The 72,089-nt window shown below is 47.3% G+C and overlaps 1 protein-coding gene across 1 annotated transcript; it reads right to left on the bottom strand.

The window, feature by feature from the left end:
- Positions 1–25,190: 25,190 nt before the first annotated feature.
- On the bottom strand, positions 25,191–52,012 carry has2 (hyaluronan synthase 2). Its single transcript, XM_038810326.1, has 4 exons — positions 51,405–52,012; positions 36,786–37,412; positions 30,492–30,593; positions 25,191–26,954 (listed from the first exon to the last, which is right to left on the bottom strand). Exons 2-4 carry the CDS (start codon positions 37,410–37,412, stop codon positions 26,025–26,027), a joined length of 1,659 nt encoding a protein of 552 aa, XP_038666254.1. The 5' UTR covers positions 51,405–52,012; the 3' UTR covers positions 25,191–26,024.
- Positions 52,013–72,089: the final 20,077 nt, after the last annotated feature.

Raw genomic sequence — 72,089 nt, 5'->3', positions numbered from 1 at the left:
TCGAACCAACTCACAATGAGGGTGGCTGGCAGCGGAGATTTGACTGTTTTGGGTGGGATTAAAGTGGACAAGGCAGCAAGTGTAATTATGGGCTTGTAGACAATCGAGCAACACAAACTCATTTCTTCTTAGGGGGCGCAACTCTCAATTCCCAAGCACCATCTGGAGGCCTGTGATAATTCTGATTACACGGATGTGTGCTTGTTCCAACAAGTGTTTAACCCAAGCCAAGAGTACGGCCAATGTAATGACAAATAATGAAAGGTTACGATGATTGCATTCAGGGCAAAGCAAGGAACAGAGACACGCCAAGGCTCACAGGGAGAAGGGGAAACACCCATGTGTTGACATGCCACCATCAAACAAGGGGTTTCTGGCTTCTGAACAGAATCTAATGCCCGTGACGATTGTTTGGTGCACATGACTGAAACACCTGACACAATCCCAACCATTGCAACTACTGGACCGTCACAGGAAGAACATTCAACAGCGTGCATTCATGTAGCACCTATGGTGGTGGTGGTGTTACAGTTCGCTCAAGGGGTCCGAGTTGCTGTAGCAACATCCTACATTTACGGGCATGTTGCAGTCTGGAGCTGTGGATAGAGATGGTCAAGGCTCCAACTTTTTTTTAAATTTAGAGTACCCAATTCATTTTTCCCATTAAGGGGCAATTTAGCGTGGCCAATCCACCTAGCCTGCACATCTTTGGGTTGTGGGGGTGAAACCCACGCAGACACGGGGAGAATGTGCAAACTCCACACGGACAGTGACCCAGAGCCGGGATCGAACCTGGGACCTCGGTACAGTGAGGCAGCAGTGATAACCACTGTGCCACCCTGGCTCCAACTTTCTTTCCATTAAATGGATGGCCAGGAATCTCTGCCATGGGGCTCTGCTGAAAGGATTTGGTAAGTTGATAATCAACCTGTTATGAATGCATCCTCCAAGGTCATAAAATCCTGGCTCAGAGGCAGGGCTGCTACCCACTGCACCACAGGACCACACAGCACCTGTATCACATACACAGAATCCCTGCCGTGCAGAAGGAGACCATTTGGCCCATCGGCTCTGCACCGATCCTCTGAAATAGCACCCTACCTAGACCCACTCCCCTGCCCTATCCCCGTAACCCCACAGCCCGACCCAACCTGCGCATCTCTGGACACTAAGTGGCACTTTAGCGTGCCCCATCCACCAACCTGTACATCGTTGGACTGTGGGAGGAAAACGGAGAACCTGGAGGAAACCCACGCACATCATGGGGAGAAACTGGCGGCAGGGTGGTGTAGTGGTTAGCACTGCTGCCGCACGGCACCGAGGGCCCGGGTTCAATCCCGGCCCCGGATTCCATGTCCGTGTGGAGTTTGCACATTCTCCCCGTGTCTGAGTGGTTCTCACCCCCACAACCCAAAGATGTGCAGGCTAGGTGGATTGGCCTCGCTAAATTGCCCCTTAATTGGAAAAAATAATTGGGTGCTCTAAATTAAAAAAAAGACATGGAGAGAAAGCCAAACTCCACGCGGACAGTTATCCAAGGCCGGAATTGAACCTGGGTCCCTGGAACTGTGAGGCAGCAGTGCTAACCACTGTGCCATTGTGCCACTCAAATATTCCTAAGAGCTTCACAGCAGCATCATCGGACAATATGTGGCATTGAGACACATAAGACAACATTAGGAAAGCATCCAAAAGCTTGAACACGCATGTGCATCTTAAGAAGCATCTTAAAGATGAAAAGAGCTAGGGTAGCATGGTGGCACAGTGGTTAGCACAGCTGCCTCACAACGCCAAGGTCCCAGGTTCAATCCCGGCTCTGGGTCACTGTCCGTGTGGAGTTTGCACATTCTCCCCATGTCTACGTGGGTTTTGCCCCCACAACCCAAAAGATGTGCATGCTAGGGGGATTGGCCACGCTAAATTGCCCCTTAATTGGAAAAAAATAATTGGGTGCTCTAAAAAAAATTTTTTAAAGATGAAACGAGCTGTGGAGATGTTTAAGCAGGGAATTCCCGAGTTTAGGGTCTAGTCAGCTGAATGGACAGCCGCCAGCAGTGGGGCAAAGGAAGTTGGGGGTGCTGAAGAGGCCAGAAAGTGGAGGACCTAGAAATATTGATGGGCTTGAGGAGGTTACAGACGGAGGGCAAAGGAACGACTGTCAGTTCAACTTCGAGTGACATCTGTAGTGTTCAGCTGCTCGATTGTTCTGTGCTCGATTATGTGAGCCTGGTAACTGGGTTCACTGTGTTCGATTGGTTAAGCCTGGGTGTGGACTCAGAGCTGGAGTAAATACAGGAACTGTGGAAGCCCGAGCCTGAATAAGCAGGCGCGTCGGCATCTTGTGATTGCAGAGATATTTCAAAGTACTGCAGATGGACCTGTCGCTGCACACTTATAGAAACTAGCCTCATCTCTGCACTGCTCTGAGGGAGATAAACATATTGAACATGCAACTAACCGGCAAAACGCGACAACAAACATCTCGGCACAGACCGTGGTCTCCAGCCCTCACCGGGTGTCTCTGAGGATCTCTCCAAATAAGAGCTCAGATCAGCAGATTTTATTCCCCACCTGTGTCCCTCCAGACTCACCTCCAGATAGAAAGCAGAGATTGGTGATGAGGAATGAGCTGGGCTGAGGAGGATCGGGGGGTGTAGGGGGGGATAGAATCCAGTAAAGGAGTAACTGGAAAATGATGGTATGTTAGGTGACACATTTCCTCCCGATTAGATATCATCCAATCCTTTGAGTTTTATAATTAAATATCCCGGAATCTAACCCAGGTACAGTTCAGAGACAAGATTCCTACTCTGTAAAAGTTGCCTCAGGGATCTGGCGAGGGCTGAAGCAGATTCTCGCGCCCAACAACCGCTCCATTTGCAGCTGCTTCACTAACGTTGCATATTTTATGCCATGGAAATGCTGCATTATCCTCTCCAACAATCCTTCAGCGACATGTAATTCAGTGCTCGGCATACTTTAGCTCTGTGTTATTGACATTAGGCGAAACTTTAATTATTCTGCTGCTCTTTAATTAATTCGCTGCCATTGCACACCAATCTCCTGTAAACTGTCAACGTTTTGTCTTTTTTCTTGGGGGGGTGCTGGGTGGTGGATTTTTTCGGCAAAGTATGTTCAATTGCGCTTTGAATCTGTGCTACTGTTTCCTTTTTTGTTTCAGTAAGGGGCCAGGAAGGAGCTGAATGCAGAGTACATCTCCCACAGTCTCCCCTTCCCAGCTGTATCTCTGCGATTAGACAGGGCAGATGTGTTGTATCACGAGTGAGTAAATTATTACAGCTATCTAAAGTCTATCTGAGTCTGAACCATCACTGAGCAAGGACCACCTCACAGACAGATTCACTTTGTAACCAGATGTTCTACACAGAGTAAACACCACATGGTGCAGAAACTCTCAATATGTCCTCGAATATACACAGGGAAGAAACAAAATTTATTTCTGCCTTTAATTGGAAACTCTTGTTTCAACATTGATAAAAATGTGAGAGGAAAGTGGGGCAGTTGAATCAAAACTTCGGGACTTGTGGGTTACAATCCTAAAAGCAACCATACATTTTTAAATAAATTTTAGAGTACCCAATTTTTTTTTTCCAATTAAGAGGCAATTCAGCGTGGCCAATCCACCTACCCTGCACATCTTTGGGTCGTGGGGGTGAAACCCACGCAGACACGGGGAGAATGTACAAACTCCACATGGAGAGGATCAGGATTCGAACCCAGGTCCTCTGCGCCGCAGTCGCAGTGCTAACCATTGCGTCATATGCCCCCCCCCCCCCCCCCCCAAGTGACCATACTTTAATTTATTGCTCTCTTAGCTACGTCACACTGTGAACTGCATCCAGCTAGCATAGTGGTAAAACACACTCTGTTGCCCCCAGGTGGGGTACGGGACAGGGTGCTCTTGGGGGTGTGGGTTGGAGGGGGGAGGTTTTCGGACGTGTACCACGTCATGTAAGTGGTGGATGAGGCCTCGGTGGAGGAGCTGAAGGGTAAATGGGAAGAGGAGCTGGGTGAGGAGATTGAGGAGGGGACGTGGGTGGATGCCCTAGAAAGGGTGAATTCCTCTCCTTCCTGTGCGAGGCTTAGCCTCATTCAGTTCAAGGTGCTGCATAGGGCCCACATGACTGGGATGAGGATGAGTAGGTTTTTTGGGGGCGAGGACAGGGGGTGCTAGGTGCTCGGGGAGCCCAGCGAACCACGCCCATATGTTCTGGGCATGCCCAGCGCTGGGGGAGTTTTGGAAGGGGGTAGCAAGGACGGTGTCGAGGGTGGTAGGATCCAGGGTCAAGCCAGGCTGGGGACTCGCAAGTTTTGGGGTTGCAGTGGAGCCGGGAGTGCAGGAGGCAAAAGAGGCCGGTGTTCTGGCCTTTGCGTCCCTAGTAGCCCGGCGGAGGATCTTGCTCCAATGGAAGGATGCGAGGCCCCCAAGCGTGGTGGCCTGGATCAATGATATGGCGGGGTTCATTAAATTGGAGAGGGTGAAATTTGCCCTGAGGGGATCAGTACAAGGGTTCTTTAGGCGGTGGCAGCCTTTCCTGGACTTCCTGGCGGAACGGTAGGGAAATAGGCCGGCAGCAGCAGCAACCCGGGGGGGGGGGGGGGGGGGGGGGCAGGGGGTTTGGTTTTGGGGGTTAGTGTGTTTTTCTTTTGGTTGTTGTTACTACTGGTTTCTTGTTGTTATTTTCTGTTTTTGATATGATTTGGAAAATCTCAATTTAAAAAAAAAGAAATGATCTGTCCATCAGCGTTTGACTGTTCCACGTATCAGAGCCATTCCCCGTCCAGGAGCTGCGGCTGTGCAGGCCCCTCCCACACGGCCCAATCTCACTGCAACCAAATCCTGGCATCCACATATTCCACTGATGCTCAAGGTGCAGCTGAACATCCTTAACCTCCAGCGTGTGTAACCCACGGTGACGTGCCAGTTACATGCAACACTCACCACACCAGCAACATAAGCAGCAGCAATCAGCAAAAGCATTCCATCAATGGCGTCATCAGGTGGCCCATTTGGATCAATGTCGCGCACCAGGTCCCGCAGCGTCTTCTTGCTTCAAACTGGATTGCCTTCTGGACTCCTACATCCCCCTGAGCCCAGTGTTCCAGGACCCAGGTGTCCTTCCTGCCGGCCACAGAAAAGGAACGAAACAGCAACAGGCATCTGCAGCCACCAGCAGGAGCAAGCAGCAAACACAACCTGCAGCTGTGAAGCGCTCTCACGACTAACAAGGCCAATTCCTCATTAGCAACAGCCTTCAGCTGTGAAGCCGGAGGCTGCTCCCAGTCAAAGGGAGTTAAAGTGACCTTCAGCAGAGAACCAAGAGCAGAACTCTGTCCTGGAAGTGTTTGGTAGAACAGACAAGCCGCAGCTGTATTGCCCCTCTTATCAGTCTCCACAATATTTAAAGATGATTTGAAGGCTTCACAGTCGAAAAGCCAATCAAGTCACTGAAGCTCCTCCCCCCGACTCCTGACGAGGAACGTTTCAGCCATCCGACCAAGCCCAAACCCCTGAGGGATGTTCTCCCCCCACCTCCCCGAGCACTGGGGCAGCAGCTCCTGTACCCTTGAGCTGCATTCTAGTAATGGGAATGGCTGCTCTCCTCCTGCACAATAGGAGTAAGTAAGAATGTGCAGTAAGCACATCAGTAAGAATGAACACCAACTCCTCCTCCACAATAGTCCTCAATACCGGTGCCCCGCAAGGCTGCGAAATTAGCCCCCTACTCTACTCCCTGTACACACACGACTGCATGGCAAAACTTGGTTCCAACTCCATCTACAAGTTTGCTGACGATACGACCATAGTGGGCTGGATCTCGAATAACGACGAGTCCGAATACAGGAGGGAGATAGAGAACCTAGCGGAGTGGTGTAACTACAACAATCTCTCCCTCAATGCCAGCAAAACTAAAGAGCTGGTCATCGACTTCAGGAAGCAAAGTACTGTACACACCCCTGTCAGCATCAACGGAGCCGAGGTAGAGATGGTTAGCAGTTTCAAATTCCTAGGGGTGCACATCACCAAAAATCTATCCTGATCCACTCACGTCGACGCTATCACCAAGAAAGCACAACAGCGCCTATACTTCCTCAGGAAACTAAGGAAATTCGGCATGTCCACATTAACCCTCACCAACTTTTACAGATACACTATAGAGAGCATCCTATCGGGCTGCATCACAGCCTGGTATGGCAACTGCTCGGCCCAGGACCGCAAGGAACTTCAGAGAGTCATGAATACCGCCCAGTCCATCACACGAACCTGCCTCCCATCCATTGATTCCATCTACACCTCCCACTGCCAGGGGAAAGCGGGCAGCATAATCAAGGATCCCTCCCACCCGGCTTACTCACTTTTCCAACTTCTTCCATCGGGCAGGAGATTCAGAAGTCTGAGAACACGCACGAACAGACTCAAAAACAGCTTCTTCCCCACTGTCACCAGACTCCTAAATGACCCTCTTATGGACTAACCTCATTAACACTACACCCTGTATGCTTCATCCGATGCCAATGCTTATGTAGTTACATTGTATATATTGTGTTGCCCTATTATGTATTCTCATGTATTTTCTTGAATTCTGTTTAATTCCCTTTTCTTCCCATGTACTGAATGATCTGCTGAGCTGCTCGCAGAAAAATACTTTTCACTGTACCTCGGTACACGTGACAATAAACAAATCCAATGCAATCCTGTTTCCCTCAGCTGCCATTGCACCATCTTCACGTTTTTAAACACGAGTACCAAACGTGATTTCTTGCTGGGGAGCCGGATAATTCCCAGGAGGCCGTTACATTCGCCTTCGGTCTCGCTAATAAGATGGAAATTGATGTTAATTGGGGTTAATGATATGCTCGCCATATTTGGGCAAGATCTGGAACTTGCTATTGCAAGCGGACCGGGCACACGCGGTGGTTAAATCGGGCCCTCGGTGTTTTGTCATTGGACAGGACAATCAGCAACGTTTTTGGGCATCTCCAAAACTTGGAGGTCATGAAATTAAAATTCAAGTGGATGTGGGTGCAGCTGTATCGCTCATACGTGAGACAATCTATCATGAAAAGTTGAAGCAGCTGTCTTTAAACCCATGGACCATATTCTTCAGGATGTACACTGAAGGGGTTGGACCATTAAAAGGATGCGTTATGGTGAAAGTAGAAGTAAATGGACAGACGATGAAGTTGTCTCTTCACGTTGTCCATGGAAATCCTCCTGCTCTATTTCGCAGAGCGCGGGTTGGCTAGGATTAGACTGAGCTGGGAAACAATCAATTTATTAGTGGATTCAAAGAGCAACTTGCAACAATTTCTGAAGAGTATCAGAAGGTGTTTGAAGATTGACTAGACTCTATGACTAGAGTTTTTTTAAAATAAATTTAGTGTACCCAATCATTTTTCCAATTAAGGGGCAATTTAGCGTGGCCAATCCACCTAGCTTGCACGTTTTTGGGTTGTGGGGGCGAAACCCACGCAGACACGGGGAGAATGTGCAAACTCCACACGGACAGTGACCCAGAGCCGGGATCAAACCTGGGACCTCAGCGCCGTGAGGCGGTTGTGCTAACCACTAGGCCACCGTGCTGCCCTCTCAATGACGAGAGTTGAAGTATACCTAAAAATCAAGCCAGGCAGCGCACCTGAATTTCTCGGGGCTAGATCCACACATATGCCATCGAACCCAAAGAAGAACTGGAAAGATTAGATACTACAGGAGTCATTGAACCTGTTGCTACAAGCTATTGAGCGACACCAATTGTTCCTATATTAAAATGGGATGACTCAGTGAAAGTTTGTTCAGATTTTAAAACTACTATCAACCCAGCTTTGTCCATAGATTATTATCCACTGCCGCTGATTGAAGACTTGTTTGCGATCAGTGGCAGTGGATATCTGCAGATGAATGGGGTTGCAGAACCACAGCCACTACTTAACTTTGTGACGCGTAAAGGTCTGTTTCGTTACAGAAAACGTCCTTTTCGAATAACCTGCTCATTTTCAAAGATCCATGGATCAAATTCGAAGTGGGTTGAAAGGCGTGCAATGTTATTTAGGTGACACACTCACCACTGGTTCAAGTGACCAGGGTCACTTAGAGAATTTGGAAGGTACCCTGAAGCCATAACCGAGACTGAACCCGAGAGTTCAATGGAAAAAGTCTGACTTTTTCAAGTCATCCATAAATTAACTTGGTCGTATTATCAACAAAGACGGCTTTCACAAAAAAATCAAAGAAAATGTCAGCAATCTGAGAAGCACCACGTCCTCAAAATGTGACACAATTAAGGTCATTTTTAGGATGGATCAATAATTATGGTAAAGTCGTGCTGGATTTAGCAACACGATTGAAGCCTTTACGCAAGTTGCTATGTGTCAAACAGGCAAGGCACTGGTCAGAAGAATGTGAGAATGTAAACTGTGAAGTGAAAGAAGCTGCAGTAAAGTCAGAGCTGTTAGTTCATTATAACCCAAAAATGGAGTTGCAATTAGCTTGCGATGCCTCTCCCCATGGGTGTAGTTGCCTTCAGGAGAGGAATGATTGATAGCATTTGCTTCACACACTCTACTAGCGCTAGAATGAATTACGCTCAGCTAGAAAAAGAAGCTTTTAGCATGACTTTCGGTGTAAGAAAGTTCCACCATCACCTTCCTGGGTGTGTTTTTACCCGTTTGATGGATCATCGACCCTCGACTACAATCTTTGGGCCGTATAAAGGTACACCTTCATTGGCTGCCGATAGATTGCAAAGATGGCCATTGATATTGTCAGCACACATAAAATATTCAGTCGCGCAAGTCGGAGCAGCATGAACTGGCGCTGGTGGATCGTGTACCTGTGACTTCATCTCCAGTTCAAAGATATACAAGAACTGACCCAGTGATGGGGAAGATTATGAACTGGGTCCAAAAAGGTACGCTATCAAACGTTCATACGGAAAATCCAGACCTCAAGCCCTATAGTGCACAAAGATTTGAGTTGACAGTGCAAAATGGAGTTCTATTATGGGGAATCCATGTGATTATTCCTCTGTGCTTACGTAGTAGAATCCTTGACCCATTGTATGAGGGACATCCTGGTGTGGTGAAGATGAAGGAATTGGCACATAGTCATTTTTTGGTGGCCAGGATTAGATGCTCAAATTGAAGAGAAAGTTGGGCAATGCCAACCTTGTGCAAAACTAAGGTACGCTCCACCATTACATCTGTGGGAATGGCCAACTCAGCCATGGCAGAGAATACACATCGACTATGCTGCTGCACTTTAGAACATTGAACATACAGTGCAGAAGGAGGCCATTCAGCCCATCGAGTCTGCACCGATCCACATTAAGCCCTCGCTTCCACCCTATCCCTGTAACCCAATAACCCCTCCGAACCTTTTTTTTGGACACTAAGGGCAATTTAGCATGGCCAACCCACCTAACCCGCATGTCTTTAGACTGTGGGAGGAAACCGGAGCACCCGGGGGAAACCCACGCAGACACGAGGAGAGCATGCAGACTCCGCACAGACAGTGACCCAGCGGGGAATTGAACCTGAGACCCTGGCGCTGTGAAGCCACAGTGCTATCCACTTGTGCTACCGTGCTGCCCTGGAGGGTCACATATTCTTGGTGATTGTGGACACACCGGTGAAAATGGCCAGAAGTCGCGATAAAGAAATCACCAACAATGAGGGGACCATTGAGAAACTAGATGAAATATTCGCAAGGTTTGAAACACCGGAGCGCATTGTCACTGATAATGGTTCGCAGTTTACTTTGAAGGAGTTTGAGGACTACTTGAAGTGGGAACTGCATACACAAAATCAAGTCAGATCCAGATCATCCAGCAATGAATGGATTGGCCGAATGTTTCGTGCAATCATTGAAACATTCTATCGAAGTATTGAAGGAGCATTATCAAGAGGAGTAAACAAATGTTTAATATCTGATCAGAACATCGTACGTGCTACCACGCAAAGTTCACTCTCAATGCTCTTGTCCAAGAGGAAACTACGAACACAGTTTGATTTAACTCCACCTGATACTTCAGAGATTGTCAAATGACAGCAACAAACACAAATTGCTGGGAGGGAGAAAGTCTCTAAAAGAAGAATATTTAACCAGGGAGAGAGTGTGCTGGCTAGGAGTTACACCACCAACGAGAAATGGATACCATCTATGATCCCAACAAAGACTGGGCCAATATCATAAACGGTACAGATGGATAAAACTTCTTCTCAAGAGGTTTTACCTTAAGAAGATTTGGAGAGCTAACTTTGGAACAGAGGCCAGAGACAGTGACGAGTTCAGATTCTGGTTCTGAGGACTGTTCAATACCTACAGTGACAGAAACTGAAATAACTCCTCATGAAGCACCACCCACAGAACGGAACGAGGACACTTTTGAGTCACAAGTATCAGAGTTCAAGAAAGCCACATTCTACCAAAAAGGAATAAATGCCCACCACAGAGACTGCCTTATTGAAACTGTATGTGTAGAAATAACAGGGGGTCTGTTGTATAAATGTTAATTGTTGTTGTTGCACTAATTAAGTAAAGAAGGAGGGATGTTATGTATCTGGGAATACATTCTGGCTGGCTCTGTATCACGTGTGTAACGTGACATCAGCAGAGAGTTTGCACGGGCTTTGGGCAGTTGACCATCTTGATGTATTGGCATCCAACCTCTCATCATCGTTTACAAGGATCCAGAGTGTGGACAGCTCACTACCTTTTCTCTTTGCAGCAACAAAGAAATGTAACATGTACAAATTGAATGTTTTATCTATCTCTTCCCCGCAGAGAAAGAAAGCATTGATTGATTGATTGACAGATTTGATTTATTGTCACATGTACCAAAGTACAGCGAAAAGTATTTTTCATCGGCCGAGGGAACGTACACAGTACGTACATAGTAGACAAAGAGAATAATCAACGGAGAACATTGACAATGGTACATCGACAAACAGTGATTGGTTACAGTGCGGAACAAGGGGCCAAACAAAGTGAATACATGAACAAGAGCAGCATAGGGCGTCGTGAATAGTGTTCTTACAGAGAACAGATCAGTCCGAGGGGGAGTCATTGAGGAGTCTTGTAGCTGTGGGGAAGAAGCTGTTCCTATGTTTGTACGCACGGGTCTTCAGACTTCTGTACCTTCTGCCTGATGGAAGGGTCTGGGTGGGAGGGGTCTCTGATAATGCTGTCTGCCTTCCTGAGGGAGAGGGAGGTGTAGACAGAATCAATGTGGGGGGGTTATTTTCCTTGCTCTGAAAGGTAAGGAAGAAGGTGGCATTGTGGTCACGTTGCTAGACCGTTAATCCAGAGGCCTTGGCTAATGCTCTAGGGTAATAATGCTAGAGATTCATATCCCACCATGGGAGCTGTGGAATTGAACTCAGTTAATGAACCTGGAATTATAAAGCTAGTCTCAGTAATGACGACCATGAAACAAATCTTATTCTTGTCAAAGGAACCCACTTTGATTCACTAACGTCCTTTAGGGAAGGAAATCTGCCGTCCTTACCCGGTCTGGCCTACACGTGACTCCAGACCCCACAGCAATGCAGCTGACTCTCTGAAATGGCCCAGCAAGTCACTCAGTTCAAGGACAATCTGGAATGGGCAACAAATGCTGGGCCAGCCAGCGACGCCCAGACGCCATGAGAAAGCTGGGCTGAAGACAACATTGGTTAACTGTGTTTTTAAAATTACAAATAGTGTTTTGCTGTGATCATGGGCCGTACTGGCTTATATAGGTGACCAGAATATTGTAGCTGCCATGGATCCTTCCAGAGAGATTTTATTTGTGCATCTTGATTCTGTTAAACAGTTGAAATGGTCATCAGTAATATTTTCTGTTGCACTTTCTTCCAGAACCAAATCTGGCAGCAGAAAATTTGGATTGGTGCTTATTAAATTCCTCAATCAAATTGGCAAAAGGATCCCCATAAGTGCTAACAACTGTGCTTTCAGTCTGGCCGTTTTCATGGCAGTGCTCGGCTCACTGGCTAACCTTATCTCCTTGCTTCAGTGATACAGCTATCTATAGAATAAAGCCTTTTTTGAATAACATTAACCAGCCAATAAATGATTCGCTTATCGCAAGACTTAAGTCAGGGGCAGCACGGTGGCGCAGTGGTTAGCATTGCTGCCTCACGGCGCCGAGGATCCGGGTTCGATCCCGGCTCTGGGTCACTGTCCGTGTGGAGTCTGCACATTCTCCCCGTGTTTGCGTGGGTTTAACCCCCACAACCCAAAGATGTGCAAGGTAGGTGGATTGGCCACACTAAATTGCCCCTTATTTGGAAAGAATGAATTGGGTAGTCTAAATTTATTTTAAAAAACAAGACTCGAGACAAAGTCACCGTGCCAAAATTCCAGTTTCCTCCAAGTCACTCACCATCCTGACTTGGAAAAATATCGGCTGTTCCTTCAGTGTCACTGGGTCAAAATCCCTCCGTAACTGCACTATAGGTGCAGCGAGTGAAGAAGGTACCACCACCTTCTCGAAGACAACAAGGGATGGGCAATAAATTCTGGTCACGCCATCAACGCCCACATCCCATAAATGAATAAAAAGTTGTACCCAAACCAGTGACAGGCTGGGCGTTGATGTAAAGACAAATCTGCATCTGTTTGAGATGAACTGAGATAAACGGGAATTTAAAGTGCGCGAGGCGAAGGATTCAAACTTGAAAATGAAAATCGCTTATTGTCACGAGTAGGCTTCAATGAAGTTACTGTGAAAAGCCCCTAGTCGCCACATTCCGGCGCCTGTTCGGGGAGGCTGGTACAGGAATTGAACCGTGCTGCTGGCCTGCCTTGGTCTGCTTTAAAAGCCAGCGATTTAGCCCAGTGAGCTAAACCAGCCCCCGGACTTACCACAGGACATGGTAATGACTCAGAGGTTAGTACGCTTAGCGTTGGGTCAGAGGGTCAGCAGCTCAAGTCGAACGCTAAGCAATTAGAGTGGGATATTCTGGCTCCGCGATGGTTTCCCTGGCGGTGCCAAGGTTTAAATGTTCAGTCCGGGGGGTGGGGGGGGTAGGGGAGCTGTTGGGTCATCTTGGTTTAGCACACTGGGCTACACCGCTGGCTTTTAAAGCAGACCAAGGCAGGCCAGCAGCACGGTTCAATTCCCGTACCAGCCTCCCCGAACAGGCGCCGGAATGTGGCGACTAGGGGCTTGTCACAGTAACTTCATTTGAAGCCTACTCGTGACAATAAGCGATTTTCATTTCATTTTCATTGTAATGGACTCCAAAGGAGAAAATGCTGGGAAATCTCAGCAGGTCTGGCAGCATCTGTAGGGAGAGCAAAGAGCTAACGTTGCGAGTCCGGATGACCCTTGGGGTGGGAATCGGGAAATTAGGGGCAGGATATACCCACGGGGGCAGTTTGCCAGCGGGATTTACCCACCCCGCCGTGTGGTCACACCCACACCAAGGGTGTGAATAGCCGGTAAATTCCACCCACGGCCTTGCCGGCGAGATTCCCAATTCCCGACTCCCATGGTATTTTGCGCCTCCATTGCCATCCTCGCTGACGGTGAACAGGGGCACAGAAACGGGCCCCAGTGTCCGCAATGTTTTATTAAGTGACTTTCCCCTTTGAACCCAATGCCCTCTATTGATTCCTACAATCCCTCAGAAGTTCCCTTTTCCCAGAATTGATCAATCCCCCCCTTTTTTTTCACATTATGGCTGTTACATTTTTCAAAGTAAACTTACCCCATCTTTCCTCAGCTAGTTGCAATCCTCTCATTGGTACCTGTTCCCCTCTGAGAGACAACAGCCTGCTTGCCTCACATTAAGTTTTACTCAAGCTCTTCTGGTTTCCGCTCCTCATCAGCAGATCAACCAACTGCCTTCACCACTTTCTTATCGATGTCTGGCAATTGCAGTCTTTCCATCGCTAATCCAATTAAACCACCCCCCCCCACCCCCACGCGCCCCCCCCCCCCACGCCCCCCCCCCACCCCCACGGGCCCCCCCCCCCCTATCCCCCCCCCCCCCCCACAAGCTTGTTTTCCTGCAGGTGGGAATACGGCAGAGATTATACAAAATAAGGAAGTATTAAAGCTCCCATTTTTCTGTCTAGAGGAAGGAAGAAAAACAATTTTAAAATGGGGAAGGGCGAGGGGAAAATACATTGGTTGGCGCCAAGTGAGTATGAGAAAAAGTGCAGACCAGAGCCACGGCCGGGGAAAGCAAACTGCCCCATGACCAAATATTCCTGAACACCACGAAGGAGGAAGCACTGTGAGGACTGAAATGAGAATCACACAGGAGCAAGAAAGTTAACCGTGTCCATCATGTTAATATTGTCTTGAGGTGACTGCAGTTATATATTAGGAGTTCTGAGCACAGTCATAAGGACACACTCTGAGATACAGTAGCAACATGTCCTCAGCAACCATGTGGGAGGGAAGATTTAGATCAATGGTGAGCAGCCAATATTTTATTTCTCCAAAAGGACTTTACACTGGAAGGAACTTTACATTGACTAATGAATAGGACAGGCATTGACTCGCTTTCTCAAATAGCTGTGAAAACAGAGCAAATAATATGAGTATTCTGTAACCTGAAGCCTCCAGTGTGGAATGGTGTAAATCTTAGGAAATGTTGGGACTGTAGCCCACACTGTTCCATCAGCGTCTGCCACACATCTGGTAGTCTGCAAAGAGAAGTTGTGTGAATCCAATCCATCCAGCAGGAAGCCACTGGGATTGGATCAGGGAGCCATTTTACATCACCGACCTGATTTATCCTCAAGTTAGTGGACTACACTGATTCAATAGGACACAGAAGAAATCTATCAAGGCCATGCTGTCTGTAGGCCAATCCAGCAAGACCCATTCTATCCCCACATCCCTGCATTTCCCTCATTGCCCATCCCCGCTTCTACCGCCCTCGTAGGCAGTAGTTTCCAGGTCATCGTCTCTCGCTGCCTGAAAAATAGTTCTTCCTCAAGATTTAACCCAATATATGACCCCCCCCCCTCCCCCCCCCCCCCCCCCCCCCCCACCCCAATTCCTCATCTTATCGGCTAATGGGACCAGCCTTCTTTTGCCTATTTTTATGCAGTGCGGGATACCAATGTTTAAATTGGATGGAATATGTTTGAAGTGGTAAGTGTTGGTGGATGGGGTAAGGATCTACTTACTCCTTGGAAAATGAGTGGGACAGAGGAGCAACTAGAGGCGTGGCAGTGCAGATTCACAGATCGTTACAGTTTTGGTGGCTCAGATTAACAAGACAACAACCCAGTTCAATATTCGCTCTGAAATGTTCATTTTCCTTTCCAAAGTACCACTTCCTCCTCACTTTGTGACACACAATAACGCTTTGCCAGAATGGATCTTTTCCCCTTGGAACTCAGGAACTCACTGTCTTCTAAGTTCCAAGATACAGTTCTGTTTTGCGTGAACATTTGTTTCAATATTTCTCTGTACTTTCCACTTTCTATCCACTCAGGTCAACGCTGGTAACGTTTCCTGTTGCCAGGGCTGGGTCAATCCAAGGAGGCTTTGTGGTGCTTCTTGTGGTTCAGTGTTCCCTCATGTCTAGTTGGTTTATTTTATGGTCTTCTTGCTTCGTTCATGTTCTTCTGGTTATGCCCTTTGTCATTTTAATGTTGTCAGCTTTGCCAGCTGCTCTGTGACTACAGTGATTGTGTCTGGAAACGCCAAGTCCCAACCAAAGGAATAAAAGACTTGCATTTACATTGCATCTTCCATGACATATGATGTCTCAAAGTGCTGTACAACCAGTCAAGTACTTTTTGAAGTGTAGTCACTGTAGGAAGCACTGCAGTCAATTTACCCACAGTTAACACCCACAAACCGCAATGCGACAAATCACCAGATCACTGTTTTCTCTGATCTTAGTTTAGGGATAAGTATTTGACCAAGGCTCGAGGGAGAATATCTTCTTCTAAGTAATACAACGGGATCCTTGATGTCTGCAACAGAGGGACCTCAGCTTATGTCATTTGAATGACACACCTGAAAGATCTTTGACAGTGCAGCACTCCCTCGGTACTGTAATGAGCTTGCAGCTTAAAAGCTGTGCTCAACTTATGTCTCTTGAGTGTGACGATGAATTCACAACATACGTGACTAAAAGGCTGAGTCACAACTAACACTAGCAGACAGTCAATATTTTTGCAAGACCCGACTTGAACATAGCAAGCCGTTTCTTCTCCAATCTGATCCATCCTCCCTTTACCATTTGAGGCCAGTTTCCGCATTCTGGCTCTATTTATCAATCAGTGATCAAGGGGCAGCACGGTAGCATAGTGGTTAGCACAACTGCTTCACAGCTCCAGGGTCCCAGGTTCGATTCCCGGTTTGGATCACTGTCTGTGCGGAGTCTGCACGTTCACCCCGTGTCTGCGTGGGGTTTCCTCCGGGTGCTCCGGTTTCCTCCCACAGTCCAAAGATGTGCAGGTTAGATGGACTGGCCATGCTAAATTACTCTTAGTGTCCAAAAAGGTTGGGTTGGGTTACGGGGATCGAGTGAAGGTGTGGGCTTGGGTAGGGTGCTCTTTCCAAGGGCCGGTACAGACTTGATGGGCCGAATGGCCTCCTTCTGCACTGTAAATACTATGCAAATACTATGAAGCGCATCTGCAGAGACCCTATGTTCTCCTCTATAAGGGAGTATGTGGAGCAAGCAAGCAGCTAGGAAGGCAAATGGTATGTTGACCTTCGTTGCAAGAGGACTTGAACGTAGGAGCAAGGGTGTCTTGCTGCAGCTGAACAGGGCCTTGGTGAGACCACACCTGGAATATTGTGTGTAGTTTTGGTCTCTTTGCCTGAGAAAAGATATACTTTGCATAGAGGGAGTGAATGTCCATCAGTCTGATTTCTGGGTTGGCGGGACTGTCCTATGAGGAGAGACTGGGTGGGACTGGGCCTGGAATCACTGGAATTTAGAAGAACGAGAGGGGATTTGATTGAAACGTATAAAACTCTGACGGGGCGGGGCAGACTGGAGGCAGGGATGTTGTTCCCTCTGGCTGGGGGGGGGGTGGGCTGGAATAAGGGGGTCACAGGATATGGGGTGGGCCATTTAGGATTGAGATGAGGAGAAATTTCTTCACCCAGAGGGTGGCGAACCTGAGGAATTCTCTACCACAGTAAGCTGTGGAGGCCAAGTCACTGAATAAATTTAAAAAGGAAACAAATAGATTTCCACACACTAAAGCCATAATGGGGTAACGGGAAAGAGCAAGAGTGTGGCTGTGATATAGAGGCAGGATAGGGAAATTCTGCCCATGTACTGACTGTACTCAACCAACCCGGCGCTTGTGAAACCTAAAACAAAATGTCTGCTGTCAGATGTGATTCTGCGATTGGGCCGCACTGGCTGAACAATCCCAAGTTACACCATACTACACAAACAAACAATTTAAGATAATCAGTCAAGCTTTAACATAGCACGTTTGCTGGAAGTGACACACGTTCATACACAGAGACCCGTACTGTGCAAACAAAAGGAATATGTTCAAGATTTACACCTTTTTTTGAATTACCCAGGAGCTTGAGGAGCCTATAGTTCCCCATTTCCACACCTCTACCAATCAGAGTCGACTTGCCAACCAATCAGTGCCCTCTTCTCCTATAGCATAAGTTGTGATTGTTTGACATTTGGCATTCTTGCAAGTATCCAGATCAGTGCAAGGTGAAAAGCTTCAGCAACATGTCTCTCTTTCCAGTACTATTTTTAAGAATGACTCTACCTGTATTTATTGCGCCACATTTTAAGAAGTGGTAAGTGAAGCCTCATTTCGTATGAATCATACATATGTAAATCAGCCAAAACAGCTTGAAAATCCATTTTGAAATAAACAGCGTTTTCAGCACATCCTTTGTCAAATCATCCAAAAACCTTTGGCCACAGAAATCTATCACATCTGCACCGAAGAAAGGGGTTTATTGATTGTAGAAAAATTGAGGAAACTGAAGTTGATTTATGCTGCATTTGGCTTCTCAGTTCCCATGGGTAGAGGTGGGGTGGGTGCCAGGGTGAATAGGGGTTGGGTAGGAGTGCTAGGGTGAATAGAGATGGAGAGGGAGCCAGGGTGAATAGGGGTGAGCAACGGTGCCAAGGTCACTAAAGGAAAGTTTGGGAAAGGCATAATCCTCCCTGTGGTCGGATGACGTACAACTTGCCCTGGTGTGCAATAGGGATGACACTCTCCAAACCGGATTGGGAGCTGGAAGCAGGGGTTAGCGCTGATTGATCTCATGTCTGTTGCAGTTGGCATTCTGTTGCAGACTGCCCTGCACATGCTTTCTCCCATTGATATACGGAATGAATGTCGAGTCCGCACACAGCGTAAGCGATAAAGCCCATCGAGCTCCTTAAATTGCTCCTTTCTCAGAATGCTTTCAGCTTCCCTAAAACTGTTGTTTTGCTTGTCCTGCTTCTCAGGGTTCACAGCCAAGTGTTGCACAGAATTGGCAATGTTCACCCCTCACAACAGCCACCCTAAGCCCGTCACAAGCAAGGAGAATATCTGGGGCTGGATTGGCATACTTCGACCTGTTGTATACCAGAGGAAATATCTGATAAGGGACAATGTTTCACTGTCTTGTTGCTTTGGGAAATTATTGCTTTGACCCAGCTCACGTTGGGAAATGCCTTCAGCAAAATGGGAAAATAAATTATTGAGGACTCATACTGCCTTGAAAATCAAAGAAAAGAGCATGTTGTAATAGTGAGTGTGCCAAGAGGAGAATGGCTTGTGGATCATGGAGTGTGTTACTGAGCCACGCAAATCACAAGCTCCCCAGCTTTGATTCCTGTTTTGCGATGCTTTGGGGTCATGCAATACAAGTGCGCGTGTGTATGTGCGTGTGCATGGGATGGTTATAAGGTCAGGTGACCTCCTGTGACATACTCCACCACCCCTGCCTCCGGCCCGCTGTCAAACTGCCCATCAATGTCTTGCGAATGTGGAGAGGTGTCAATGGACCATTGGTAACTTTGCAACTGTGCCTCGCAGAGGGCCAGTGCCTTTGGGGGTGGGGTGGGGTAGGGGGGGAGACATGGTCGGCAGAAAACCTGAAAGGGGAAAAAAACAACACATCCACAACCTCTAAGGCGTGGAGTCAACAAACAAAAATTAATTCATTCCTTAACTTTCTCCAGAAGCCGCTGACTCGAGGTTGGCTAGAATTCAACCGGCCAGAGTTGTTCTTTCTAATTAAGTGGCAACATCCCTGTAAATTTGTCCATTGTGAGTAAAGTGTGAGTCCAGGTGCATACCTGTGAGTAACTGATGTTAAAACAGGGAAATCACAATCTCTGTTATAACATACCTCTCCGTCAGTGACAAGCATATGTAATTAATATATATATGCATAAATGCTGCATCAATAATTCTATACCACTGCTATTGCGCTATTCCAATGATTTAATCCAGTTGGTCCTTTGGAAATAAAAGTGAAATTTGCTTCGTACACATTCACTAGCCCAGTGTTGTTGCTTTGCTTTCGAGCTGCGCCTGCATCCATGACGCTATATATAGGTGATAAAGCCATACCTGTCAGCTGACACGAACTGCCACCATTACTGCCAGTTGTGTTTTAATAGGTGCCATTGTGTACCACACTGAGAAAACACACGTGGAATTTCCGAAGAATAGAAAGATAATCATTCTTGGAATGGATAAGGCCAATGTTAACATGCGTGTTAACTAGAGCAAAAGCCCCTCCTTCAGGTAACTTGCTCATAGAATACCCAGCAATTCTACCGGTGGAAACATAGCGTCACTGAAAAAGGCAGTTGCTGCCTTTAACAAGCTGGCTATCACCAAGAACAATCAAACATCCGTCAGAATAGCCAAGTCTCTGCTACTTTCCGACTCGGCATACAAACCTGCCAAAAGGGAATTTGACTCTCTCTCATTGTTGGGTGTTTTCATAAGATATTCAGAGTGGATGGAACAATATTGTTGGGAGATAGAACAACACAACAGTCAAGTAATCTAACTCACACAGTGAAACATGCTCCGGACACAATGCAAAGCTAAACAGAAGGTTGTCAGCCAACACTTTTAAATAAGATGGAAGGAAATTGAGATGACTGTTTCCTCCAACACTACTTACACATTAAACATATTTAATTAGCTGTAAACTCCTTTGGGACGTCCTGAGCTGTGAAAGGCACGATCTAATTACAAATCTTTATTTTTCTTGTTTGGCGTTGATGACACCAATGTTAACACCAAGTTAAAATTAAGTCTCTCTCTCTCCCTCTCCATCCTCAATTCCTGTCTAATCCCAATCCTCTTTATCTCTCTCCTCCATCTCCCGGCTCTCTCATTTCACTCAAGCCGAATCCTTCTCTCTCTGTCACCAGTCCCTCTCTCTCCACATTCAAGACCCTCTCTGCGTCCCCAATCTCTCTCCAACTCTCGATCTCTCGCCACAATTTCCAGTCTCTCCCTCTGCCCTTGTTCTTCCTTTTCTCTCCAATTCCCTCTATCTCTCCGCTCTCACTCTCTGTCCTTCCCATGTCGCCCTTGATCTGCTGAGATTTTCCAGCATTTTCTCTTTCGTTTCCGATTCCAGCATCTGCGGTAATTTGCTTTTATCAAGGGCACACCGCCGTTTTGTCATCAGTCTTTATTTTGAATCTTCTATTTTGCTCCGTCCTTTGTTTTAACAGTCATTCCATTTATTACAGCATTCCTTCGCGATGGGCCTGATTACAATGTGAACTGAAATGGTAGCGGCTTAACAAGAAACAAGTTAGCTCTGTGAGCAGAGGTACCTGGAACAGAATTGAGCTGCAAACGGCTGGCTGCGTGCTGAGGTCTGGAGAATCGATCATTACGTCTGGTGGCATGCTTTGCTCTCACTAACTTTCCATTTTTAAAAAATTATTTTTAAAATAAATTTAGAGCACCCAATTCATTTCTTCCAATTAAAGGGCAATTTAGCCTGGCCAATCCACCTACTCTGCACATCTTTGGGTTGTGGGGGCGAAACCCACGCAAACATGGGGAGAACGTGCAAACTCCACACGGACAGTGACCCAGAATCGAACATGAGACCTTGGCGCCGTGAGGCAGCAATGCTGATCACTGTGCCACCGTACTGCCCCTCTAACTTTCCATTCTGAATGAATTCTGCTCCCTGGCCTAGTTGTAAAAGGTGTCAAGGTTCCTTCCCGAGGCCATTAAATTGGATCAATGGATGGTGGTGGAGTTAACACTTTGTTGTCACAATGGCAGAGTGTTCCAAAGTTATTGTTTGCTTTAAGTGATTTTCTTTCCCAACTCCCTGTCCCTAGCCACCATTCCCAGCTGCAGTGACTCAAATCGCAATGGTTCCAGCAATATTATCATGTGTGAGCATGGCTATAGTTCACAACCTCAGGAACATTGATTGTCCATCACCCCCGCCCCCCCCCCCCCCCCCCCCCCCCCACCCCCCCACCAACACCTACACACATACAGACATATTCCAACAATCACTGGACGGTGATCAGGAGACCCTGAACTATGGGGACTGTGAAAACTGGGGGCGGCACGGTGGCACAGTGGTTAGCACTGCTGCCCCATGGCGGTGAGGTCCCAGGTTCGATCCCAGCCCCGGGGCACGGTCCGTGTGGAGTTTCCACATTCTCCCCGTGTCTGCGTGGGTCTCACCCCCACAACCCAAAGATGTGCAGGGTAGGTGGATTGGCCACGCTAAATTGCCCCTTAATTCGAAAAAAAGAATTGGATACTCTAAACTTATGTCAAAAGAGAGAATGTGAAAACAATCTCGATGGGGTAATGATTACACCAGAGTTAGAGGTTGGAGCAGTGGGTTAGTGTTTATGGTGGGATTCCATTATGACAGACGGGCATGCCCCTAGGCTCTGCCCATTGCTCCCCCTGCTGAGCTTGAGCAGCCTTCTCTTTGTCCCATCTTCAGCCCCCCAAACTCTCTGCTATTCTGTTGTAACCATTGATACCTCCTTCACATCCACCTTTTACCTCTGCTTCCATTACTATCCCCTTTTACAGCTGGCACTAAAGGTGAGATTCATGAGGCGGGACTCTCCAACGCCCCACACCAGGTCGGAGAGTCCCCGGGGGGGGGGCGACGCGAATCCAGCCCCGCCACCCTGACGCCGGCTGCCGGATACTCCGGCGTTATTCTTTGGGTGGGGTTCATGCCACGCCAGTCGGGGGCTGTTGGCAGGGGCCCCCCGACAATCCTCTGGGCCCCGATGGGCCACGCGGCCGTCCAGGTGGCGTGGGTTACGCATGGTCCTGGTAAGTCCGACCCCGCGATCGGACTTAGGGAGTATCGTGGAACAGAGGGACCTTGGAATTCAGGTGCACGGTTCTCTGAAGGTGGAGTCATAGGTAGATGGGGCAGTGACGAAGGATCTTGGTATGCTGGCCTTCATCAGTCAGGGCATTGAGTATAGAAGTTGGGAAGTTATGTTGCAGTTGTACAGGACGTTGGTGAGGCCGAACCTGGAGTATTGTGTTCAGTTTGGGTCGCGTTGCTGTAGGAAAGATGTGATTAAACTGGAGACAGTGCAGAAGAGATTTACAAGGATGTTGCTGGGACTCCAGGGACTGAGTTCTCGAGAGAGATTGGAGAGGCTGGAACTTTTTTCTCTGGAGTGTAGGAGGTTGAGAGGTGATCTTATAGAGGTGGATAAGATCATGAGAGGCATGGATAGGGTGAATGCACTCAGTCTTTTTCCCAGGATTGGGGAATCGAGGACTAGAGGGCATAGGTTTAAGTTAAGAGGGGAAAGAATTAATGGGAACATGAGGAGCAACTTTTTTATACAGAGGGTGGAATGAGCTGCTGGAGGAAGTGGATTGAGGCAGGCACATTAACAACATTTAAAAGGCATTTGGACAGATATATGGATTGGGATATGGGCCAAATGCAGCAAATGGGGTTAGCATTGATGGGCTTTTTGGTTGGCACGGACCAGTTTGGGCTGAAGGGCTTGTCTCCATGCCGTAGATTATCCCTGTTATCAATGAATTGTTCCTGCTTCCCACCTCATCAGCAGTTCCTTTTGTACTTCCCTGCCCCCTCCCTGTCACAGGATTTCTTTCAAAAACTCTTAAATCTTGCTCCAGCTTCTAACATCCAGGTCAAAGCAGCCCCACTCGATTGGCACCCCATCCACCACCTTCAACATTCACTCCCTCCGCCTCCGACACACAGCGGCAGCCGTGTATGCCATCTGCAAGATGCACCGCGGCAACTCACCAAGGCTCCTTCGACAGCAACTTCCAAAGCTGCCACAACAAGGACAGGGCAACTGATGCAAGGGAACGTCACAACCTGCAGGCTCTCCTCCAAGCTGCTCACCTATCGGTTGTTCCTGCACTGTCGCTGGGTCAAAACCCTGGATCTGCCTTCCTAGCAGCACAGTGGGTGTACCTACGCCACGTGGACTTCAGCGGTTCAAGAGGGCGGCTCACCACCACCTTCTCAAGAGTCCATTAGGAATGGGCATTAAATGCTGGGCTATCTAGTCACACTCACATCCTCTGAAAGAACATTTTAGAAAATGAATGGAGGTTGTCCTGAAAAATGAACGCTCTCTCCACAGATGCTACCCGTGCTGCTGGGTGTTTTCCAGCATTTTGTGTTTTTCTCTATGGACTGCTTGTATCTTCGCTGCTGTTCAAGCCCATTCAGGCTCTGGGCTTTCTTACGCTGCATGGCTCCCAATACTGCACCGAGCACTGACCCAGTGAACTACTGGGAGATCACCCACCTCTTATTTTCCAAGCGCAAAAGAATGAAAAACCGGATTGTGTTATCAAAAATATTTATTCATGTAGGAATCATAACTTTATCTATTACAATCCGTATTTGGAGTATGTTGCAACATTGCTTAAATAAATATAGTCAGCTGGGTTAACATTCTACAGGGAGTGAGTGATATAGGCTACATAAGACTTTGAAACGTTTGCAAATTTTTGAGATTTAATGATTTGCATGTACACTTTTGGTTATTATTTGCAATAACATGTCGAGAATTACCTTAAAAAAAAACGTAATAATGCGGAATACATCAAGAAAGTTACCATTCATTCGATTTACTTCGGAAAATGAAGTCAATTTCAACCAAGAAATGTAAACAAATATTCAACGTCTGGCCGACAGTGAAGTTACTCCGAATCCCAGGATCCACCTCTCGCTAGAAGGTCTTGTTCGGTTGTGACAGTTTGTTTACAGCGTGTATTTTTTTCCAGAGATAGGCACGAACACACAAACATTCGAACATGCATGTGTTTGTATGGTCATGCCTGTCTTGGTGGGGGGGGGGGGGGGGGGGGGGAGGGGGGGGGTGGATGGAGGAATATCATGTTCTCATTTTTAAAAATGTCATGAATCTCATTTCTTTTAAAGTACTCTGCAGGCGTTATTATCAGCGATTTGATACTTTCAGTTGCTAATATGTGTGCATTAAAGCCCATAAATGCGCTGTAGAAACATCACGTTGTCTCGCGGGCGTTTGTTGAGGGCATGGAGGGGAAGCCTTCTCCAGGGAGAAATCTTCAATCCACTCAGTTCTTCAATAACTGATTGGCTCCATTACGTCTGTGAACTGTCTTGTTTTGCCCTACTTCACTCTTAAGTAACTCTTCTGAATGGGTGCTTTCTTTCTGATAGTGGTATGCGAGTAACCCCTCAATAATCCTTGTATTTTCATTCACAGCCCCAGGATTTTGGAAAAGGCGAGTCCTTCTACATCAGGGATGGGATAAAGTTGGCCCACGGGATTTTTCTTGTGTGTCTTCACTTCACTGGGCAAGGGCAGGTTTAAACAAAACATGGGGGTTCAACAACTTTCACATAGTCAGCCCGCGCTTGCAACAGTGCGAAGGAGAACATTTTTGGTTCTTCACCCAACAACCCCCACCCTGACAAGGCGGAGTGCTTAGACCCCCCATAAAGCAGTCTCCAGCCTAGCCAATATGCAACAAAACTCATCCCACTCGGACTAGTCAATGCCAAGCAGCTGGCTGAAGAGTCTACTTGCCAACCTGGCATGAAATGGCATTGACACGATGGGCCAAGGGGCCTCTCCCTGTGCTGTAAAACCCTATGACTCAATGAAATCCCTCATGGAACCCAGCACTGACATGTCTATCTATATAGTAACCCCACAGGGAGCAAAAAAAAAGATTGACCTGGAAAATATGTTCTCCAGTTCCTCTTTGCCTCTTGACCCGAGGCCCATAGTTGACCCTGGACATTGCTTATTGCAGTACGTTAAAATTGTCATTGGTCTAAAGTCAGCTGTTGCAACAATTCACATTTTCATTTACGTATTCACATAAAGTCACTTAAGGAAAAGTTTAATAATGGCAATAAATCTTTGGTTTGCTTGTTTTAAAAAAGAATGGAATGAACAATCGTTTAGCTAGGCAGAATTCTGTCAGCTGTTTCCCATGTAAATACAAATATAGGTAAACTTACACAAACACTACAGTCTCAGCCAATGTTCCAAAAAACATTTTTTTTTTGTTGAAAAATAAGAGTCAAACTCTCGGCGCTGGAAGCCAGTAGCTGTGAATGAGGAAGTTAAGCTGGGGTCCAGTTACTTTCACACAGTCAGTATGGCTTGGTTGGAGAAGGTATCCGCTGAGGTCGAATAAAGGTGTGGGCGAGATAATTGTGTCAAGCGTTCGAATGTTAAATTCACCTCGCTATCCACAAGCACTGCCGGTGAGGTATTCCAAGACACCGTCAAGCATTTTGCCCATGAAAGGGAAGAAAAAGTGCAGACATCGAAACGGTCAACAATTGTTCCACACAGATTGGTTCCTTCAGCATGAATTGCAACGGCAGATCAAAAACATTATTAGTTTCTTTGGCATAACCGTATGAACTCTTATTGCATTTTTTTTGAAGTGATAGCAGCAATGATTCATATCCTTTGGCAACAACCATCCGTTAATGCCACCAGAAACTCCAGATTTTGTAATGTGTCAATAATAATGATACAGGCACATGTAAACATCATACATCAAGCACCATGTCGTACTGCTGCTCGCTCCTCCGCCTGCAGCACTTGGTGATCAGCACAACGTACAGAGTTAACAACAAGACCCAGTAGCAGGCGTAGAGGATTGCCCCGACGATCAGGACGGTCTGCTCTGAGTCAGAGAAGGGATCCCGGGTCTCATTGTAGATCGTGTACATGACCCCCCCCAGAAGTATGCTGAACCACACCGAGACCGGGATCAGCCCAATGAAGTTCACTACGATGGTCTTCCGCCCCGACGTCCCCCAGCCCGCTTTGTTTATGGTAGCGATTGCAAACATCTTGGCCGGCAGCAAGCTGGACATGTAGAGCACTGAATAGAGAGACATGAAGATCATCACAATGTTACCCCTCAGGCAGCTGGCAAAGGAAGACTTGATGAGACCCACCAACTGGACGGTGAGGAGAAACAGGAGAATATTCCAAATCCGACCCCGGTAAAAAAGTTGGATGACGGTGGCGATGAGGAAGAAGGGGAAGAATCCAGTGATTACCGCTTCGTACGTCATCCACAAGTGATGCTTGTGGAACCACAGGGCATTGTACAGCCATTCCCTGAAATAGGACTTACTCCAGCGGGTCTGCTGGTTCAACCACCTCAGGTACTGCGTTGGGGTTTCAGTCAAGCACTTGGATCTGGCTGTGTATTTTGTGGCATACCCGAGGCTCAGGACGCGGTTCGTCAAGTGTCTGTCATCCCCGAAGCTGCACTGCGAGCCCAGGAACTCCTGATTGTACCAGTCCTCCATAAAGTCGTGGAGCAAGTCATTCCTGTACATCCCTAAGGGGCCACTAATGCACTGCACGCAGCCAAAATAGGATTGACAGGCTCGTTCGATGTTGAACGCCATCCAATACCTGACGCTGCTGAGGAATGAAATCCAGGAGTCATATTTGTTGAGAATCTGTCAATTGATGAAGAGAAACACATGTTAATAGGTCTAAAACGATCCAATGAAACACGGCTGGGGCAGCACGGTAGCATTGTGGATAGCACAATTGCTTCACAGCTCCAGAGTCCCAGGTTCGATTCCGGCTTGGGACACTGTCTGTGCGGAGTCAGCACATCCTCCCCGTGTGTGCGTGGGTTTCCTCCGGATGCTCCGGTTTCCTCCCACAGTCCAAAGATGTGCAGGTTAGGGGGATTGGCCATGATAAAAATTGCCCTTAGTGTCCAAAATTGCCCTTAGTGTTGGGTGGGGTTACTGGATTATGGGGATACGGTGGAGGTGTTGACCTTAGGTAGGGTGCTCTTTCCAAGAGCCGGTGCAGACACAATGGGCCGAATGGCCTCCTTCTGCACTGTAAATTCTATGATAGAAAGATAGGGAGGGTGGGGAATACCTGTTTTTTGGGACAACATATCGAAAAGGCTGGCTAACATTATGTAAATAATAACCAGACTAAGGGATGTTCCGCTCCCATCAATGGCGATAAGGCTCGTTTTCAGAAGCACTAAGAAAGCACGGTGAGGTAATCATACCCGACTGGCTGTACCCAGGACGTCACCACCCACATCGGTAGGTGCTGGCACATCTGGAGGACAACACCTGTTGGGGTCTTGTCTTCTCAGTCGACAAGCCACGTAGCTGACTGTTAGAAGGAGCCGTCCGATCTTATTCCCCCCCCCCCCCCCCCCCCCCACCCTCCTGTTTCCTCACCTGCACTTTTTTCTCTGAGCATTTATCCAATTCTTTCTTGAGAGTTATTATTGGATCTGCTGGGGCGGCACAGTGGCTCAGTGGTTAGCACTGCTGCCTCACAGTGCCGAGAACCCGGGGTCGATCCCGGGTCACTGCCCGTGTGGAGTTTGCACATTCCCCCCCCCCGTGTCTGCGTGGGTCTCACCCCCACAACCCAAAGATGTGCAGGGTAGGTGGATTGGCCACGCTAAATTGGGTGCTCTAAATGTATTTTTAAAATTTATTTACTCTGCTTCCACCGCCCTTTCAGGCACGCCTTCCAGATCACCGCCACTTGTGCATTAAAAAATCTCACCTCCTCTCTGCTCCTTTTGTCAATTATCTTAAATGTGTTGTTTCAGAGGAAGAAGGTTAAGAGGTGACTTAATTGAGGCATACAAGTTGATCAGAGGATGAGATAGGGTGGACAGTGAGAGCCATTTTCCTCGGATGGTGATGGCTAGCACGAGGGGGCGTAGCAACATTGGGGGCCGAAGGGCCTGTACTGCGCTGTAATGATCTATGTTCTATGTATTTGTCAGGTTACCGACTCTCCGATCATGGAAATTCTCCTTACGTACTCCAGCAAAACCCTTCACTATTTTGACCGCCTCTACTAAATCTCCCCCTTAACCTTCTCTGCTCGGAGGAGAACAATCCCAGTGTCTGCAGTCTCTCTCCATAACTGAAGTCCCTCATTCCTGGTAACATCCTTTTTTTAAAAAATGATTCCAATTAAGGATCAATTCAGCGTGGCCAATCCACCTACCCTGCACATCTTTGGGTTGTGGGGGTGAAACCCACGCAAACACGGGGAGAATGTGCAAACTCTACACAGACAACGCTAACCACTGCGCCACCATGCATCCGACTACATGTTTCCACTGGCAGGTGAAACTAAAACTAGGAGGCATTGCCTCAAAATAAGGGGGGGAGCAGATTTAGGACTGAGCTGAGGAGGAACTTCTTCACCCAAGGGTTGTAAATCTGTGGAATTTTCTGCCCGGTGAAGCAGTTGAGGCTACCTCGTTGAATGTTTAAAAAAAAAAAAATTTAGAGTATCCAATTATGTTTGTCCAATTAAGGGGCAATTTAGCGTGGCCAATCCACCTACCCTGCACATCTTTGGGTTGTGGGGGCGAGACCCACGCAGACACGGGGAGAATGTGCAAACTCCTCACTGACAGTGACCCAGGGCCGGGATCGAACCTGGGACCTCGGCGCCCTGAGGCAGTAGTGCTAACCACTGCACCACCGTGCCGCACAAAACAGTAAAGGAATTAAGGGTAAGTGGAGCTGAGTCATGAAAAAGATCAGCCATGATCTTATTGGGGCTGGTTTAGCTCACCAGGCTAAATCGCTGGCTTTTAAAGCAGACCAAGCAGGCCAGCAGCACGGTTCGATTCCCGTACCAGCCTCCCTGGACAGGTGCCGGAATGTGGCGACTAGGGGCTTTTCACAGTAACTTCACTGAAGCCTACTCGTGACAATAAGCGATTTTCATTTTCATTTATTGAATGGTGGCGCAGGCTCGAGGGGCCAGAGGGCCTCTCCAGCTCCTCGTTCTTATTATGTTCTTATAATCAGGATATGTGAGATTTTATTGAACCACCTGGGTTACAATGTGCAATAATTTTCAGAATCATTTCTTTGCCATGACATCAGAATTAGATACAATACTCCAGCGGAGGTGTAACCAGTGATTGATAAAAACGGTTCAGCAAGTTTACAAAGGGCTGCCTGTACCTTCTGTGCCGAAGGAAACGACCGGAGCTACAGGACTGGCTCAGTGATGATGCACTGCAGCCTGAGCATAGCCCACAGCCCATCGGCCTTGGCAACAGCTCGCTGTGGGTGGAAATGTGCCCCTTGAGCCTTACCTGAAGCTGAACCGATTTCTCTCCTCCCACCTCCTCTTCCATTCCAACACTTTTCCTTTTAATCATCTGTATCTATTTAACATTTGTGTTTTCTGCTTTCAGCAATTATTGTGGCTCAATTAAGCATCCAAACCAGCACCAGGAGCAACACATAATTATGGCCATTAATTAACTGCAGGCAGTTGAGTCCAAACAGCACACTTGAGTCAGTATCAACTCATTTCAAACTATTTTTTAAAATTATAAATTTAGAGTATCAAATTCTTTTTTCCAATGAAGGGACAATTTAGCGTGGCCAATTCACTTGCCCCGCTTTTCTTTGGGTTGTGAGGGCGAAACTCACGCAGACACGAGGAGAACGTGCAAACTCCACACAGACAGTGACCCAGAGCCGGGATCGAACCTGGAACCTCGGCGCCGTGCATCACCTCGCCGCTGCATCACCGTGGCTGATTTGATTGTAACCTCAACCCTACATTCTTGCTTATCCACGATGACCTTTCACCCCCTCGTTAATCAACAGCCTATCCGGCTCTGCCTTAACAATATTCAAAGACTCTGCTTCCACCGCCTTTTGAGGGGGAAAGTTCCCGAGACTCACGACTCTCTGAGAGGAATGATTTCTCCTCAGCTCCGTCCTAAATGGACAACCCTTATTTTTAAACAGTGACCCCACCCCGAGTTCCAGATTCTCCTGAATGCTGGGTAATTAAATTCTCTCAGGGGTCCAATGTTCAATAAAGAGGCTGTTCCACCTTCCTTACATCCTCCTCTGCAATGACCTCTGCAGTTTACCCACTCACTCCAGATGCTATTTACAAACTTTCCTCAATGTACAAAGACCGGTTCCAAGAAATAGCCGAGGCCTCGGGCACTGTACCTGGACATCACCACCAACCCCTCCAACCATTGGGTCCTCCTCCAGAATTTTGACCATCTCCACAGTGGCAGCGGGATCCAGCATTGTATCAGAATCACAAACCTGACAAAAGGAATGCAGCTGTGTTAAACATTTAAAAGCACAGAAAAGTGCATCCTATTACTCTGCTATAAAATCAGTCTACAGCACAGGAACAAGCTGGTCTATATTGGTCTGTACTGATCCATACTGGTCTGAAATGGTATGTACTGGTCTATACGGGTCTGTACTGTTCTCTACCGGTCAGAATGCTTCACTCAGACCTCCCTTCAGTGATCCAACAAGCATCTGACATGATTGGTCGTAATAATATAATTTACATATGATTGTTTGGTAGTATAGAACTTGAGTATTGCTGAAAAACGATCCATGTCGTCAAAGCGTGTGCAGAAAGAACATGTGCACACATTGCGCCCGTTTCAGTTAAACAAAATAGTTATGGTTCATTTTCCAGGGCAATGCCTTGACATATCAGAGCCAACCCATCTGGTTTGAGTTTTTATTTTAATTTCGCGCACCCAATTCATTTTTTCCGATTAAGGGGCAATTTAGCGCGGCCAATCCACCTAGCCTGCACATTTTTGTGGGTTGTGGGGGGCGAAACCCAGGCAAGCACAGGGAGAATGTGCAAATTCCACACGGACAGTGACCCAGAATCGCACCTGGGACCTCGGTGCCATGAAGCAGCAGTGCTAACCCACTGCGCCACCGTGCTGCCCTCGGTTTGCGTTCAAACAAAGTTTGGCATGTATCTTTCAGTCATCAGTTATCTGGTGTATTCTCCATGGCAACACCTCTACCAATACCTCTACCTCTACTTGCCAGCCAATCCGCACTCTCTTCCCTTGCAGCGTAAATTGTTGTTCTTTTACATTTAGTATTCTTGTGAATAATCTACTGAGTGAGGTTTGCAAGGGTTGGGAGAGGTTGTCCAGACAGTTGGATCTCATTGGGGATCAGGGATTATGGGGAGAAGGCAGGAGAGTGGGGATGAGAAACATATCAGCCATGATTGAATGGTGGAGCAGACTTAATGGGCCGAATGGCCTAATTCTGCTCCTACATCTTATGGTAACTGAGATGAAATATTTATCCATTTTGTAAATTCACCCAGGACAGTTCCATGCCCCATCACCCCTCTTTGAGTGGGAGAATTGTTAACTAACACATAGAGGTACAAATTACAACATTCGTAATCTTCCGTATCAAATGGTGGTTTTTCAAATGTTCCCAATAAGTTAATTTGTTTTGCCTAGATCTGTTAATATTTTGAAATTGGACCCGCAGTAGTAGAGGTGGGTACAAAGATGGGTATAGAGGGATATGGGCCAAATACGGGCAATTGGGACTAGCTTCGTGGTAAAATTAGGTGGCATGGACAAGTTGAGCCAAAGAACCTGTTTTCATGCTGTAAACGTTGTGACTCTAAACCTCTACTTTGCTTTGCTGAATTTTGCTAAGACTCCACTGTCAAGCTGCACTGTTTCCCTTCTTGCAAACTCAGTGGACAAGTCAGAATCTATGGGCGCGTCTCTCTGGCCGCCCCGCAGTGTGATTCTTGGCGGAGTGAGGCAGCTTACCGTGGGTCAGCCGCGGGATCTCCTGGTGCCCCGCTGCTTATGGTTTAGAATATACTACTCCAGAAAGATCTGAATAAAACATCTCTAAGGTCAGGAATGTAATGCATTGGGGATTGTCAATATAGCACCTCACGAGCATCTTGTGTCATGGCTTTTATTCATGACTGCTGGGAAGCTATTCATCCACAAAGAGCGTCACTGGTCCTGTGCATGCCCGCTCGCAGAAACAGACACTAACAGAATGGCGATTAACACTGGCAGCCCTTCTTTCCCTAGTCATTCACTGAATGACGGCATCGCTGGCTGGGCCAGCATTTATTGCCCATCTCTAATTGCCCCTCGAGACGGTGGTGGTGAGCCACCTTCCCTGAACCGCTGCTCAGTCCGTGTGGTGTAGGTACACACACAGTGCTGTTAGGGAGGGTGTTTCAGGACTTTGACCCAGTGGTATTGATGGAACGGCCGATATTGTTCCACGTCAGGGTGGTGAGTGGTTTGCAGGCGGTGGTGCTCCCCAGGCATCTGCTGCCCTTGTCCTTCGAGGTGGTAGTGGTCACGGGTTTGGAAGGTGCTGTCGAAGGAGCCTTGGTGAGTTGCTGCAGTGCATCTTGTAAATGGTACACACGGCTGCTATTGTGAATCGGCGTTGGACGGAGTGAATGTTGCAGGTGGTGGATGGGTGGGGTGCCAGTCAAGCGGGGCTGCTTTGTCCTGGATGGTGTGGAGCTTCTCGAGTGTTGTTGGAGCTGCTCTCATCCAGGCAAGTGGGGCGTGTCCCATTAGACTCCAAACTTGTGCCTAATGCAAAACAGACCAGGGATGGAACACTTGAGACATTCCTGGTCTATTGGGCTTATGTACTCATCAGACAAGCTTCAGAAGTCTTTCTTGGGGGAGGGGGGGCTTAGGGGTAAATCTAAATGAAATGGTCTGGAGACCTGTGGTTTGGTGCGAGGAAACTGGATTAATTCTGTTCATCTTGAACACTGAAAATTGGTTCTGCAGAGATATTTCAGTCTGAAAACCATTGACAGATCAATTGCTGCTAAAATTAAGCCTTCAATCTGACCATGTCGCACTACATCAGCTGCTGACAGGGTCAACCTGGAACCCATTAGCGCAGGAAGAATCATGCTACATCAAATATCTTGCACATGTCTCTGTTGTAATTCACTGTAGATCAGCAAAGCTGAAATCACTTTACTCACGACGGTACAAGCAGAAATTTTATTTTTGTCGAGGAAGTGTGAATTTTACTCCCTGTATGTGAAAGCTGGAAGGGAAAATATTCAGATCACTTTGGAAATCCTCCAAGACCCAGATATACTTTTGTTGAGGATCTTTTATATTTTTGCGAAAAAGGAAACAGCCTATAAAACACTAGCTTGGCCTGAACTGGAGCATTGTGTCCAACTCTGGGCATGGCTCTGTAGGAAGGATGTGGAGGCTTTAGAGAGGGTGCAGGAAAGAATGGTCCCAGGGATGCGGGACTTCAGTTCTGCAGACAGGTTGGAGAAACGTGGGGCTGGTCTCCGGAGAAAAGGGAATGTTGAGGTTGATTTGAAGAGGAGTATTCAAAATAATGAAGGATCTGGGCAGGGTAAATATTGGTCTCATTGGCAGGTGGATTGAGCACCAGAGGACACCAATTAAAGGTGATTCGCGAAAGAACCAACAATGATTTTTTACAAATCAGAGGGCGCGAGCTGGGAATGTGCTGGAGGGGCAAAATCAACCGTGGCTTTCAGAAGGGAATTGGATAAGCAACTAAAGGGAGACATGTGCAGGGCTCCAGGGAAAGGGGCACGGGAGAGGAATTTCTCGAGTAGAGAATCGACACAGTTTAATGCGTCAACGGCAACCATCTGTGCTGTAACCATTCCGACAATTCAATACTTGCAGTTCTCCCAATAAATTTCATAAATCAGATGCCACAAAGGCATACAATGAAATCTATACATTGTGAGGACCATGTTGCAATAGCAATTGGGTAGCCTTCACACCTTTGATGACAGCACTATAATCGTGGCAATGCGTCCTTCTAGCACAATTTGCTTTCACAGAATTGCTGAGTTGCAGGTCCTGACCCGATTGCCCGAACAACCTCTTAGTGGCAGTACAGAAATTAATGGACGCTTGGGAATGATTAGAAGGCAGCTCTATAATTACGGGCTTTCACATGTTGTCACGAAGACTGGATGAGGAGGCTGAATGGTTTGCAATGTTTCTCCGAGCCCCTCAAGATCACCTGATTATTTCGAAAGCAGATCGGAGAATATTATTTGTTCGGCGTCGGGTCCACGTTCGTGCCCACCCGCTGGTCCTGATGGATAGCCGTTGATGATGCCAACCCCACGAAAGGATAAAGAGCTGTGAAGTTGGGCGGGAGTCTCCCCCAGCTGCCTGTTTCTCGGCAGCGAGCAATTCGCTGCCCTGGAATTCTTCCCCCCCCCCCCCCCCCCACCCCCCGCCACCCCCCGCCATTGCCAATGGGATTTCCCATTGAAGTCATCCCACACCCATCGGGAAACCAACAGGCGGAGATGCGCTGCCGGCGGGAAGTGAAAATCCGAACGTCCAGAGAATAGTTACTTATTGCCAAGCGATAGTTTCTAGCTGTTTTCCAGGGAATTCAGCAACTAGCGTATTGTTGTACAGTGAAACAACTGAGAGGCTGCACCCACCCAGAGAGGCTGAAATGCAATGTGGCTCCATTCGCCAGAAAATAGAAAGCTGAGGTTGTTAACGATGATTCAAGACTCTGGTAGGGTGGGGGGGGGGGGGGGGTGGGGGAGGTATTTCCCACTTGAGGACAAGTTCAAAGGTAGCACCATTAAGATAATCACTAATAACCCAAAGAGGAATTCAGGAGAAATGTATTTACCCAGAGAGTGGTGAGAATGTGGAACTCGCTCACACAGAGGGTGGCTGAATAACACGGGGTACATTCAAAGGGAAACTGGATGAACATATGACGGAGAAAGGAATAGAAGGATATGGTGGTTGGGTGAGATGAAAAGGGGGTGGAGAAGAGGCTCATGTGGACCACGGATGATTGGGCCTGTTTCCCTGGTGGCACCTCTATGTGATATGAAAGCTGATACCTGTGAGAACCTGATCACATTGTTGGCCTTGATTACAGGCTCAAAGCCAGTTGCACAATTCCAAAAGAAACAAACTTCAGCTAACTGTTTTTTTAATTACAGCTTTATAACCAAACATATGTTGATACTTCCTGCTGGTAAATGTGTTGCCAAATATCCCAGCATTGATCCCCAATCATAGAACATACAGTGCAGAAAGAGTCCATTCAGCCCATCGAGTCTGCACCGACCCACTTAAGCCCTCACTTCCACCCTATCCCCGTAACCCAACAACCCCTCCTAACCTTTTTGGTCACTCAGGGCAATTTACCTTGGCCAATGCACCTAACCTGCACATCTTTGGACTGTGGGAGGAAACTGGAGCACCCGGAGGAAACCCACGCAGACACGGGGAGGATGTGCAGACTCCGCACAGACAGTGACCCAAGCCGGGAATCGAACCTGGGATCCTGGAGCTGTGAAGCCACAGTGCTATCCACTTGTGTTCCATGCTGCCCATACCTAGTTAGCTGATTTCACTCCCAGACCAACAAAGAGTCGGTGGGTTAGTGGAGGTGAAGAATGAGCCCGGTTTGCATTCCTGTTCCCCGTCCAACAACTCCTATTGGACAGGAACGACAGGGAAGAACAGCTATCTGCTCGGAGCTGTAACACAATGCGAGAGGGGAATGTATCATCCAGGCTAATGCAGATCCCTCGCTCTCTGAAGCTGGGTGCAATCTCCGTGTGAGGAAGTTAGAAGGAAGGTTATTCCAATCAGTGACAACTATCATGGTAGAGACCAGTGGGCAACAGCCCACATCTCGGAAGATTGGCATGGAATTTACCAGGTTTCTTTCCTGAGGCAAGTGATAGAATTCTCACAGAAACATTTTCTGTGGGGTTTACATCATAGAATCTACAGTGCAGAAGGAGGCCATTCGGCCCATCTAGTCTGCACCGGCCCTTGGAACGAGCAGCCCATTTAAGCCCACACCTCCAACCTATCCCCGTAACCCAGTAACCCCACCCATGACATGATATAGTTCATTTAAATGACCTCTATTAATTATCATTTATTTGGAACAGTGCTGGGCCCCACAGGCTAATGTGTTTGGTATATAAAATATTTTTTTTTTTTTTTTTTATAAATTTAGATTACCCAATTATTTTTCCAATTAAGGGGCAATTTAGCGTGGCCAATCCACCTACTCTGCACATTTTTGGGTTGTGGGGGCGAAACCCACGCAGACACGGGGAGAATGTGCAAACTCCACACGGACAGTGACCCAGAGCCGGGATCGAACCTGGGACCTCAGCGCCGTGAGGCGGTTGTGCTAACCACTAGGCCACCGTGCTGCCCTGGTATATAAAATATTAACCTTTTCTTTATCATCAGCACAATTTGTTTCAGTGCATTATTCACTAAACTACAAGGGCAGTGCTTTTTTCTTCAAACATTTGCCTAACGGGACACAAGAGGTTGTATTGGAACATTTGTATATTATTATAGGACTCCTTTTCCAGCACAACATTTATTGAATTGTTCCCTGATTTCTCTACTTGACTTGGAACTGTCTCAAGAGTCTTACTTGCACGTAATCCACAGTGCGTCCGAGAGCCTTGAACGCCGTGTACATCACTTCTCGTTTACCTCCCCACTTCTGCATGACGCACACGCTCTTGTTGGACCTGATCAGCCTGGTGAGATATTGCATGCTCTCCCCGTGGGCCTCGTCACTCTCGCCCGGGCCCTTCTCGTGGAAGTTGCTCTTCCACACGTAGCTGGCCGACCGCTCCCTCCCCATGATCTCGCCGAATATGTCCATCATGTACAGATCGTCCTCGCTGTTGCCATCGATGACCATGATGACGTTCATTCCCGGGTACGTTAGCCTCTTGACCGACAGCAAACACTTCCTCAGGTAATCCGGGTCCTCTTGGAAGGCTGCGATGCACAGAGCCACCGACTTGTTCAATTTAATGGGGGTTTCCAAGGAACGCTTCATTTTCCGATGTTCCAGGAACGCAAAGAGGCTTTGAATGAGGAGGTGCAGGGCTAGGATTGCTCCGTACAGTCCAAAGGAAAAGTAGTAATTGTCTGTGGCTATGAACTGATACCCTACGATATAGGCCGCTGCAATCCCCAGCAGAAGAGCAAGACCAAATAGCGTTGTCCCCACAATCCGCAGGATGGAGGTCAGGTTTTTGCAACACATCTGTAACATCACAAAACACAGGGAGAGAAAAAGAAACTGAATATGTAGTTCTTTGGAAATTAAAATGTTATTGATTAAACACTCCATGCAACAGTCAAAGGCTAACTTTATCTTTACCTGTCCAGTTGCTGCGAGCTTTGCCAGATTCATTCATCTGCACAATGTTTTAATGGATTCGCTGGAGGTCTTTCTACATTGTACCCTGTTCCTGCTATCATATCGTCAGCTCAAATTGTTGCTTAATCTCGCACCGGACGTCTCAGTGGGACTGAAAGGGTTAAAATACTCAAGGTTGTGCAGGTTTGTGCATTTCCTTGAGTCTCGAATGTTTTTATTAAATAAGTTTAAAGTGACCAGTTATTTATTCAACAATTAAGGGGCAATTTACCTACCCTGCACATCTTTGGGTTGTGGGAGCGAAACCCACGCGGACACGGGGGGAATGTGCAGACTCCACACGGACAGTGACCCAGAATCGAACCCGAATCGAACCAGAATCGAGCCGGGGTCGAACCCGGGTCCTCGGCGCTGTGAGGCAGCAGTGCTAACCATAGAATCATAGAATTTACACTGTAGAAGGAGGCCATTCGGCCCATTGAGTCTGCACCGGCTCTTGGAAAGAGCACCCTACTTAAGCCCACGCCTCCACCATATCCCCATATCCCAGTAACCCCACCTATAACCTTTTTGGACACTAAGGGGCTATTTAGCACGGCCAATCCACCTAACCTGCATATCTTTGGTCTGTGGGAGGAAACCCACGCAAAAAATGGGGGGAGGAAACGTGCAGACTCCGCACAGACGGTGACCCGGGGCCGGGGTTCGATCCCAGGTCTTCGGCGCCGTGAGGCAGCAGTGCTAACCACTGTGGCACCGTGTCGCCCAAGTCTCCAACTGAGTTATGTTTTAAGATGGTTAAAGGCATAGGCAGAAAGGAACTATTTCCTCTGATAGGGGGAGTCTGAGGGAACGGGCAGAACCTTCAAAATTGAGGCAGGTCATTCTGGGGGCGATGTCAGGAAGTACTTCTTCACACAGTGAGTGGAAATCTGGGATTCTCTCCCTCAGAAAGGGGGGGGGGGACACACAATTGAGTTTTTTATTAGGTATGGGGAATTAAGAGTTGAAGGCAGGTCAGCCACGATCTAAATGAATGAAGGAACAAGCCCGAGGGGCCGAATGGCCTTCCTCTCCCTCTGATATTTCTCCTTTAGCAATAACCGTGGGTGCAGGCTGTGACAGCCGAGCCAAGAAATTCAGAGAATGTCTTGGTTTACCAGCATGAGAGGCAAGGCAGACCCTGATGACAAGCTATCCATCCACGAGCAGTAAACGAGACAGGAAGAGCAAAGTGTTATTTTTGTTCCCCTCCCAGAATCAATGAGCTGAGGAGTGAAGAGGAATTAGTGTCAGAGAGCAGCAGCAATCTGAAGCAATCCCACGTCTGGACGTGTATATTTATTACACTTCGTGCTCTTGTGTTTGATTTTCCATTTGACTCTGTTTATGTTAACCTTCCGAGGGACAGTGCTCCTTCTGTCGGCTCACACACACACTAAGTTTTCTTTTTATGAAAAGGTTTCGGTATTAAACTGGTAGACGTCTTGTACGCATGTCATCCATTTCTGGGAATATGTTTCCAGGACAACCGTTCAATCCTGTTCTAGAGTTATAGAACAGTACCGCACAGAACAGGCCCTTCGGCCCTCGATGTTGTGCCGAGCAATGATCACCCTACTCAAACCCACTTATCCACCCTAAACCCGTAACCCATCAACCCCCCCCCCTGAACCTTACTTTTTAGGACACTAAGGGCAATTTATCATGGCCAATCCACCTAACCCGCACATCTTTGGACTGTGGGAGGAAACCGGAGCACCCGGAGGAAACCCACGCACACACGGGGAGGACGTGCAGACTCCGCACAGACAGTGACCCAGCCGGGAATCGAACCTGGGACCCTGGAGCTGTGAAGCATTGATGCTAACCACCATGCTACCGTGCTGCCCAGCTGTGTTCGGACAATTTTTCCGGCAATCTTTCGCGACCTCTCTAACCAGGTTTCTCGTCACCTGTCCTAACATCTCATAACGTAACTCGATGTCAATTTTATTCTGATAACGCATTTGTGAAGTGCGTTGGTGGATTTTTACCAGGCACCGTATAAATGCAATATTTTTGTTGTTGTGCTGTAAGCTATGCAGTAAACAACAGTTGTTAATTTTAAACCCGAGATAGATCAAATTTTTGTTAAAATTTGTTAAAAGCAAAGATATTCAGGGATATGGGTCACAGGCAGGTAGATGGAGTTGGGCGACAGATCATCCATGGTCTCATTGAATGGTGGGTCAGGCTCGAGGGGCTGAATGGCCTACGCCTGCCCCCATAACCCCAGACGTGTATGCAAAGGTTTATGCATGGGACATAAATGGTTAATGCATGGGGTCTGTGGGTTGGTTTAGCACAGGGTAAATCGCTGGCCAAAGCAGGCAAGCAGCACGGTTCAATTCCCGTACCAGCCTCCCCGAACAGGCGCCGGAATGTGGCGTCGAGGGGCTTTTCACAGTAACTTCATTTGAAGCCTACTTGTGACAATAAGCAATTTTCATTTCAAAGTTGCAAACAATTGTGTTTTTTTTTTGTTATTTCAGGGCGCATGGACATCATTGGCAAGACCCGGTCCTTAATTGCCCGAGAGAAAGTAGCAAGTTGCATTCTTGAACCTCTGCATTCCATTCACCTGTTCCACTTAATCCAGAACTGCGCATTATTAACAGCACACCCCCCCCCCCCCCCCCCACATCACCCCCGCACAGGGTTGAACATTTTCAAACAGACCCAGAGGCCCTTTGGAAGGAGCCCCGCTATTGGCTGGGTAATTAATGCTCACCCTGTTTTATTGAAAGAAATGACTTTTCAAGACATGCTATTCATTAATTCACATTGTCACTCCTCTCCTCATGACCCTGCAGGAAAGCTCCTGCATCAGGGAGAAAATTGTATGCATTCCTCCCCCTGGTTGAGCGGGTCTGATGAGTGTATGCATTCACTTTGCACACTCCATAATATTCTCAGTCATTCTCATTTTGCACTCATCCCATCAGGTGTGAAACTGTTGATGGTTCCACCTGTGTTTGTGCGCCACCTGCCTACGTAACCAAATGTTCCCAAACGCTGCACGGGAGTGATTATCTCACTAAAATTTAACAATCTGAGCTGCAAGGGGAGATGTGAGCACAAGTTTTGTCAAGGAAGCAGGTTTTAAGGCGGAGAGTTTTAGGGAAGGAATTCCGGGATTCCAGGTAGCTGAAGGCATGGTCACCAATGAGGGAGCGATGGAAATTGGTCTGAACTGGAGGAGGGTGGATACCTTGAAGGGGCTCGAAGAGTTTACAGACATAAGGAGATGCAGGGCCACGGAGGGATTTGAAAACAGAGGATTTTAAAATTGTGGCATTGCCAGATTTGGAAAGAATGCAAGTCAGCAAGCGCAGAGGAATGATAGGTGGAGAGCAGTCCATATCCAATGCCTCGGATTTGTGCAGTGCTAGATCCTGCATACCCTTTCAGCCACATTTGACCTTCAATTTAATTGTTTGGAGAATGGGACACTCTCTGTCACTTCTCACCCCTGCCTCGCAACACTCGACTCTCTGCCCACACAAACGAGCAGGTCATTCAGCATTTCAAGCCTATCCTACAATTGATTAAGATCATGGCTGATTTGTAGTCAACTCCTTCTACCCACTTTGGCTCCATATTAAAAGGGCTCGTGTGTAGATGGGCATCTTGGGCAGGATGATTGGATGTTGCAATCGGGCAGCATCCAAGCCATCGGAACAGATAGGGTGATCATGGCTCGGCACAACATTGAGGGCCGAAGGGCCTGTTCTGTGCTGTACTGTTCTATGTTCTATGGTACAGTACCGTGGGGCTGGAACGTGGAACTGCAGCTACCAGCCTCAAGAATGCACCTTTATACCACTTCACTCCAGAATCAGATCCAGTCCCTCTCCAGGCGTATGCCCCAACTTTTAGCAACATTTGTATAACACCTTTCAAAGCTCTCTGGATGTCTCAGAGTCCTTTGCAGCCAGTGAAGTATTTTTAGAGTGGCGTCAGTGTTGTGACATAGAAAATGTGACAACCAATTTGTGCACAGCAAGATCCCACTAGAAGCAATGGGATAATGACCAGATCATGTTTTTTGGGTGTCGATTAAGAGATAGGTACCAGGACACCGAAGAGATGTTCCCATGCAACTTCTTTGAAATTCTGCTGTGGGATCTTTTGAATTCACCCAAGAAGTCAGACGGGGCCTCAGCTCCGCATCTGATCCAAAAGACAGCGCCTCCAACAGGGTAGCGTTTGTCATCACACCTCTGCAATGGGACTTGGGCCCCACAACTTTCACGGTGAGAGTGTTGCCTACTCAATCAATGCTGATGCTATACCGCCCTCTTCATGGTCATCGGTTCAAGCACTGATTCTAACATCTTTACTATTGCACTTCATGCAAACTGAATCTTATTAAATAATGAAATCTCACAGCTGTGCTTGCAGTGAATAACCCTACACATTGCAAAACTAATCCAGACCATTCTTGTTCAGGGTTTTTAATTATTTCCTTTGCAACAGTGAGAACCCTGAAATATTAAATATTAGAAATATGATATGAAGATGCTTAATTTTTTTTTAGCAAACTGGTCAATTAATTTTCCGCAGTTTATAACTGGGCCAATCAAAGCAGCAGAATGGATTATGTCTCATTAACCCACCTCCCCCCCATCCCACCTAACAGATGGGGGCTCTGCACTCCATTATTTGACAGAAGCTACATTTAGGCAAACATTTCATTTGCCACTCTTCCTTTCCTCCCCACCAACTCCCCCCCTCCCTCGGATTGTTTATTCAATCTCTGCCTTGGGGATGGCTCGCGTTGAAATGTCATCGCCCCCATCTGGCGGCCAGGCCTCTCCTCCAGCACTGCCCTTTGCACTCCCATTTGTTGATGAAAAAAGAAAACCCCTTCATGGTTGCGAACATGGGAGTGTGTTACTCCCAACCGTGAGTCTCTAGTCTCCCTGACCTCTTGGTGAATGGGAGAAGATTAATCACGCTGAGCGTTGGCTTCATCCTGTACAGGAGCAGCCGTTTCCACTATCGAATTTCCAAAAATAATGATCAATAATCTTATATTCAGTTGGGGAAAGTTCAGAGGGTAAAGACTTGATAAAATCTAAGTGAAATCTTATCCCGAGGAATCAATAGCTCATTGAACCACTGTTTTCCTTTTCATGAGCTCCGTATTTTACTCCTTAAACCTCTTCACCTCCCTCTCCCCCTTTAAGATGCTCCTTAAACACCTTCCCTCTTTCTTATCACCATTTTAATATCTCTTGATGGGGCTCAGTGTCACATTTGGTTTGATAACACACCCGTCAAAGAAGACTTGCATTTATATAGAACCTTTCATAACCACTGGTTGTCACCAAGTGCTTTGCGGCCAATGAGGTTCTTTGTTTTTTTTTGAAGAGCCATCGTTATAATGGAGGAAATGGCGGCCCGGTGGCGCAGTGGTTAGCACTACTGCCTCACGGCGCTGGGGACCCGGGTTCGATCCCCGCCCCGGGTCACTCTCCGTAAGGAGTTTGCACATTCTTCCGGTGTCTACATGGGTCTCACAACCCAAAGGTGTGCAGGTAGTTGGATTGGCCGCACTAAATTGCCCCTTCATTTGGAAAATAATAATTGGGCACTCTCAATGTATAAAATAAATAAATAAATGCTCCTTAATTGGGAAACGTTTTTTAAAAATTAAAAAAATCCTAATGTAGGAAATGAGGCAGCCATTTTGTGCACAGAAAGCTCCCATGGCAGAAATGTGATCGTGAGAAGATTTTTTTTTTTTTAATTTAGATTACCCAATTATTTTTTCCAATTAAGGGGCAATTTAGCATGGCCAATCCACCTACTCTGCACATTTTTGGGTTGTGGGGGCGAAACCCACGCAGACACGGGGAGAATGTGCAAACTCCACACGGACAGTGACCCAGAGCCGGGATCAAACCTGGGACCTCAGCGCCGTGAGGCGGTTGTGCTAACCACTAGGCCACCGTGCTGCGATCGTGAGAAGATAACCCGTCTTTTGTGTTGTTGGTCGGGGGATAAATATTGGCCGGGGCCCTGGGGAGAACTCTCTCCTGCTCTTCTTCAAAATGGTGTCAGGGAATTGCTTATTCCCACCCGAGGGGGATGACTGGGTTGCAGTTTAACGTCACATCTAAAAGACAGCAATGAAGCATCAAGCAGGGGTTGTCGCACTTTGGTCCTGGAATGGGACTTGAACTCCGAGCCTTCAGAGTCAGAGCCACAGCTGAGATGCCTCAGCGTAGATTGCACCGTTAAAAGTCAACGGGAGTGTATGTCATGGCTGACACCAAGCTGAAAGGGCCTACGGGTGATCTTAATTTATTGAGAAATCTTGTCAGGGAGGTCTGCAAATGATGAAGTTTAATAAATGTTGTAGGGTTAACAGGAGAGGCTGCCATTCCCAAAAGGAAATGGAAGCAGACAGTGGATTGAAGAACTGCCAATAAATGAGAGCATCAGCAAGTGGAGTTCAGAACCTCTCCATTCACTTGTTTAATGGAGCATTTCTTTCTGTCCGACATTATTTATATTTTATGGCCCTCAAGATGAGTTGTTCAATTGCCTCCCCAGCCTTTGAGCTTCTCTCTCGCACTACTTAACGATTGAATAAGACCAACTAATTACATCCAATTCACAGCACCCGGCTGCTTCACACTCTTGTTTATGTTGCACATGAGTCTGATCTCACCCATATTCATCTCATCCTGTCAGCATATCCTTGTATCCCTTTCTCTCGCTTGTTTATCCAGCTTACCCTTAATTGCATCGATACTGTTCACCTCGACTGCTCTCTGTGATAGTGAGCTCCATGTTCCCACCACTTTTCTGTGTGAAGAAGTTACTCTTGAATTCCTGATTGGATATATTAGTACCCGTCTTATTTATAGCCCCTGGGTTGGATTCTCCGCAGCCCCACGTCGAAATCGCGTTCGGCACAGGGGGCGGAGAATCCACTTTCACGCCGAAATCGGGCCTGGCGATTCTCTGGGACCTGAGAATCGGCGTGATCGCGGAGTATGACGTGCAGCTGGGGGCTCATCGACAGAGGCCCGCCCAGCGATCCTCCGCTCCCGACCGGGCGAGTTCCCAACAATGTGGTTCTAACCATCTATCGCCTGTCAGGATGCTCGCGTGGCGGCTGCAGACTCAGTCCACGGCCACCCTGGTGGGGGGGCAGGGGGATCGGACACCGGGGTGGGTCTTATAGGCGGCCAGGGAGTGCTTGTGCGCAGTTAGATGCTCGGGCGCGCGCCCGACCAGGGGGTCTAATTTTTTGCGACGGGCTCCAAGTCAGCCATGGAGCTTGGCGCGGCAGCTGTAGGGCGCCGCCCTGCACATGCACGGACTCCAAAACCAGAGGTGCGGGGGCCCATATCCGCAGCTAGAGCTGTGAGATTTACTCTGGGTCCCTGCTAGCCACCTGCAGGGCATAGAATTAGCAGTACCTTTTAACAGGAATCTCTGGAGTAAAGCTCCAGCGTTATTATGTCGGCGTGGGGACATAGTCCCGTTTTGGGAGATTCCAGCCCCCTATTTTTGGATTCTGAAAAATGAATAGAACAGGTCCCAGGCTCCTTACAGACTAAGATCAGTACCTGGGTCCGTGTAGGTCAGAAAGGATGTTTTGGCTTCAATTTGCTGTCAATGCTGACTGAGTGAGTCGATCAAGAGGGTCAGGTAAGCAGTATTCTGGATCCCAGAGGGGGAAACCAAATCATTTCCTCAGTTCTGATCACCATGAAATGATTTCCTCCCTCCTCCATCCCACACTGCCCTCATTAAAAGTGGGGTATGCCGTGGTGAGTGGCACAGTGGTTAGCACTGCTGCCTCACAGCACCGGGGACCCGGGCTAGATTCCGACCTTAGGTGGCTGTGTGGAATTTGCACATTCTCCCCGTGTCTGTGTGCGTTATCTCCGGGTGCTCCGGTTTCTTCCCACAGTCCAAACGGTGTGTAGGTTATGTGGATTGAATGTTAAATTGCCCTTAGTGTCCAAAAGGTGACACGATAGCGCAGTGGTTAGCACTGCTGCCTCTTGGCGCCAAGGACCTGGGTTCGAACCCAGCTCTGGTTCACTGTCTGTGTGGAGTTTGCACATTCTCCCCCTGTCTGCATGGGTTTCACCCCCACAACAGAACGGTGTAGGGTAGGTGAATTGGGCACGCTAAATTGCCCCTTAATTGGAAAAAAAGAATTGGGTACTCTAAATTTTAAAAAGTGTTCAAAAGGTTAGGTGGGATTATGGGGTTGTGGGGGTAGGGTGGAGGTTTGGGCTGGGGTAGGGTGCTCTTTCGGAGGGTCGGTGCAGGCCTGATGGGCCGAATGGCCTCCTTGTGCATTGCAGTGATTCTATGATTCGCAGAAGGACAGGTTGGGTCACTGCATGTTTAAATACTCTGGTCATATTGACTACCTAAACTCACACATGAAATATGTAGACTTGAGCAAGTCTAAGAACATGTGGAATAGGAGCTGGTGTGGGCCATTTAGCTCTGCAACCCTATTCCACATCATGGTCTACCTTCTATCCAACTCCAACGTTCCACCCTATCCCCATGTCCTTCAACTCCCTTTGTGTCCAAAGATTGTTCAACTTGAAGAGTGGAAATGACAGAGTTTCCACAGCTCCCTGGGGTGAAGAGTTCTAAAGATTCACAGCCCATTGAGTGAAGAAATTTCTCCTCATCTCAGTGCTGCGTGGCCCAGCCATTATCCCGTAGCTCTAAACTCTCTATCCAGCATCGACCCCATCAAACCCCTTGGGGCTAGTAAAGCTGGCAAGCCACATTATCCCACAAAACAAATATCTTTTTAAAAATAAATTTAGCTTACCCAATTATTTTTTTCCAATTAAGGGGCAATTTAGCGTGGCCAATCCACCTACCCTGCGCATCTTTGTGTTGTGGGGGTGAGACCCACGCAGGCACGGGGAGAATGTGCAAACTCCACACGGACAGTGACCCAGGGCCGGGATTCAAACCTGGGTCCTCAGTGCCGTAGGCAGCAATGCTAACCACTGTGCTGCCCCCAACAAATATCTTTGGAAAATATTTTTTTTAATGAAAAAGATGAATGAAACTATAAGAATTTTGTTCGAGCAAGGAATTTGATTATTCTGCTTGTAATACAATGATTGTTAAAGTGTAAATATAACTTGCATTTTTACTCATATTTGCATAGTTTGGCATGGATCTGTTCCCGGAAGTAAGTCAGCGAGGTACAAAAACTAGACGACAGTCTGAAGATTGGTGCATGCCATTCCATTTAATTTTCCATGTTCTAACTATAGAGTATGTTCAAACATTTTTGATCTATTTGATAATTCAGATTGATACATCACCAAACTCAATATCCAAAGCTCCTTGTTATTAATAAACGAACGCATAATAAAAAGGTTCTTAAAGTGATGTGCTCGGTATTTGAGGGAGAGGACAAGGCAGAGTCTATGACGTCACATGTGAAACAAAATTTGTCATGGTTTTTTTTTTGTTTTTTTTTATAAATTTAGAGTACCCAATTAATATTTTCCAATTAAGGGGCAATTTAGCGTGGCCAATCCACCTACTCTGCACATCTTTGAGTTGTGGGGGTGAAACCCACGCAAACACGGGGAGAATTGGCAGCAGGGTAGCATAGTGGTTAGCATAAATGCTTCACAGCTCCAGGGTCCCAGGTTCGATTCCCGGCTGGGTCACTGTCTGTGTGGAGTCTGCACGTCCTCCCCCTGTGTGCGTGGGTTTCCTCCGGGTGCTCCGGTTTCCTCCCACAGTCCAAAGATGTGCGGGTTAGGTGGATTGGCCATGCTAAATTGCCCGTAGTGTCCTAATAAAAGTAAGGTTAAGGGGGGGTTGTTGGGTTACGGGTATAGGGTGGATACGTGGGTTTGAGTAGGGTGATCATGGCTCGGCACAACATTGAGGGCCGAAGGGCCTGTTCTGTGCTGTACTGTTCTATTCTATGAAATGTGCAAACTCCACACGGACAGTGACCCAGAGCCGAGATCGAACCTGGGACCTCAGCGCCATGAGGCTGCAGGGCTAACCCACTGCGCCACCGTGCTGCCCTATTTTTCATGGTTAAACACAAAGGTTCCTGTAACAATATCATGTAACGGAACACTCTCTCCATGAAACAACAGCCGTGGCTAAGTGTGTAAGTGTGTACGGTTCAGGAAAGTGGAGTTGAACTCGATGGGCCGAATGGTCTACTTCTGCCCCTGTTTCTCATGGTATTACCCAGTGCTGAGCTTTTTAAGAGGGTTTGCCTGCTTGGTAGTCTAGGTTTCAAATAGTTGAAGACCTGGTCAAACATCGATCCCGCAGTATACAAAATATACAGCACAGTTTACATATGGAGAAAGGGAGAGTCCTCCAGACCTGGGCACTCATTCTGATGAACGGTAGCTGTATCAGCCCTGACCCAATGGTTAACACTTTGGTCTCTATGTCAGAAAGTTGTGGGCTAAAATCTCACTCCAGAGGCTGGGGCTGACATTTCAGTGAGGCGGTGGGTGCGGGGGTGTGGTAGGGAGGCTGGGGGGAGAGGGTGGCACTGTGGAAAATGGCCTCTCGGATGGACATCAAAGATTCTATGGCACGATTTTGAAGAGCAGGTGAGTTGCCGCCTCTGGCCTTCTGCCCAATAGTTATCCCTCACCCAGTATCACTAAAACCATGTTACTGTTCTGGGAAGCTGTGCGTGAATTGGCTGCTGTTGCTGGCTTCTCTTACAACGGCTTTGGGATGTGAACAGTGTTATATAAATGAAAATCTTTCCAAAGGGGCACTAACTGAGACCAGCGCCTCGATAACTCAGTTGATTGAATGATGGCCTTGTGGTTCCAGAAGTCTTACTACTTTCTTACCAATGCCATGCAAATTCATGAAGCATCCATATTTTTATAGTGGGGTGGCACAGTGGTTAGCACTGCTGTCTCACAGCGCCAGAGACCAGGGGTTTGATTCCGACCTTGGGTGACTGTGTGGAATCTGCACGTTGTCCCCGTGTCTTTGTGGGTTTCCTCCAGGTGCTCCGGTTTCCTCCCATAGTCACAAAGATGTGCAGGTTAGGGGTGGCACAACAGCACAGGGGTTCGCACTGTTGCTTTACAGCGGCAGGAAACCGGGTTCGATTCCTGGCTCGGGTCACTGTCTGCGCGGAGTCTGCACATTCTCCCCTCGTCTGCGTGGGTTTCCTCCGGGTGCTCCGGTTTCCTCCCACAAGTCCCGAAAGACGTGCTTGTTAGGTGAATTGGACATTCTGAATTCTCCCTCTGTGTACCCGAACAGGAGCCAGAATGTGTCGACTAGGGGCTTTTCACAGTAACTTCAGTGCGGTGTTAATGTAAGCCTACTTGTGACAATAAAGATTATTATTAAGGTGGATTGGTTGTGCTAAATTACCCCTAAGTGTCTAAAGATGTACAGGTTAGGTGGGGTTACGACAGAGTGGGTCTAGGTAGGGTGCTTGTTCAGAGGGTTGGTGCAGACTCAATGGGCCGAATGGCCTCCATCTGTTCTGTCGGGGGTTCCATGGATTTTGTGAATGTCATGAGGAGGGAGTTTGGAGTCAGATGAACGAGAGATGAACAGGAGTGTGATTGTCCCCACAGAATGAAACCAGATGACCCCGGCTGAGGTCTCTTATTGCAGATGGTTATTGTAGGACAGGTTATCATCGCTCCTCTCTGCACTAAAGCTAAGAGGAACTTGTTTCTAATAACATTCAAAGCCAGCCTTAACGCTAATCACGTCCATCTGGTAAGCAGCGAGCCTGACTTCACTGAGAGTCCCACCCTGCAGATGGGGAGTTCGGGGTTACATCTGGAACTGATTTACTGAACTAACCGAGCAACAATCAGGACACTATACCCTGCTCGCTAAAACAATCCCTGGATTCACAGATCCCGCATAATTTCACTTCCCGATAAGGAGCCAGTTAGAAATCAAGTGACTGCTCTGAGCTCCATTGAAGAATAGCTCCTGCGGTGGGAGAAACGGAGATTGCAATTGCCCTGTCGACAATGAATAAAGAGCCACTCGGCCTTTGAGGGAGAGCAGGATAAAGGAAGAGGGTGGGATTTGGGGAGGGAGCCCCCCCCCCCCCCCCTCCCCATGGCGAGGGGAGATAAACATTGGCTGCAGTTGCAACTTATAGTGAATTCCACAGCAAGTCCACCTCCATCGCAATACAATGCTGTCATTTTAAATACAGATATAATTCACCCATCATATTTAACCCATTGCGGCCAGGCCAATGAAACCATCATTTCCTGCCTGGAACCTTGATGGAAACGTTAAAAGACATGGGCACATTCCACTCAATGGATCCCCAGTGATTGTTAATATTCAGGCCTTTGGGCATGTCCCTGTCAGCTAGTCAGTCAGTGCGTTTAAATCTTTTACCAACTTGCAGACACCTCCAGGCAAACTCAGGACTGAATATTCCGCACACACACCCTGGTAGAAAAGGGGAGAGGGCGCGATTCAGAGAGTGTGTGTGTGTGTGTGTGTGATGGGCACATTTGCAGCAATGTTTAACTGAGCTGGGCTCTGCAATCCTGCTTTTCCCGGACACAGGGATTTCTTTGTGTTGTCTATTAAGAGCCCAAACATTTAATTTGAGGATGACCCAGATGTTTGTCAATGCACAAGGGTGGGTTTGGCCAGGGGGACTGGACAGTCTGAGGTCAGGCTGCAAGTTGGCACCATACCTGGTCAGGATTGCTTTCACTTGCTGACATTTCAAGTTGGCATCAGTTGAGTTAACTCCAGAAATCAGGAATGGAGGAGGGAATGTGCTCCCCCCACACAGTACTGAATCATTACCAGGTGCTTTACAGCAGCATGTTGTGGATATCTTCCAGATCCATTGTTAAATCTTCCCATCCTCTGCTCCTCACGCGTCATTCCCGGGGAGCTCCCGAACCCGAGGGGGAAATCCCTCTGCAGCCAATGGGATCTTTGGGAGTGACGTGGGCTGGGGCTGTGACAGAGAGAGGAGGGAGGGGTGGGGGGAGGAGAGGGAGGGGGGGGGGGGGAGTTCCCCATGCTGCAGTCTGGAGGCTTCCAGCCCAGAGTGCAGACGGTCTAGAGGACACACTCACTCCCCACACCCACTGGCACAAACCTGCCTTCCCCAACCTCCTTCTCATTCACCCCCACCCCCAGGCCAGGCAAGAAACTCCCAACTGGAACATGCATAATTAGCCCAGGCTCCCTCCCAAAGAAAATTAATTCTCAGTTCAAAGTTAGACTGAAAGCTGGTCAATAATTGAGCGTAGAAATTTTGTTTGAAAACGCACCGTTTCTTTAACATCAAAGGTGTAAGTGGCAGGCTGTGGGTTACAGAGGCAGGCATTATCTGTGTTTCCAGTGTAAGGCAGTGTGGAAACGCCTTGTGCTGTATCCCTGTGTAACGTGATCTTCAAATCCCTCCAAAACACACCAGAAATGCAGTTTAATGGGGCGAGGGGGGGGGGGGGGGGGGGCATTGGGCTGGGAGCAGGGTCCTCGCTTTCTGTGCTTTCCTCCGGGGCAAGGTTTAGAGTCTGGGGTCTGCATGGTGACCCCCTGGGTACATGTGTCCACTGTGAGAGACAACCGTCAGAGTATCTGTCCAGAGCTTCATCCAAATCTTCACTGAAATAAAACGAGGAGGTTTTCAACACAAGAGATTCTTTCATTTCTTGCATTAATCTTTCCAAATCAGTCACTTGGAATTACAGTTCACATTCACAATCATCACCCTCACCTACCCCCAACCTCTGCTTGTAATTAAAAGTACTAAAGGCGAGTTCCTCTGGGTGAACGTGTTAATACAAAAAGGTTTTGACTTACCTTTGATCCGTGGTTTGGAGTTGTGCTGCTTCTTTCTGCTGGATTTCAAAGTTCACTGGGACCCCCCTGTGTGTGTGTGTGGTCCACAAGTCTGATCGCTCTCAATGTTCAAGTCTTCAGGATTTTGAAGTCAGTGCCTTCATGATGTACTTGCATCAGAGCAGGAGGGAGAGGGGAAAAAGACTCTTTGGGATTTCAAACCGACCGGAGTCCTGTGCAGAAATCAAGCAGCCTCCTTCTCCAAACATACACCTCCTCCCACCCCCAAAACAAAACCACACCAACTTTCCAAAAAAAGTTCCAATTGCAGTTTTTTTTTGGTGTTAAATAAAGAACATTCCCCCGCTGTGACTGCAGACTTCACAGCCAGCAATAAATAATTAAATATTTCAAAATGTCCCAAAAGTTCCTGACCAAACGAAAAAGTAATATATATTCACAATTGAATCTCGTACACGTTACAGCAAATGCAGCCAGCCCCCCCAGGTTTGACTGAAGTGAACGTAAGTTCCCTTAAACTAAACTCTCGGAGAAGCCAAACCTTTTTTTTTTGGTGGGTCGGTTCTCCTACTTCTGAGCTGATTTTTTTCTAACTCCAAGTGCAGCCCAGAGGAAGTGTCGCGGACTTTTATAACAAGCCTAACCTTTTTTTTTCTCCCTTGATAATGAATCGGTGGGGTTTCGGGAGGAGGAGGAGGGGGGGTTCCTGTGGGGGTGGGATGTCTGAACCCGCCCCCTGGCACACACTGACTTACAATCAGAGCTCCTTGAAAGCTCAATCGGCCACTTTACTTGTCCTCACACACAGAAAGTAGCCCCTAAACTTTGGACATGTTTGCCCTGCAGACATTCAGCACACACACACACACACACACACACATTTCAGCCCTGCATCCTTCCCCAAAAACTGCTGGTGAACATCATCTGGACCAAACTCAGCCGCGTTTTGAAAGCTGTGTGTGTCGCTTCCAAAGAGTTAGACCGCACTGGAGGGACCGAATGGCCGTCCCTTTCCCTTCCATGATTCCATGCTAGGCTTACCTGAGCGTGCAATCTGAGTGGCTGCTTCTCTCTCTCTCCCCAACACACACACACATTGAATAATGCAGCTAGGGAGGAGGCCATCCGGCCCGTCGTGTGCGTGCTAGCCCACCGAAAGAGCTGTCCAACTTCAGTCCCCACTCCCCTCCCTCGCCCCCTCCCATAGCCAGTGCAAAGATTCCTGGCTGTGCTTGATAATCTTCACACAGTGGCTTGCAGCGTCTGGCTCGTTTAAAACTTGTCTATTGTTTTATCTGGGGTGTGATTAAGAGAGCGGGACTCTGTAAAAAGACAATGGAACTGAATTTAGAATACGGGAGGCTAGTTTTACCAAAGGTTTTTCTTTCAGGCTGCTCTGTAACATTGGCTCTGGAATGGTCAACAGAGGGCGCCGCTGGCAGCCACACTGCACACAGCCCTGGGACAGCAAGAAATCCGCTTTCAGCAAAAAGTGGTGAAACCGAATTAACACTTTAATGCCAGTCCCGAGGTGAACTGATTATTTTCTTCAAAAAATGTACTTTATCCATAAAATATCTGAAAAGAAAACATGACAATCGTTTCAAAGTAGCCATCGAACCAAGTGCAACAATATTCATACATCATGTTGCACCCTGAGGTGCTTCAATAGCCGGAGAAACATTACAGACATTTCAAAATGGGCAATACAAAATGGTGCAAAGATACCTATTTGTCCATATCCATCACTTACACTCTGAGATGCTTCAATACGGTTGTGACACATGTAATATTCACTGTGAGTCATATAGCCCGAGGGCAGCACGGTAGCACAGTGGTTAGCACTATGGCTTCACAGCGCCAGGATCGCATGTTTGATTCCCGGCTTGGGTCACTGTCTGTGCGGAGTCTGTACGTTCTCCCCGTGTGTGCGTGGGTTTCCTCCGGGTGCTCTGGTTTCCTCCCACAGTCCAAAGATGTGCAGCTTAAGTGGATTGGCCATGATAAATTGCCCTGAGTGACCAAAAAGGTTAGGAGGGGTTATTGGGGTTAGGGTGAAAGTGAGGGCTTATGTGAGTCGGTGCAGACTTGATGGGCTGAACGACCTCCTTCTGCACTGTATGTTCTATACAACTCCCCTCCCCTCAGTTCACTATGGCTGGTAAATTATAAGACAGCGACCTTCCCCCATTGCGCCTCTGTGTCTGCTGTCCCAAGCTTTAGTGCCTCCCTCAGCACATAGTCCTGGGCTTTGGAATGTGCCCGTCTGCAACACTCGGTCGGGAACAACTCTTTGCACTGGAAGATCAACAGGTTTCGGGCAGACTAAAGAGCATCTTTCACCGAGTTGATGATCCTCCAGCAACAGCCAACGTTTGACTCGGTGTGTGTCCCTGGGAACAGCCGGGAGTAGAGCAGAGTCCTGCATCTAGAGTAGAGTCTAGAGTAGAGTAGAGTCTGCATCTAGAGCAGAGTCCTGCATCACGGAGTGGCTCGGGATGAACTTCGATTTTAAAAAAGCACCTCGTCTCTCTCCAGATGTTCTTTGCAGAGGCACCTTCCACAAAGAGGCGGACAATGGTTTCTTGCCCACCACAGTCACCTCAAGGACAATGTGTGGATGGAGTGAGGCTCCGGGTGTATAGGAAGGATCTGACAGGGAGGGCCATTCTCACCACCAGCCAAACTAGGTCTGGGTGCTTGTTTCAAACTTCAGGTGAAATTGAATAGATTTTTACAGCACAAGAAGAAGCCCTTTGGCCCGTTTCATCTGTGCTGGTGTCTATGCTCACCACACAAGCCTTCTCCCACCCCTTTTCATCTCAGCCTATCAGTATATCCTCCTTTTCCTACTTCCCGCTATTGTTTGACCAGCTTCCCTTTTAATGTATCAATGCCATCCTCCATAAGCAGAGCAATAGTGAGTTCCGCATTCTCACCACTCTCTGAATAAAGAGCTTACGCTCCTGAATTCCCGTCTGGATTTATGAGTGTCTATCATCTGTGCCCAAGTTCTGAATTCCTCCAACAAATGAAGACTTGCTCTTCCCTAGGGGCTGGCTTATAAAGCAGACCAAGCAGGCCAGCAGCACGGTTCGATTCCCGTACCAGCCTCCCCGGACAGGCGCCGGAATGTGGCGACTAGGGGCTTTTCACAGTAACTTCATTGAAGCCTACTCATGACAATAAGCGATTTTCATTTCATTTTCCTATTGCAAATTTTTTTTATTGTTGTAAAGTGCATTAACAGATTTTGATAGCAGATACCGAGTGCGCTGCGGGTAAAAGGGGTTAAGTTTGAGGGGGATAAAGGCTTGTGACTCCTCTCTAGGAGCAATGGGGAGGATAAAGCTGTCAGGATTCACCAGGAGGCGCATACACGCTCGCGTCTCTTCTGACAAAACCATGGCTCCTTGTGAAAGCCTGCGTGTTGTTAACGTCTTAGCGGAATCTTCAAAGTCATGTTTTACAAGAATGCTTCGCAAAAATCTGACAAAGATGTTAAAACTTTAAAAGAAACCCATTTGGAGTTTAAAATATATCAGCAACCATGCTTACAAAACGTTTATTTTGCTAAGAGTTCGGATATTTTCAAATAAATTAAGGGCAATCTTACAATGGTAAAACATGTCTTTTAAAAAAATTTATGGGTCCATAAAAGTGCATTCGCTATAATAAGTACAGATCACATCTGTTTGGCAGCACGGTTTATAACGTCGGTGGAATTCTTACATATAGTTCAGTTCAGTTTTTTGGGGAAATGCAGCTTGAGTTCCTGCTTCACAGAATCTCATCAAATGCTCACAAATACTGAATATAATTTGGCCAGAAGTGGCTCTGGTTCAAGGAAAACGTTCTTCTGACACAGAAGTAATGGTTTAGAGTTTAATAATGAAAAGGAAGTTCAGAACATTTAACAGGGTTTCCCGGAGTGAGCGAACCATTTTTTCAAAGGATGGTTCTTGTATAATTGGAGCCGTGTTTGGTGACTCTCCCACTGCAGGGCTGCGATGACTCTTGTTTAAAGAGTGTCTGGCATTCACTAGCCTTTTCTTTAAACAAAAAAAAGCACAGTTGCATGGAATCCTGTTTCGCTAATAACCGCCCTGTTTCTCCTGAAAGGGGGAAATATTCACTTTAAGACTAACCTCAGCCCCGCAAATTACCAATATCCAAGAACGAGCTACATATCTGTATCCGCGCCCAACCCTTTGAGATCTCTGCACTCTGAAAATGTTTGCCACTTGCACTCCCCCAGTTTCAAACTCCCTAAACTTCTCTCTGCTACTTCTCCCTGCCACTTCTGCCAAGCTTTTGGCCGCCTATGCCAATATCTCCTAATGTGCCTGGGTGTCGTTGGGTCTGGTTCGTGCAGAAACCCTGCTTCTCGTTGTTCAATGGCATCTCCAGGAGATGAACATCCTCCGTATATCTAACTCTGAAATGACACCACTTCAGGCCCATGTACTTCAAAGAGACAAAGCCAATTTCACCTCTGTCTCTGCCTCCTTCCTTAATAGCCTTGGAGGGGTGGGGTGAGGAGGGAGGGCGTTGCAGATTGTCTTTAGTATTGTCGGCATGATCACTCGGCAACACTCTTCCTTCCCACGGGTTAAAATTCCTAAACCTTGGGGCGGCACGGTGACGCAGTGCTTAGCACTGCTGCTTCACGGTGCCGAGGTCCCAGGTTCGATCCCGGCCCCGGGCCAATGTCTGTGTGGAGTTTGCACATTCTCCTCGTGTCTGCGTGGGTTTCACCCCCACAACCCAAAGATGTGCAGGGTAGGTGGATTGGCCATGCTAAATTGCCCCTTAATTGGAAATTCTTTTTCAAAAATTCATAAACCACAGCTCAAACAGTCATCCGCGAGGATTAATTCAAAAGTCCTTGGCCGAATGATCAGGGACCAGGTGAGACAAATTTGAAATGTTTGGCCAAAGGACTAAAGGTGACATGAAGAGAAACTATTTTATTCCGTGGGTGCTTTGGATCCGGAACGCAATTCCTGAGTGTGTGATGGCGGCAGATTCAATCATAGCTTTAAAAAGGGATTTGGATGAGCAAATGAAGGGGTAAAAATTGCCGGGCTACAGGGGAAGGACAGGAGAGTGCGATGGGCCAAATTGCTCCAGCAGAGACCTAGCATGGGATTCAATGGGCCGAATGGCTTCCATCTGTACTGTAACCATTTTGTGATTCTATATTTAGAAGTAAGCCCTGTGTGTTTAAGTTTGCAAAGTTATATTTGGCTACAGCTTCTAAAGTGGGCGTTCAAAATGGGCAGGATGGCTTTTGACAGCAAAGTTTACCAAAGCACTTCTTGATCTTTGAGAAAGGGTGAATTGTGTGTTATTGCTGTCGCTGTGGTAGAACCTGTGAGTCCCCCAGTTCCTTATTCTCTTCTGAAGGCAGTGACTCTTTCCGGAGTCCGCGATATTTGAATGCCTTACCACGATTTCACCCGAGGAGCTTAATGAGCGCCATCTTATTCAACAATACTTGTGGTCAGAGCCAATTATTGAGTCCTGTGTTTGTGGCTCCCTGGACTATTGCCTCTGGGACAGGTGGTCACAGGTTCCCACGCCTGAATTTGAGCAACTAATCCAGGCTGACACTTAATACGGAAGGAGTGCTGCATCCCCCCCCCCCCCCCCCCCCCCCATCAGCTAATTGTAAAAGGTCCTGATGTTCACATTCAAAGAAAAGTAGGGGAGATCTGCCCGGTGTCCTGAGGAGTATTTATTCATGGTGCAGATATTCTCACCATTATCGCATTGTTGTTTGTGAGAGTGTGCTGTGTTTAAATTGGTGGCTGTGAGGGCAGCACAGTGGCACAGTGGTTTGCACTGGGACTACAGTGCTGAGGACCTGGGGTCCCCGTCAGTGTGGAGTTTGCACATTCTCCGTGTCTGCGTGGGTTAAACCCCCACAACCCAATGATGTGCAGGGTACATGGATTGGCCACGCTAAATTGCCCCTTAATTGGGAAAACAAAATAATTGGGTACTCTATGTTGCAATTGTACAAGGTGTCAGTGAGGCCACACCTGGAGTATTGTGTTCAGTTTTGCTCTCCTTACTTGAGAAAGGACGTACTGGTGCTGGAGGGTGTGCAGAGGAGATTCACGAGGTTAATCCCAGAGCTGAAGGGGTTGGATTATTTTTATTTTTTTCTCTATAAATTTAGAGTACTTTTTTTCCAATTAAGGGGCAATTTAGCGTGGCCAATTCACCTAACCTGCACATCTTTGGGTTGTGGGGGCGAAACCCACGCAGACACGGGGAGAATGTGCAAACTCCACACGGACTGTGACCCAGGGCCGGGATTTGAACCCGGGTCCACAGTGCTGTAGGCAGCAATGCTAACCACTGTGCCACCATGCTGCCCTAGGGGTTGGATTATGAGGAGAGGTTGAGTAGACTGGGACTGTACTCGTTGGAATTTAGAAGGATGAGGGGGGATCTTATAGAAACATTTAAAATTATGAAGGGAATAGATAGGATAGATGCAGGCAGGTTGTTTCCACTGGCGGGTGAAAGCAGAACTAGGGGACATAGCCTCAAAAGAAGGGGAAGTAGATTTAGGACTGAGTTTAGGAGGAACTTCTTCACCCAGAGGGTTGTGAATCTATGGAATTCCTTGCCCAGTGAAGCAGTTGAGGCTCCTTCATTAAATGTTTTTAAGGTAAAGGTAGATAGTTTTTTGAAGAATAAAGGGATTAAGGGTTATGGTGTTCGGGCCGGAAAGTGGAGCTGAGTCCACAAAAGATCAGCCATGATCTCATTGAATGGCGGAGCAGGCTCAAGGGGCCAGGTGGCCTACTCCTGCTCCTAGTTCTTATGTTCTTATGTTCTAAATATATTTCAAAAAAATTGGTGGCTGTTTCCTACATAACAACAGTGACTATTTTTCAAATGCATTTCATTGATTGGAAAGAGCCAAAGAGTTGTGAAACGTGTCAGAACAATACAAACCTTTCTTCGTATTTTACCATTGCGTAGGGGAGCGAACATTTCCAACAAGATGTAACCAGTTCATGATCATCGAAGTAACTCTCATTGGTATTTATCCCTGATGCGGAGGTATTCAGGCTAACACCGCTCCAGGAGTATAACGCCATAGAACTGATCATAAAAAGAAAGGTGAGGAAGGTCAAGATTTCTCAATACTGACAAGCAGCAGATAGACATTATTAGAAACAATATTAGTCTGGATTTTGCTCAACGCCGTCTTCTGCTAGGGGAAGCCTTGCTGAGAGATGGGAGCAGTCTCTGTGGTGAGAGCTTTCCCCTCTCTCTCTCCAGTCGACTGCAGGGTTGTCAATAGGGCTTCCTAGCGTGGAGCTACAGTCATTCCATCAAGCAACCATTCACATTAAAGCATCCCCACAGTCAGCAAAGCAGAAAATGAAAATCAAATCGGCTTTAAAATGTTTTTAATAAGAGTAAACTGAAGATGGCATTAAAAAGAAGCTAAAATATTATTGAAAATATTTTTAAAAAACATTATTTCAAGAAAATCAGTTTTAAAATCTTGTAATTGTGATGTTTAGCAACATTCCACAAACATCATTTCTTTTAGTTCCAGATTGTTCTTCAGCAATAGTTATTACTCAGATTGCTGTTAAAAATCCAGTTACACCCGACTGATCAATGTGTACCTTTTAAATCAAAGCAAATTACTGCGGATGGTGGAATCTGAAACCACATGTGAAATGTGTAACTTTTTATGGGATTTCCACGTATGATATCACAGCAGATAAGGGAACGCATCAACTGATTTAATGATTACTGGCTCTGAGCGGCGTAGGGCTGCCACAGACTCAGCTTATTGTCGGGCCGCATATGTCACACCGCGACCTCAGGATTTCCTCGTTAATCTGTTCTGGCTTGCCATGTGAGTGTCCCTTTAAGAAAGGTTTTGTTTGACCACACGGCTTGGAGCGCGGCTTCAGTGATGTCATTTGTGGGCGGAGCTGGGCTGTGGCTGTCAGGTGAGAGGGGGTTTAGCGTTTGGGTTTCATTTCCGGTTAGTTGCTTCGGACTGCAGAAGAAAGAAGCAGTGTTTCCCTGGTTTTCTCTGTTTTCATTTTAAAGCTGTTCCAGTGAACTGAAAGCACATTGGGTGTGGCAAACTGCCTTGGTAACTTTAAAGATAGGGTTGCTTTCCGGAAGGAGTTTTGAATCTGCAGGTTGGAGGCTGGATCTCAGGGAAAGGACCAGTCCCATTCAAGTGAAATTACAGAGTGCTGGGCCACGCCCTTAAAAGGAGTTTTGGTTTGTTGGATTTTGTTATTGAATTGGAACAGCTAAGGGGGAATTCATTAAGAGTTATATACATAGATTACTGTAGCTGTTGTGTTTTCTTTATGTTTGTCATTGATAACAAATTATTGCTCTGTTTTATGAATGTTAACTACTTTCTTATAATAAACTTTGTTTTGATAAAAGTCCTGAGGATGTCTGATGAATCACACCTGAAGTGAAGGCGCGTGTGCTCACCCCAGCCAAATTCAACATAAAAGTTATAGGTCAGGTGAACTTTGGAGTTTCTGACCCTGGCCCATAACAGGCTCTACATCTTGAAATCATGGTCAGTTTTCGAGGGGCAAGGTGTGAGGCAAACGATGAAAGAAGCAGTGGGACAAAGCATTTTGTTTTTAAAGACTGCGCGTGGTTTAGGATCTGGAACGTGGTGGGGGCAGGGCCAACTGTAGCTTTCAAAAGGGAGCTGGATAAATATCAGAGGAGGGAAGAAGAAAATCAGGGCTCCGACGGAGGGGGGATTAGCAGCATTGCCCTGGAAAAGAGCTGGCATGGACCCGAGGGGCCAAATGGTCTCCTTCAGAGCTGTCACCATTCTGTGGCTGGGATTCTATGGTGAACTCTGGCAATGCGCCACTAAAAACATACAGCAAAACCCAGGCTGTTATGTGAAAGAGAAAATTAATCCAGCCGAGTATTTCAAGATAATTGACTCCAAAATTGAAGAACTGTAAAAGGCAAGTTGAGACCGGGTGCAGGAAACATCGTTCATGCAAAGTCTGATTAATAACTGGAACCTTCTTTTGCCAGAACCAAGTCTGAATTTACTAATTAGACTGTTTGATGCAGTGAAGGTGCGGGAATAGATTTCTTTGGAAGGACGAGGTGAACGTGACTGATCGTCCCGATTTGTTCTTATTTTCACTTCTCGCCCAAACCGAGCAGTGACCACCATTCTTACTGGAATGTCTGATTAATGCCGCACAGATTTTATTTTTTGTTACTTCTACCCTGCCTTATACGATTCATCAGGGAGCACGGATTTCCGTCACCAGCTCTCCTCTGACACCTCAAACAGTGACCCATTCTTTCAACTTGCTGCTTTTTCTGCCAGTTTTTTTTTTGCAACGCCCACTTGCTGCTTCTTTCCTGAAGGTGCTGCCTCCCTTCATCTGCCCAGTCTCCCCCCCCCCCCCCCCCCCCCGCATCGTCCGGCGAAAGCAAGAGCTTGAATTTCTATCACATCTTTCACAACCTCACCACGTCCCAAAGGGCTTCGCAACCGACAGAGCACTTTTGAAGTGCAGTCGCTGTTGTAATGTAGGACTCTAGTACATTGTCCAACACAGTGAGTGTTGGCAAGCCACTCAAATTCCAGGAGTAACGGGGATAATCCGAAGCAAAGTATTGCAGTTGCTGGAAATCTAATATAATCAGGAAAAGCTGCGAATGATCAGCGGGCCAGGTAGAGTTTCATGGGAGAGAGAAACAGGGTCAGTGTTTCAGGTTGATGCCCTTCCATCAGGTCCATAGAATAAAATTCCTGCAGTGCAGAAGGAGGCCATTCGGCCCATTGAGTCTGCACCGACCTTCTGAAAGAGCACCCTACCTCGGCCCACTCTCCCTGCCCTATCCCTGTAATCCCATAAATCCATAAGACATAGGAGCAGAATTAGGCCACTCGGCCCATCGAGTCTGCTCCGCCATTCAATCACGGCTGATATTTTTCTCATCCCCATTCTCCTGCCTTCTCCCCATAACCCCTGATCCCCTTATTAATCAAGAACCTATCTATCTCTGTCTTAAAGACACTCAGTGATTTGGTCTCCACAGCCTTCTGCGGCAAGGATTTCCACAGATTCACCACCCTCTGGCTGAAGAAATTCCTCCTCCTCTCTGTTTTAAAGGATCGTCCCTTTAGTCTGAGATGGTGTCCTCTGGTTCTAGTTTTTCCTACAAGTGGAAACATCCTCTCCACGTCCACTCTATCCAGGCCTCGCAGTATCCTGTAAGCCTTTAACCCTACCTAGCCAGCACATCTTTGGACACTGAGGGACGATTTAGCATGGCCAATCCACCTAACCTGCACATCTTTGGAATTACGTAATTGATGTTTCTGAAATGTCCTTTCTTCAAAGCTGCAGCAGCATTTCCGCAACATCTTTCTGTTTTAATATCCAGTCTTATTACATCCTCCACAAGTTCATACACACAGTTTTTCAGCAGCCATCATTAATTGCCAAACTTCCCTTCGCCAACTTAGCAGTGCGAAGGTCAGGCGGAGCACTAAGAAAGCTGCACTGGTTGGCATCAAAGTGTCCCAGAATGCCTTCAGCTTAACATCTCATCCAAAAGAAATGGCGCCTCTGACAATGCCGCTCTCTCTCGGTGCTGAACTGGAAGCCTCGGCCTAGACTGTGGTCCAAGGGTTTCTGACACAGAAGTGAGCATGCCACCAATGAAGCGAAAGCTGACACTGTTGGTTTGTTTTGATCATTGCGAATTGTATCAGTGTCAGTGGGGGTTGCATTGTTCCTCCAGCTGAAACCGACAGTGACGTCTGGGACCCACACATGCGCAGAGTAATACAGAGATCCTGAAGTTGTTGTCAGTGATTCCGTGCTCCTCCAGAGAGCGTGATATTGAAGCACGCCCCACCCCCCTCTTTCCCCCCCCCCCCCCCCGCCCCCCCCCCCACCCCCCCCCCCCCCCCCCCCCCCCCCACCCCCAGATTGCAACCAAGTAGAAATCATTGAACTGGCAGGAATTTGCCTTTTCATACTTAGTCGTCCTCCCTTGCAAACCCTTGAAAGCATTATAGCTTCTTCAGTACTTAAGTGAGGCCTCTATGGGTTTTTAATGGCATACTAACTTAAATATTATTGTTAAATTGGCCCTAGGAAGCTAACTTTCTAAGTTCTTTTTCAAATTTGAAGCACCCAATTCATTATTTTTCCAATTAAGGGGCAATTTAGCGTGGCCAATCCACCTACCCTGCACATCTTTTTTAAAAAAAAATAAATTTAGAGTACCCAATTATTTTTCCAATTAAGGGGCAATTTAGCGTGGCCAATCCACCTACCCTGCACATCTTTTTAAAAAAAAAAAAAATTTAGAGTACCCAATTATTTTTCCAATTAAGGGGCAATTTAGCGTGGCCAATCCACCTACCCTGCACAACTATTGGGGTTGTGGGGGTGAAACCCACGCATACACGGGGAGAATGTGCAAACTCCACATGCACAGTGACCCAGAGCCAGGATCGAACCTGGGACCTCAGCACTATGAGGCAGCAGTGCTAACCACTGCGCCACCATGTCTGCCTGTTTTATATTTGTATACTGTCAAGTTTCTCCATAATGATGGAAAAAAAACGTATTTTGAAAATAATTTTTTAGGAAGTTTGTTTCTGGTCGATGAAGACACTGAGTATAAGAATTGGCAAGTCATGTTGCAGCTGTATAGAACCTTAGTTAGGCCACACTTGGAGTATAGTGTTCAATTCTGGTCGCCACACTACCAGAAAGATGTGGAGGCTTTAGAGAGGGTGCAGAAGAGATTTACCAGGATGTTGCCTGGTATGGAGGGCATTAGCTATGAGGAGCGGTTGGATAAACTCGGTTTGTTCTCACTGGAACGACGGAGGTTGAGGGGCGACCTGATCGAGGTCTACAAAATTAGAGGGGCATAGACAGAGTGGATAGTCAGAGGCTATTTCCCAGGGTAGAGGGGTCAATTACTAGGGGGCATAGGTTTAAGGTCCGAGGGGCAAGGTTTAGAGGAGATGTGCGAGGGAAGTTTTTTACACAGAGGGTAGTGGGTGCCTGGAACTCGCTGCGGAGGTGGTGATGGAAGCAGATACGTTAGTGACGTTTAAGGGGCATCTTGATAAATACATGAATAAGATGGAAATAGAGGGATACGGACCCCGGAAATGTAGAAGGTTTTGGGTTAGACGGGCAGCATGGTCAGCACAGGCTTGGAGGGCCGAAGGGCCTGTTCCTGTGCTGTACTTTTTTTTGTTCTTTGTTCTTTGTTCTTTGTTTATTATACTCCAGCTCCCATGCTTGCTTCCCAATCGTTTAATTTGCAGTCTCTGAAATTTGATTAAAAATGAAGGATAATCAATGCCTATAACACCCTGATTTGCTTTCTGTGAGAATACATCAATATGATTGGTTGTTTACCTAATGCTGGATATCATCGCTGTTGCTGCACACTTGGAGATCCCCTTGACTTGATGCCAGATTCAAACTAATGTTGGGAAGACGAAAATCCACGTCACAGATATTGGAAACTTTCTTCAAGCTGTGTGGCGAGAACCATTGTTTTGCCATTGACTGTAAAAATCTGAGCCATTAATTTCTGTCCCTCCACTAGCACAGCCCTGTCCTTTGATCTGGAAGCGAATGCACCTGGCGAGCATTAGTTATAAGTAACTATATAACAAAGTCTTTTTCCAGAACAAACTTGCATTGGGATAAAGCTGGCCAAAATCAGCTCTTAATTTGTAATGGAATACGAATCTCAAACAAGTAACAGGACGGGGGAGTTGACCAACATAAAATAAGAAATCAGAACTGCAGGGGAAGACTAATGTAAACCCATTGTGTAAAATAACAAAACCGTAACCACAGAGTTGGGTTTTAAGTGCAATTTAACATTAAGCCGATCATCATTGACATGAGCATGTATTGTGTTCTAAGGAAGTGACTGAGTTAAATCAAAATAACAAATAAAGCCATGGTTTAATAATTGCCGATGGAAACGGTATTGTGTCCATTGACTTATTTTATTATATCATAAATTTTCGGAAAAATAAATGTCCATGGTAAAATGCACCGTATGAAAGAAAAGTTTAATACGGCTTGGATATTGGAGACTTGGAATGGGGTGCATACGACGTCTGACAAACCTTCAGCCAAACTGTGCCATGATCACAGTATGTGGTCTTTTATTACCTTCCTCCTTCTTTGGACATGCTTGTCAATGTTTCCTTTGTAATCTTGCGCCTTTACCGATTCCATTCAACAAACACATGAGAAACCCTTCGCTCCTCTCACCTCTCAACAGGTTAGGGAGGGAAGTGTCACTCCGGATCGGACTCCCAAGAAACCAACTCTTGACTGGGTAAACAGATTGTGCCCAGGCACCAGTTTCTGCCTCAGCAGCTCTGCAGGTTTTTTTTTGCTTTCCTTTCCAATTACATCCACCCCCTCCCTCGCCTTTGTCTTTTGAAGGCATTAACTCCCTCAGTCCATCAATCAGTCTTCAATAACTCACTCAAACAGCCACTTTCAGCATATGAGCCGCTTGAACACATGGTGCAGTGCAGCCAATCTTATCCTCACACCTAAAAGGCCGTTGGATCAAGCCCCACTCCGGGACTTCAGAACAAAATTAAAGCTGATGTTCGCACAGTGGGACTGAGAAGGTGCTGCACTCTCAGAGGGACCCACTTTCCAACTCAAGCCCTACCTGTCCACTTGAGTGGGAATGAAAGATCCCGTGGCGTGTTTTCGAAGAGGAGCAGGCGATGGGATCCCTGGCGTCCTTAACTAGCAGAAATAAAACAGGTCATCTGGTCAGTATCACACTGGAGGCTGTGGGAGCTTGCTGTGCACAACCTGGCTGCTGCATTTCCTACATTACAGCAGTGGTTCCAAGGCTGTAATGTGCTCTGGGATGGGCTGAGGCCATGAAAGATGCTTTATAAATATCTTTCTGTGAGCAACATGCCTGTATGGCCACAGGATAACAATCAGAAGATAAAATACTTATCAATATTTTGTTTCCCTATCCTGGAGCTTTGAAGCTAAACCTAACATTATGCGAGCGTCAAACCTCAGATTGACCCCGTTTGATTTAAGTAAATTGTCTACCATTTGAATAAATAAGTTTTGCTTCTGAGGTTATTGCACGTTACCACTCCTACTTGAACAATCAGTTCTGGTTAAGTGATCTGTTCGGCTTCACACAAACAGTAACTGTACACATTGGCATTTGTTTAAAACTCACATGAAAAATCTGCCATATCCATGAAGATCGCCATATGGTAGAGTTTGTGCAGGAGGTCGGGGCTGAAGGCACTAGCAACAGCCCCGCTCCCGATAGCCCCGGGGAAGTACTCAGGGAGTCCCGGTAGTAATAGCTTCATTGAGAATTTGGAGGCAGTTTCGCCAACACTTCGGGTTGGGGGCAAGGGTGAAGGGAAATGTCGATTCGGGGGAACCACAGATTTGAGCCAGGGAGGTGGGATGGAAATTTTCGCAAATGGGACGAGAAGTATTAAGACACTAAAAGATTTGTTTCTTGGGGGTCGGTTTGCGGGATTGAAGGAGCTGGAAGCAAAGTATGGACTGGAGCAAGGGGGAAATGTTTAGATACATGCAGGTTCGAGATTTTGCCAGAAAGGAGATACCGAGCTTCCCGGTGGAACCGGCCTCCACATTGCTGGAGGAGGTGCTGACGACAAGGGGACTGGAGAAGGGGGCAGTGTCAATGGTATACGGAGCTATTTTGGAAGAGGAGAAGGCACCGCTGGAAGGGATCGAAGCAAAGTGGGAGAAAGAGTTGGGAGAGGATATGGAGGAGGGGGTCTGGTGTGAGGGGCTCCGGAGAGTGAATGCCTCCACCTCGTGCACGAGGTTGGGGCTGATCCAGCTGAAGGTGGTATACAGAGCACACCTCACGAGGGCGAGGATGAGCCGATTCTTTGAAGGAGTAGAAGATGTGTGTGAACGTTGCCGGGGGCGGGGGGGGGGGGGGGTGCTAATCGCGTTCATATGTTTTGGTCCTGTCCAAAGCTAGAGGATTACCGGAAGGAGGTTTTTAGGGTAATTTCTAAAGTGGTGCACGTGAAACTGGACCAGGGTCCCCAGGAGGCCATATTCGGGGTGTAGGACCAGCCAGGGTTGGAAACGAGTGCAAAGGCAGATGTTGTAGCCTTCGCCTCATTGATCGCCCGAAGGCGGATCCTGCTGGGATGGAGAGCAACCTCTCCACCCTGTGCCCTGGCGTGGCGGGGGGACCTGTTGGAATTCTTGACTCATGAGAAGGTTACGTTTGAACTGAGGGGAAGGATGGAGGGGTTCTACAATTCATGGGCATTATTCATTATGCACTTTCAAGAACTGGATATCATCAAACATTAGTTGGGGGGGATGGGTGGGAGGGTTGGGGGGGGGGGTGTGTTGATGGTGACTATGGGTGATCCCTGATTCCTTTTTGTCGTTTGTTTATGTGAACATGTGGGCTAATATTTTGGGTTTGGTGGGAGGATGGGATCGTTGTTATTGATATGGGGATTGACATATTTGTTACTGATTATTGTTTATTGTTGGTGGGTGTAAAGTTGGGAGAAAATGTGAAAAAGGAGGAGAATAAAAAATATTTTTTTTTAAAAAGATCAGCATATGGTAACTATCGCCATGTTATCTCTGGGTCACCAACTAAATTAAGACCGTTAATATTCGAATGTCGTAAATCAATATTTTATTTTCAACACTTTCAGACATTTTTCTTACGGTCCACAGAATCATTTAATTACGGGCGGCACGGTAGCACAGTGGTTAGCACTGTTGCTTCACAGCTCCAGGGTCCCAGGTTCGATTCACAGCTTGGGATACTGTGTGTGTAGAGTCTGCACGTTCTCCCCGTGTCTGCGTTGGTTTCCTCCGGGTGTTTCTGTTTCCTCCCACGGTCCAAATTATGTGCAGGTTAGGTGGATTGATCATGCTAAATCGCACTTAGCATCCAAAAATGTTAGGTGGGGTCACTGGGATAGGGTGGAGGTGTGGGTTTAAGTAGGGTGCTCTCGGGCAGCACGGTGGCGCAGTGGTTAGCACTGCTGCCTCACGGCGCCGAGGTCCCAGGTTCGATCTTGGCTCTGGGTCACTGTCCGTGTGGAGTTTGCACATTCTCCCCGTGACTGCTTAGGTCTCACCCCCACAACCCAAAGATGTACAGAGTAGATAGATTGGCCACGCTAAATTGCCCCTTAATTGGAAAAAATGACTTGGGTACTCTAAATTTATTTTTTTAAAGTAGGGCGCCCTTTCCAAGGGCCGGTGCAGACTCGATGCAGACTCGATGGGCCGAATGGTCTCCTACTGCACTGTAAATTCTATGAGAAGGAGGCGCATTATGTCAGTCCTAACTCTGTGAAAGAGTTATCCAATTAGACCCACTCCCCTGCGCTTGCCTTCACCCTCCAAATTTCTCCTTTTTCGTGTATCCAGCCCACTCTCTTTTCAAAGCTATTATTCTGCTCCCACCGCTCTTTCAGGCAGCACGTTCCAGATCACAACATCTCACTCAAATAAATCCCGCTCGTCTCCTCCCTGCCCCCCCCCCCCCCCCCCCCCAGTTCTTTTTGCCCCCTCCCTTTGAGATGTGTGACAATTCTTTGCTTAGGTTATCCAACAAAGCCCTTTGTGCTTTTGAAATTTGGAAGCTCTCCAAATCAGGAGGCCAGCCAAAAAGTAGTTATTTTTGCCTTCTGAGCTTTAGCCTGCGTTTTCCGCTCAAATCTCAGCCGTGAACCATAACCTCCTGACTCAGATGAGAGAGTGCTAGCGAGTGAGCCGCGTCGGACTACCACCACTAGACACGACAATCGAGCGAGGAAACAATTGCCAGGTAGAATTGATCTCAAAGGTATCAGAAGAGTGCGAAGCCACACCGGATGGGAAATGTGATTCAAAAATGTTTTTAAAAAGTCGAAGATGTACTTTAGAATGAAGCATATCTGAATATATGACCTTATACGTGAGTCAGTGAGAGGGGTGTAGGGAAGTTGAATTAAAAGCCTGGAACCTGATGAAAGAACAATGAGGTTATGAATGAACATCACGGAGAATGCAGTCATAGCGTTGGAACATTGTCCAAATCTAGTACAAAACTTTCTAATAGAGGCACTCACTGATAAGGGGCTTCAGGGCTAACTGGATGGAAGCAATTATAACTGAAGGTATTTGCTTCCAAAAGAGAGAGTGTGGTGTGCCCTTCAATCCCATTTGGTAGCACTCTTTCCAGAACCTTGTGGGTTCAAGATCCCCCTGTGGAACTTAAGCACCGAAATATCCAGGTTGAAATCCCCAGAGCTGCATCGTTGGTTGTGCTAATTTTCAGGTGGGACTGAGGCCAAGTCTGGACGCTCAATGTGGAAGAACAGGGCAGTCTCCCCTTGTGTCCCGTCCAATATTTATCCCTCAACCAACGCCACAGAAACAGCTTGTCTGGACATTATAACATTCTTGTTTATCATAGGGTAGCACAGTGGTTAGCACAGTTGCTTCACAGCTCCAGGGTCCAAGGTTTGCTTCCCGGTTTGGGTCACTGTCTGTGCGGAGTCCGCACATCCTCCCTGTGTCTGCGTGGGTTTCCTCCGGGTGCTCCGGTTCCCTCCCACAGTCCAAAGATGTGCGGGTTACGTGGATTGGCCATGATAAATTGCCCTTAGGTTAGGTGGAGTTACTGGTTTACGGGGATAGGGTGGAGGTGTGGCTTTAAGTAGGTGCTCTTTTCAAGAGCCGGTGCAGACTCGATGGGCGAAATGGCCTCCTTCTGTGAGTCTATGATTGAAAAATAAATAAATTTAGAGTACCCAATTCATTTTTCCAATTAAGGGGAAATTTGGCACGGCCAATCCATCTACCCTGCACATATTTTGGGTTGGAGGGTCGAAACCCATGCAAACACGGGGAGAATGCGCAAACTCCACATGGACAGTGAACCAGAGCCGGGATCGAACCTCGGTACCGTGAGGCAGCAGTGCGCCACCGTGAAGCCCGTAAAATCTATGATAATAATAATAATCATTATTAGTGTCATAAGTAGGCTTACATTAGGGGCCGGTTTAGCACAGAGCTAAATCGCTGGCTTTTAAAGCAGACCAAGGCAAGCCAGCAGCACGGTTCAATTCCCGTACCAGCCTCCCCGAACAGGCGCCGGAATGTGGCGACTAGGGGCTTTTCACAGTAACTTCATTTGAAGCCTACTTGTGACAATAAGCGATTTTCGTTTGATTTTCATTTTCATTTCATTTCATTAACACTGCAATGAAGTTACTGTGAACACTGAGGGAGAATTCAGAATGTCCAATTCACCTAACAAGCATGTCCTTCGGGACTTGTGGGAGGAAACCGGAGCCCCCCGGAGGGAACCCCACGCAGACACGGGGAGAACGTGCAGACTCCGCACAGACAGTGATCCAAGCCGGGAATCGAACCCGGGTCGCTAGCGCTGTGAAGCAATAGTGCTAACCACTGTGCTACCGTGCCGCCCATAAAGTATGCATACACTCCCTGTCGGGGAATTGAACACTGGTCTCCTGCGTGGCAGGCGGGGATACTAATCACTGTACTAACGAGGAAATGATGAATTAGTCCTGCTGCAGATTTAGGACCTCCCACCCCACCAATTTGAACCTGATGTTGGGGTCCCCAAGCCCACTGGAAAATCCAATCAACCCGTTCCCACTCAGTGATGTTTGGAAACAGCCCTGCACACACTCCCTTGATGCTCAAAGATGGAGCAAAGATTGGAGGCCCACACAATCATATTAATCTCAAATCCTGTTGATCAAACAGGCTCCCCCTACCCATTTGAGATCATGTTTCTGAGCTCCTTCTGAACCATTTCCAAGTTATCTTAGTCCCTGTTGATTTGCAGGCCATACCCCAGTGCTGACTGATGAATGGCAAACAGCGGAGTGAGCCCGAGGCCATGAGTTTATGGAATGGTTCATCCAATTTCAATATATTCAGGATGAATGTTGTGGGGGTCCTGCTGGAGTTCCTGTCGAGGAGAGCCCTCTGATTGAAGTGCAAGGCACAACATTCCTTATTAAACAGAAACAAAAAGACTTGCGTTTATGTAACGCCTTCCACGGCCTCAGGGTATTCAGAAGTGCTTCACAGCCACTGAAGTACTTTTTGGAGAGCACACATTACGATGTTGGGAACACGGCAGTCAGTTTGTGCACAGCAAGCTGCCATACACAATAAATGACCGAATATTCGATTCTTTTAAAAAATAAATTTAGAGTACCCGATTCATTTTTTCCAATTAAGGGGCAATTTAGTGCGGCCAATCCACCTACCCTGCACACCTTTGGGTTGTGGGGGCGAAACCCACGCAGACACGGAGAGAATGTGCAAACTCCACACGGACAGTGAACCAGAGCCGGGATCGAACCTGGGACCTCGGCGCCGTGAGGCGGCAGTGCTAACCCACTGCGGGACGAATATCCTATTCAGTCTGAGGGATAAAACTTGACCGAGATGTCGATTAGAAATGCCCCCTCTTCCTTGAAATGGTGCCATGGAATCTTTCAAGGTCCAGCTGAGTGGCCACACAGGGCCCTGGTTTAATGTAACATCTGAAAGGCAGCAGCTGTGACAGTGTCGCACTCCCTCAGCGCTGCAATCACACTGAGAGTTTGGGCTTTGCTGTGTGTTAGCCTGTGGAGTGGATTCTGACACTAACCCTGTCAGTCAGGCAATTTATATATTCATCCCGAGAATATTATGGTCGGTATAAGTTTGATTCACCCTGAGTTTAAGAACGCAACCGATACGTTATCAGCCACCCTCAGAGCGAATAATTTCAACATTACACGGAATAAATTCATTCCTGATTATGTGAGGTATATTGAGCGGGAAGGAAAGATAAGTTAACCCTTTGACTGTTACGGATTACATGCATTGTACTTATGACAAAGAGACGGGCCATTCGGCCCAACTGGCCCGTGCTGGTGGTTCTGCATTCCACATTCTCACTGCTCTCTGGGGTGAAGAATGTCTCCTGAATTCTTTGCTGGATTTATTAGTGCGGCACTAATAATTGGGGTGGCATGGTAGCACACTGGTTAGCACTGTTGCTTCACCGCTGCAGGGACCCGAGTACAATTCCCGGTTTGGGTCACTGTCTGTGCGGAGTCTGCACGTCCTCCCCGTGCCTGCGTGGGTTTCCTCCGGGTGCTCCGGATTCCTCCCAAAAGTCCCAAAAGACGTGCTGCTCGGTGAATTGGACATTCTGAATTCTCCCTCCGTGTACCCGAACAGGCACCGGAGTGTGGCGACTAGGGGCTTTTCACAGTAACTTCATTGCAGTGTTAATGTCAGCCTACCTGTGACACTAATAAAGATTAATAATAATCTTTATGTGGTAGCACGGGGGCACAGTGGTTAGCACTGCTGCCTCGCAGCGCCGAGGTCCCAGGTTCAATCCCGGCTCTGGGTCACTGTCCGTGTGGAGTTTGCACATTCTCCCGGTGTCTGCGTGGGTTTCGCCCCCACAACCCAAAGATGTGCAGATTAAGTGTATTGGCCATGCTAAATTGGCCCTTAATTGGAAAAAATGAATTGGGTGCTCTAAATGTATATTTTTAAAAATAACCTTTATTGTCACAAGTCG

This window comes from Scyliorhinus canicula, chromosome 10 (assembly GCF_902713615.1).
Source record: "Scyliorhinus canicula chromosome 10, sScyCan1.1, whole genome shotgun sequence".
NCBI classification, from domain to species: domain Eukaryota; kingdom Metazoa; phylum Chordata; class Chondrichthyes; order Carcharhiniformes; family Scyliorhinidae; genus Scyliorhinus; species Scyliorhinus canicula.
This window is presented reverse-complemented; position numbering and strand designations above follow the sequence as displayed.

Coding starts and splice junctions, on each gene's coding strand:
- has2 (XM_038810326.1), bottom strand. CDS start 37,412: ATGTGTTGCAAAAACCTGACCTCCATCCTGCGGATTGTGGGGACAACG. Junction 30,594..36,785: donor GCACTGTGGATTACGTGCAA/GTAAGACTCTTG, acceptor TCCTTTTGTCAG/GTTTGTGATTCTGATACAAT. Junction 26,955..30,491: donor GGGTTGGTGGTGATGTCCAG/GTACAGTGCCCG, acceptor ATCAATTGACAG/ATTCTCAACAAATATGACTC.